At 57.2% G+C, this 67,115-nt stretch overlaps 3 protein-coding genes across 8 annotated transcripts; 2 read left to right on the top strand and 1 right to left on the bottom strand.

Moving 5' to 3' along the window:
- Nucleotides 1-30,013: 30,013 nt before the first annotated feature.
- Nucleotides 30,014-44,081, bottom strand: Tacc3 (transforming acidic coiled-coil containing protein 3). Of its 5 annotated transcripts, none has more exons than XM_070021670.1 (16): nucleotides 43,990-44,081; nucleotides 42,142-42,304; nucleotides 41,887-42,026; nucleotides 39,853-40,881; nucleotides 38,825-38,900; nucleotides 38,432-38,570; nucleotides 35,410-35,462; nucleotides 34,637-34,740; nucleotides 33,676-33,763; nucleotides 33,486-33,587; nucleotides 32,509-32,585; nucleotides 32,385-32,428; nucleotides 31,644-31,804; nucleotides 30,692-30,798; nucleotides 30,468-30,588; nucleotides 30,014-30,381 (listed from the first exon to the last, which is right to left on the bottom strand). In XM_070021670.1, the coding sequence occupies exons 2-16, from the start codon at nucleotides 42,301-42,303 to the stop codon at nucleotides 30,316-30,318; spliced, it is 2,469 nt and encodes an 822-aa protein (XP_069877771.1). In that variant the 5' UTR covers nucleotide 42,304; nucleotides 43,990-44,081; the 3' UTR covers nucleotides 30,014-30,315. The 5 variants fall into 5 exon arrangements, with proteins under 5 accessions (XP_069877771.1, XP_069877772.1, XP_069877773.1 ...); XM_070021671.1 differs by having other exon boundaries at nucleotides 33,486-33,584; XM_070021672.1 differs by lacking the exon at nucleotides 39,853-40,881.
- Nucleotides 44,082-44,100: 19 nt separating this feature from the next.
- Tmem129 (transmembrane protein 129, E3 ubiquitin ligase) lies at nucleotides 44,101-49,025 on the top strand. The gene is made up of 4 exons (XM_070021675.1): nucleotides 44,101-45,041; nucleotides 46,586-47,060; nucleotides 47,385-47,544; nucleotides 47,752-49,025. The coding sequence occupies exons 1-4, from the start codon at nucleotides 44,837-44,839 to the stop codon at nucleotides 47,998-48,000; spliced, it is 1,089 nt and encodes a 362-aa protein (XP_069877776.1). The 5' UTR covers nucleotides 44,101-44,836; the 3' UTR covers nucleotides 48,001-49,025.
- Nucleotides 49,026-49,832: 807 nt separating this feature from the next.
- Nucleotides 49,833-64,419, top strand: Slbp (stem-loop histone mRNA binding protein). Of its 2 annotated transcripts, XM_070021668.1 has the most exons (8): nucleotides 49,833-49,996; nucleotides 50,135-50,251; nucleotides 53,605-53,709; nucleotides 54,849-54,908; nucleotides 55,054-55,191; nucleotides 57,513-57,662; nucleotides 61,025-61,106; nucleotides 63,520-64,419. In XM_070021668.1, exons 1-8 carry the CDS (start codon nucleotides 49,938-49,940, stop codon nucleotides 63,634-63,636), a joined length of 828 nt encoding a protein of 275 aa, XP_069877769.1. In that variant the 5' UTR covers nucleotides 49,833-49,937; the 3' UTR covers nucleotides 63,637-64,419. The 2 variants fall into 2 exon arrangements, with proteins under 2 accessions (XP_069877769.1, XP_069877770.1); XM_070021669.1 differs by lacking the exon at nucleotides 53,605-53,709 and having other exon boundaries at nucleotides 49,834-49,996.
- Nucleotides 64,420-67,115: the final 2,696 nt, after the last annotated feature.

Below are 67,115 nucleotides of genomic sequence, written 5' to 3'. Positions count from 1 at the left end.
CCTGGGCAGCAGCGGACAGGACAGGATTAAGGCTGCAGGGAGAGGAGACCAGAGCCAGTGGCCAGCCCTTGGTCAGGGCACCGCAGTCAGGGGACAGCTACACCTGCTCGGGAGATAGCCTTGGGGCCAGCAGGAGGGCCAGCGGTGTCCACGGCGGCTGGCATCAGGCGTGCTGGGGTAGGGGGTGGGGCGGGGAAGGGGTCCCGAGCCGGGGTGCTGACGGCTCAATCCTGCCCGTCACTGCTCAATGGGCCCTTGTCCATTTCCATTGAGCGCTGCATTCCGGCCCCCTGGCGACCGCCTGGCCGCAGCCATCTCCGGGGAGGCAGGAATGCGGCAGGCGGGGCTGGGGCGGGGGGTGGGGCTCCTGTTCTCACGCCCCAGGCCACTCTGGCTGACTCAATTGGAATTTAAATGCCGGCCTCTGTTGTCCTCAGGATGGCCAGGAGTCAGCGCTGCCCCGGGGGCTTGGCCAGGCCTGGGCTGGAGTGGCCAGCTGTCCTGGCCAGCCTGCTGGAGCGTCCCCTCAGACCCAGCCACTTCTGTCCTGTGGGCTTTTCCTGGCCTCTCCTCCAGGGCGCCCTCCGGGTGCCTCCGGCCATTCCACCCCGCAGCTCCAGTCCCGGCTCCACCTGACCCGTGTCCCACACGGCGCTGGCCAGGGTGTGGGCCTGACCCTGACCGCACAGCCCCATGGCCCTGCCGGCCTCTCACCCTGTCCAGGCACTAGCGACCCGGGAGGAGAAGACAGGCCTCCCCACCCTCGACGGCCCCGCTGGAGGGGTTGGGCGGAGTGTGACCATCTTGGCTTGTCTTCGGGACAGTGGTGGCACTGGGTCTTCAGGAAGCTCCCCGAGGGCAATGGACTAGCCACTCAGGGCTGGCCTCCTGTGCTCAGCTGTGTCCCCTAACCTCTGTGCTACAGAGCAGGGGTCGCAGGAGAAAGGACAAGTCCTGACTCCCTGGAAGATGACCGAGGGAGACCCCAGCCAGTCCTGCTAGCCCCTCAGAGCCAGGTCTGGGGGGGCACGCATCGCCCTGACCATGTGCAAGCCAGGGGCGCGAGGAAGCACACACAGGGAGTGCCTTAGTCACGCAGGGAACTGCACGCAGTCTCCGTCCAGCGTGCCTAGCCCCGAGCACTCCTCCTGCACTCTGAGGAGACCAGGACAGCATGCACAGCCCCCTGCCCCCCGGGTCCCGCGGCAGGGGCACCCTGGCCACTGGCCATGCACCCCAACCCCAAACGCAGCAGAAGCCCCGGGCTGCCTGTTGCTCCCTCTGGTACCCAGACCCTCCCAGGCTGGGCCAGCTGACGGGGAAGCGGGCCTGAGCCCCAGCCCTGCCACCTCTTCTTCCTCCACCACGACTTCATTCATTTATTTATTTGCTGAACCTCTGATGTCCCTGAAAGGAGCCTTTGTCCGAGCAGACAATCAACAGCACAAATGGAAAGGGAGCTGTGTTTGAGCAAAGTCTGGTGGGGGGGAGGAGTGGTCCAGGCTGGAGATAGGAAGCCAGCCAGTGAGAGGGGCCCACCGAGGGGGGTGGTGCTGGGAGCCTCCCGTCCCCAAGCTGTGGGCCTTCCAGGAGAGCGGGAGAGACCACCACAAGTGAGCGGGGACACAGATCCCGTCCCTGCCGGATATTCCCAAGTGTGAGTGACAGAAAATTCCCAATGTCCATACTCCACGCTCACAGCGAGAGGAGAGGAGAGGAGAGTCAGGCTGCGCTATAGACAGGTCCTGAGTCCTGATGTGTGGGGAGAGGGCTTAAGGCTTAGGAAACAGTTCTGGTGAGGACCCGAGGCTGGGCGCCGCTGGCAAGTTAGAACTACCAGGAATACAGAAAGAACACAACCAAGAGTTGCAGTGAGCTGGGCGCCGAATCCTAGCTACTCAAGATATTAAGATCTGAGGATCTAGGTTCAAAACCAGCCCAGGCAGGATAGTCCGCGAGACTTTTATTTCCACTTAACCACCAAAAAACTATAAGTGGAGCTGGGGCTCAAATGGTAGAGTGTTCAGCCTTAAGCAAAAGAGATCAGGGAGGTACAGTGCCCAGGCCCTGAGTCCAAACCCCAGTACTGGCTCATATATGCGCACGCACACACACACACACACACACTTAGGATTTTTATTGGGGTAAGACAGAAGCGCCCTCCCTCCCCAGGACCGGGCTGAGGAGGGATGACCTAACTAAGGTTTTTCAAAGAATTGTGAGTTGGAGGCTGGGAAGGTGGCTCAGTGGTAGAGCGCTTGCCTTGCATGCACGAGGCCCTGGGTTCAATTCCTCAGCACCACATAAGCAAAAAGAAAAAAGCTGGAAGTGGCGCTGTGGCTCAAGTGGTAGAGCGCTAGCCTTGAGCTGAAGAGCTGAGGGACAGCACCCAGGCCCAGAGTTCAGGCCCCACGACTGGACCCCCCCCCCAAAAAAAAAGAATTTTGAGTTGGAGACCTCTAAGACCAGGGCCTATTAAGACAGAGGGACAGCAGCCTGGACCAGGAAGGGCTAGACATGTTAGAATACAGATGTATGTGTTTGTTTGTTTGTTTTGTGCCAGTACTAGGGCTTGAACTCAGGACCTCATGCTCTTAGCATATTTGCTCTGGGACAGTGCTCTCCTCCTTGAGCCACACCTATACTTCTGGTTTTTTGGCTTTGAACAGAGATTCTCAGATCTCAGACTCCTGAGTAGCTAGGATTAGCAATATGAGCCACCCGTGCCAGCTTTTTTTTTTTTTTTTATTGTTGTTTTGTCTTATAAACCAAGAGCATGTATAACCTTAAACATTTATTGGGGCTGGGAAGGTGGCTCAGTGGTAGAGTGCTTGCCTTGCATGCTTGAGGCCCTGGGTTCCATTCCTCAGCACCACATAAGCAGAAAGAGCCAGAAGTGGTGCTGTGGCTCAAGTGGTAGGGCACTGGCATTGAGCTGAAGAGCTGAGGGACAGCGCCCAGGCCCAGAGTTCAGGCCCCACGACCAGCAAAAAAAAAAAAAAAAATTATTTAGACTGGTTTTTCTTGGCTGGAGCAGGATTGGGGTTTGGTCCGGCCATCCAGGAAAGGGTCCACCTCACGCTGACCCCCACGCTGACCCTGCACTCTGACCCCCCCAGCCACCTCATGCTGACCCCCCCAGCCACCTCACGCTGACCTCCCACACTCACCCCCACGCTGACCCCTATGCTGACCCTCACGCTGACCCCCCAGCCACCTCATGCTGACCCCCATGCTGACCTCACACACTGACCCCCCATGCTGACCCCTCACGCTGACCCCCACGCTGACCCCCCAGCCACCTCACGCTAACCCCCACGCTGATCCCCCACACTGACCCCCACGCTGACCACCAGACACCTCACGCTGACCCCATGATGACCTCCCACACTGACCCCCCACGCTGACCCCCCACTGACCCCCACGCTGACCCCCAGCCACCTCACACTGACCCCATGCTGACTCCCACACTGACCCCCATGCTGACCCCCACATTGACCCCCACGCTGACCCCCCAGCCACCTCACGCTGACCCCCCACGCTGACCCCCCCAGCCACCTCACACTGACTCCCCATGCTGACCCCCACGCTGACCCCCCCAGGTTGACCCCCATGCTGACCCCCACGCTGACCCCCATGCTGACCCCCCACGCTGACCCCCCAGCCACCTCACGCTGACTCCCCATGTTGACCCCCACGCTGACCCCCACGCTGACCCCCCAGGTTGACCCCATGCTGACCCCCACGCTGACCTCCCCAGCCACCTCACAGAGCGCAGTCTCTCCCGGCAGGCCCCTGCCTTTGTCGCCTGGACAGTGAAGGACCCCAGCACTGTTGGATGGCACGGGGAGGCAGAGGCAGAGGTGTTGGTGGCGGGCTTCCCGTGGAGTGTGCTGTGAAGGAAGGCCTGCACACAGTGACCTCCCAGGCCAGCCCGTGTCCCTCGCAGGCATCGTGAGGCCTTCGCTCGTGCCGGAGGGGTGGGGCAGGCTTCCTGCCTGCTTCCTGGCCAGGCTTTGCTCACCCAGCACGGACTACATTGGCCTGGTCTCCGCCTCTGCTTCAGACATAAACAGGGCGCAGTCAGGACTGCATCTATCTGTCCAGTGTCTCTACGTCCACCTCTGATTGGCTGCGTGGACCTGTCTGTCTAGCATCTGTAGTCCGCCTCTGATTGGCTGTGTGCTGCCACATACAGAGTGTGCGGTGTGGCGGGCAAGCCCGATGTCCAGGGGTACTTGCTCTGCTGCTGCTTGCCATGGGACCACTGGGCAATGCGCAAGTAAGGCCTGAGGCTGGGGCAGCGTGGGCCACACTGCCGGGGGGACCCACCTGCCTTCTTCCCTCTGTGCCCCTCAGTGGGGCCAGGCACTCTGTTCACCACTGCTCAGCCTACGCTTGCCCTGACAGCCTGATGCAGCCACAGACCCCCGTGGCTAGACGCCGCAGGCCACAGCCCTGCAGCTAACCCCCGAGGCTGGAAACACCAACCCCGCCGGGGGTCAGCCTCTGCCCCGACCTGGGGCTCCTGCAGGTCCCTCAGCTCAGGTTGAAGAGAGGAGGGGAGGGTGCCTTGGGCAGAGCTCAGGGCCGGCACAGCCGGGTGGGGAGACCGAGACCCAGCCCTCAGAGCGATTGCCCCCGAAGGCAGGTTTCTGTTGACTCGGGTGAGGGGAGAGCAGAGGGTGCACAGGCTCACCCACAAGCCCCACACCCGGAGGTGGAGGCATTGAAGACCATCCTGAGAACAGAGTGAGAAAGAAAAGAGGGGATGGCGGGGGGGGGGGGGTAGGGAGGCCAGGGTTGGGTGTGGACATAGCTAGGAGCACAGGGACATTTCAGGGCACAAGCGGAAGGCCTGGGACCGGGGCCCAGCAGAGAGTTCCGGAGCCTCTGCACCCAGTCTGCTCCCAAGGGCCCCAGGTGAAAACCAGTTGGGTTTTGTTCTCCAGTAAGGGTAGCTACCCTGGGCCTGGGCCTCCGTGTCTTCCCTCCGCTCCCAACCCAGGCCTGCGCTCTGGCAGAGAGGATCAGAGCGTAGATGGCTCCCCATCCAGACACCCCATGCCCCCAAACCCGAGTCTGGGCGGCCCGAGAGCTCCCAGGGGTCCGGTCGGGCCACTCCTGGCATGAGAACCTAACGGGCTCCCGCAGCACAGCAGGGCTGGGCTGGGTCTGAATGAGGAGAGGCATGTGGGGCAGAGGGTCGGGATGGGAGACTCTCACTGGGCAGAGGCCTGGCGGCCCGCCAGCTGGCCTGTCAGGCTGGTCCTGGGGACAGTCTGGATGCAGGACACCCGGGGGGAGTCCGTGTGGGGCAGCCAGGTTTGCAACGCCAGCTGCCTTCATTCTGGCCCTGCCCTAGATCTGCTGCCCCCTGGGCAGAGCTGCGGGTGGGGGCCCCGCCCCCAGACCAAGCCCTGCGGGCCCCACATCCAGGGTCCCTGCCCGGATCTGGGGCAGGGCGGCTTGGGGAGGGGTGGACGAGGGTCAGGCTAATCTCGCCTCTGGGGACAGCCTCCAGGTGTGCTGCCAGCAGGTTGGGTTTCTAGTTGGCCCCTTCCCAGGCGCCGACACCTGCTTTGGGCGAGACACATCCTTTCTACTGCGTGGGAGATAACACCTCCAGCGCTCACCGGCTGTCCGGGGAACAAGGGCTGGCACTGGGCTCCAGCTGGACAGGGAGCAGGTACAGAGGATTGGGCCTGGGCAGTGAAGGCGGCTGGAAGTGAGAAGCCACTCCCCTTCCTGTCTCCCAATAGCTTCTCAGAGCCCCAGACGGCTCCTGTCTCTGGAGGGTCCCATGCCCCTCCCTGTGCTCCCCGTCCCGTGCCCAGGGGGCCCAGAGGGAGAGAAAGAGACACCGTCCTCTCCAGAACACAAAACCCCCGCACCCAGGAGCCCTCCTTCTCAGATGGAGGCTACGGAGGGTGGCAGAGGCGCACATGGAGCCCCTGTCCTCCCTCGGCCACTGTCGGGGCCCTGGGGGGAAGGGGACCGTGGTGTTTTTTTTGGGGGGGGGTTTTGGGGTCCGGTCGTGAGGTCTGAACTCTGGGCCTGGGTGCTGTCCCTCAGCTCTTCAGCTCAAGGCTAGCGCTCTACCACTTGAGCCACAGCGCCACTTCCGGCTTTTTTCTTTATGTGGTGCTGAGGAATTGAACCCAGGGCCTCAGGCATGCAAGGCAAGCGCTCTACCACTGAGCCACCTTCCCAGCCCGGGGACCGTGGTGTTTGTGACTGGCATCTTCCACTCTCTCACTTTCCAGCCTGGGGACAGGCTTCCCAGCGGGTGGCCTGTCAGCTCAGGGTCTCGGGTGTCCAGCACCCGGGCCTGGGCATGGTCCTGAGCTGGCTTTGGTCAACCCCCTGCTCTGCCCCCGCTCTGGAGCTCCAGTAACGAGGTCATCCTGTGGCCTGGTCCCCAGCACAGACTGCCTCCTCACCACACACCACAAATACCTGCTGAGCCCCAACCCGGCTGCAGCGGGAGAGTGGGGATCTGGGCTTGCTCGGGGCTGTGCTCACGCCTGTGCCCGCCCCCACCACCAGTGGGCACACCCCTCCCCCACCATGCATGGTGTGGGGAGGGGCCAGGCTACGGGCGCTGGCAGACCCCCCCCCGGGGCAGACTCAAGGCCTAGAGTATGCTCTGAGCTGGCCAGGGCAGTCAGGGCGTCGCTGGCACCCAGGAGTGGGGCCTGCGCTCTCAGCCATCCTCATGCCCACCAGGAGTCCCCCAGAATCTCCTCTGTTCTCCTTAGGGTCTCTGCCAAAGCCATCCAAAGCCGAGGTTCATAACTGGAGCAGACAGGGAGATGGCACCACTGTCCAAATGTGGGCAAAAGGCAGGCTTGGGGAGTTGGGGGACGGGGACTCCTGGCTGCAGCGCTCATCCCTCAGGTCTGATGGGTGGGGCACAGCCACCCGGAGGCAGAGCGGGGGGGGGGGGGGGGGGCGGGCAGGGGGCGGGCGAGCGGGGGGCGGGTGGGCGGGGGGCGTGGTTACACCCAGACCTTGTGTGCACAGCCTTCTCGCGGCACCCCGGCCATCCGGTCAGTGGCACTCCAGTTCCCAAGTTCTGTGGGTCACAAAGACCGTGCCAGGGCCCCTCTCCAGAGGGGCTCAGCTGTGGCCCAGGCCACCAGCTCTGAGTGACCCGGAGGTCTGGCTTTGGAGGATGTTTTCAAAGCCAGCAGAGCTCCCCAGGGACTTCCAGCCTCAGGCTGGGCACCTTGGTGAGCCTGAGAAGTTCCGGGCATGTCCCTTTGGTCCTGCCCCAGCCCCGCGGACACCCAGAGCCGAGCCCAGAGTGCTAGAGACCCGGCCCTCCAGTCTAGCATGCCACCTTCTGCTGTGGCCTGGGCTGCTTCTCGGGGTGAAAGGCCCAGGGCAGCCTGTACCTCACCCCTTCAGAGCTCCAGCCCTCCCCACCCCACCCCTGTCCCCAGCACCACGGGGACAGGTGCTATTGGCTAGATGGGAGGCCCCCAGCCTGACCTCGCCAGCCTCAGCGGCCCACCACAATGCCCCGGCCCCAGGCCTGCCCCACAGCCGCCAGGAAGCCCAAGCCCTGCCTCCCGGCCCAGCCTGAGGGCTGGCTGGGCACTGGGCTCATCCAGGCAGGCCTTCATGCCTGGGGGGGGGCGCACAGAGTTTGGCCTGCCAGGTGGGCAAAGTGGGGGGGTCCTCTGGGCCTCTCTCCTCGGGAATGCACCCAAGTCACCCTTCCTGGGCTGACTCCGCCCCCCCCTCCGCCCAGCTCGCCCCCCTCCCTGGCTGGAAGCCCAGCAACCCGCAGAGCTCATTAGCGCGCAGCAGCCCTGCAGAGCTCGCTTTAATTGGGGCCGGCGGGACGTGAGAACCTGGGGACCCCGTGCCCGGCGCGGGGTGGGGGGGCGGGGGGAGCGCCCGCCTGAGCCGCCCGTGGCAGATTAGCAAGAAGCTCAATGGGCCCAGCGAGTGGTGATTAAAACTGCCCGCCCGGGCTGCGGCGGCCCAGGGGGGCTCTGGCACCGGCCCCAGCCCCACCCCAAACCCACTTGGCGGGGCCGCCACGGTGTGTCTTGTGCCCACAGGCCCTGGGAAGCCCGGGCTGCCCCTCCCTCGCACGCACCCTCCCCCTCACGGCCAGGGTGACTGAGCTACAGCCCTCACGGACCCCTCTGAAGGTTAGGCTACGTGGCCTGGGCACAGCTCACCCTCAGGCACAGGAACAAATCCTGCGTTGTGGTGGGAGCTGGGGTGTGATCAGAGACCTGGGAGACCCCACAGCGCTCTGCACCGGCCCCTGGGCCTCAGGGGCCTTGGCCGCAGCCGGGCTGGGTGAGGGGCGCCCGACCTGACCCAGTCTTCCCTAGACCCCAGCAGGCCCCACCTGGGAGCGGGGGAGGGGGGCTGCACCTTTGGGGTGGTTCTTCCCTTTTCTGTCACCTGGCCTCCTATGGTCCCAGCCCTCCCCTGACCAAGAAAGAGGGGCCCAGCGGCCCCCGGACAAGAGCAGGCTGAGCATGCAAAAGGCAAGTGCCCCATGGCCCCGCACCCCTCCTGTGGTAGTTCAGAAGGGCAGGTCCAGCCAAACTAGAAGTTTAGAATGTTCTGGATGGGGAAGTAGACTGGCTAAGAGAGGAGGGTGGCCAGGCTGGGGGGTCTTGGGCCATCCTGATGTCTTTGCCCAGTGGGGACAGCGTGGTCCCCGGCTGTCGACAGGCCCCCTCGTGGGTCAGGGTCCGCCCCAGGCCAGCCTTATCTCGACCTGACCGGATTTCTTGAAGTGAGCCCCATCAGTCCTGCTCTGACTGGGCCTGTCCTTGTGCTGGACAGAAGGGCGGGTGCCATCCTGGGCTGGGCACTGCTCAGTTCCTTGGGACCAGGAGGCCCTGGCCATGGGCATGGGAGGGCCCTGTGGGGTGTCCTAGCCAGGGATGCCCCCAGCCTGCCTTCAGCCTAGGCCTGACCCTCATGGATGGCTGGGCAAGACTGCAGGGCGGGTGGGGAGCTGGGCGGCCAGACGCCCGGCTCCATCAGAGCCTGCAGAAGGAACTGCGAGTGCGGCCTCGGGCACTGATGCCCGCCCGGCCCGGCCCTGGCCCGGCCCGGCCCCGGGGGGAGGGTGGAGGACCGACCATGTGTTACCACCAAGCTCTAGAGGCCAGTGTGACTGGGCTGCAGGCAGGAGCGGGGCCTCCTGGCCCGGGTTCCCCACAGGCTGCCTGGGTCAGGTTTGGCCACATTTTTTCATCAGAGCCTCCTGCTTCCTCTGATGAAGATGTTTACTCTCCTGGGGTGGGGGCATTTGCACGGTGCATGTGCATGTGCGTGTGGGGGCATGCGAGGGCATGTGTGCATGGGATTGTGCCCGTCGGTCGCTGAAGACAGGTCCTGGGTGGCCGATGGGGGCGGGAGCCGGTGGGGAGGGAACAGGGCCCGGGGTGTGGGGTCAGGTTCCAGCCCCACGGTGGGCCAGCCCCACTGAGGCACAGGCCTGCAAGGCTTCACTGCGGGTGTAAAAGAGGAGTCATAACAGCACCTTTCTATAACTTATTCCGAGTCGGGGTCCGGATCAGGGTCTCGAACAGCGTGCAGACGGTGTTCAGCAAATGTGTTGTCCCTGAATCTGGGGGCAGTGTCCTCTCCTGAGTGACCCCTCTCCTGAGCCCGTGGGTGCCATGAGCCTGAGTCCAGAAAGCGCTTGAGAGGGAAGAGGGAGGCTCGTGGGGGTGGGGCTGCCCACGTTCCCCCGGACGGAGGCCGCACAGGGAGCCAGGCCTGAGCCAGCCAGGGCTGGAGAAGGCTGCCGGTGGGGCCGGGCTGGGACTGTGCCCAGGGCAGCCTAGTGGGCAGTGGCCACCATGGCCACCAGGAGCCCACGGCCCCAAGCGGGAGCAGGGCTGCGGTGTCAGGGCGCTCGGGGCGGGAGCCTCAAGTGGGCAGAGCCGGTGCGGGCGTGGCCGGGAAGGGGCGCCTGGGGCGCCGCTCAAAGGCCGCTAATGTTCGCTAATCCCGGCCTTTCAGGCGCCGCGGCCGGGCTGTTGGGCCAACAACAGGCAAGTGAAAGGGTAGCACAGGGCGTGGGAGGCCCGGCCTGCCGGCCGCCCTGCCCGTGGCCTCCCTGGCCCGCCCGCCCGCCGGCGCCATCCTGAGGGACCCCGGTGCGGGGTGGCCCTGTGAGGCCCGGGAGCCCAGGAGCCCGGGAGGCCTGGGGGCTGGGCCCCTCTGGAGCGTGACCCCAGCTTTCAGCGCCACCCCTGGCCGGCCCCAGCGCCTCGTTAGGGATTTAATTAAGGAGCCGACGGGGATTTGCATAATCTCCACACTGTCGCGGAAGCCCTGGTGGGACCGGTGGGACTGGCAGGGAGGCTGGGCGTCAGGCCTGGGGTCCCCTCCACCTCTGACTGAGCTGGAGATCCACTAGGCTGGTGCACCCACGAGGTGCAGGCTGGGCTGGGATGTGGCTCGGGGGCACTCACTTGCTAGGCAAGTGCAACGTCCTGGGTTCGATCCCCAGTACCAAAAAACAAAAAAGAAAGAAAAAAAATACAGCTAAAAAATCCACAAAACTCAGACAAACAAAAAGGGCTGGGAAGGTGGCTCAGTGGTAGAGCGCTTGCCTCGCATGCATGAGGCCCTGGGTTCAATTCCTCAGCACCACATAAGCAGAAAAAGCTGGAAGTGGTGCTATGGCTCAGGTGGTAGAGCGCTAGCCTTGAGCTGAAGAGCTGAGGGACAGCGCCCAGGCCCAGAGTTCAGGCCCCACGACTGACAAAAAAAAGAGGGCCAAGCTCATGTATACACACGAATACACACACACATGCACACCTGCATGCACACACACCCAAGCAAACAGTGCAAACACTCCAGCCCCTGCCCTGACTGGTCTGCAGGCCCCCGGATACCCCCCCCATGGTCAGGGTGCAGGGTGCAGGCCTTCAGGCCAAGCCAGAAACAGGGGAGAGTGGCTTGTGGAGCAGAGCATCCCTCCCCGCATCCCCACACACGGGGCTGGCCTGGAAAGTTGGGTGCTCTGTACCCAGACTGTCAGCAGTAGTTAGGGGGCTTCTGGGCCTGCTTCCCCTGGCCCCAGAGGGCCACACTGGGGTGGCAATGGCTCCCGTCCATACCAGCCATGGAGAGGCGGGGGAGGAGGCACTGGCTTGCTGTTTGTGGCTAGGTCAGAGAGGGCGGTGCCTCCTGCCTGCCCCTCCGTCAGCTGGCATCTCCCCTCCTGCCGCCTGGAACGGGCCTGCCTGCGGGCATTCCCACAGCCTTCAAAGGGCCCTGGGGGGCCCTGGGGGATGAGGAGCAGGGATTTTTCATCTCCTGGGTGGTGCGTGGTGATCCCCAGGGGCTCAGCCACCTCCAGGCCCTACCCTCCAGGGCACTGTTAATAATAACACACACACACACACACACACACACACACACACACCTGCCTGGGCGAGAAGGTATAAGCCTCAGTACCTGAGTCCAGGGCTGATGTGCAGAAGCCTAGAGGTTCCCATGTCTGGCCTTGAGCCAGCCCTGAGAGGGGTCTGGATCCCCGCTGTGGCACCTGACCGCCCCTCCACAGCCAGGGCCCTTCCCATCCCCACACAGCCAGTGCATGTGCGCGGAGCCCTCTGGGCACTGAGTGCCAGCCCAAGTCCCTGGGGTACATGTAGCTGAGCGTCCCACAGCCCTGCTGCCTCCAACTGGGTCTGGGATAGCCCACACCAGTCAGGCCCAGCTCTGTCTTACCCTCAGGTCTGGGTCTTCCCCCAGAAGCCGGCCCTGGACCCCCACATCCCCCACTTTGACTCCTCTGTTCTCTCATTACTACGTCTTACACTCTGTGGTCCGATCTTGGCAGGGACTGGCATAGGGGCCCCCACCCCAGAATGGGGATCTCCATCCCAGCACAAGGCCTGGCTGGCCTGGGAGCTTGAACTTATGTCCTCGCTGGGGCTCAGTTCTTGACCCTCTGTGCCGGAGGCTGCACCGACGAGGTGTGGGCCCAGCAGACAAGGCCAGGGCATCAGGACGCGGCTAGCCCCCGTGAGGAAGGCTGGGCGTGGGGGGCAGCCCAGGGAGCCCCCACACCTGCACAGCGGCTGCGCTCTACCATCTCCTGGGAGCAGAGACAGGCCCAGGCCAGAGGGAGCCGAGGGCAGGAGAGCCGTGGTGCCGACTCAGGCTTGGCCAAGGTAGGAACTTTTCTCTGGCCTGGGGTTGGGGGGAATGGGGCTGGCTAGCCTGGAAGGGGAGCAGAACTGCTAGACCAATGGAGGAGGACAAAGGCAGTGGGACGGCGGAGGAGCACCAAGCAGCAGAGGAAGCCGTCCAGGGCGGCCCCGCGGCCCGGGGACAAGGAGCTGCCTGGGCACACACGGTCGCTCTGGGCACACCTTCCTTCCCCCAGGCCCAGCTCCAACCTGCCACCACCCATTCAAGAGCCAGCCCGTGGCAGGGTGGGGGGCAGGACGCACCGCAGCCTGCAGGGAGCGAGGGGGCGCGGCAAGCCGGAAGAGGGGCTTCTGAGAGAGAAGGGCTCAGCTCGGCCAAGGCCAGGGCTGGTGCCGGCTCTGGTTCCCAGCGGGGCGTACCGAGGACCCAAAGCCAGTGCCACCTCCCTGCCGGCTCCCCACCCCAGGTCCTGGGCATCTGGGGTCTGCCGAGGCCCTGCAAGGTCAGAGGAATCTCAGGCCTGCCTGGAAGAAACTAACAGTGAGCGCCAGAGCGGGACCGGCCTCGGGCCAGCACCCCATGGCGGCTGTGGGGCTGGGGTGCGGGCCCCAGGGCCTGAATGCGGGTGGGGTGCAGGCGGGAGGCTCCCCCAGCCAGTCCCAGGCTCCTGGGACTGTGAGCACCGCTGCCTGGGTGGGGTGGGGGCATTCCCATGCATTTCCACCTAAATTCTCCAAATGTCCTAAGGTCTGCTCCAGCCGCCTGCCGACCCGACTGTGTGTGTGTGTGTGTGTGTGTGTGTGTGTGTGTGTGTGTGTGTGTGTGTGTGTGTGTGTGTGTGTGTGTGTGTGTGTGTGTGTGTGTGTGTGTTCCAGGCAGGGATGATACCGAGGCCTGTCTGTCTGAGGACCCACAGCCGAAGACTGCCCCACTAGACAGGACAGGACCTAGGCCCACCGAGCTCACGCTTGGTCTGGGGTCCTGTCCCTCTGCGGTTGCAGCACTAACCAGACTGGGATGGGAAACGGCTCCCGCGTGGGGTGGTGCTGCCAGGACCTGCCTCCAGGCTCCCAGGCTCCGGAGGGCCCACACAAGCTCCCAGTGTGGGGGCGACAGTGAGCCTGTGGGTCTCTGGGACTGGGGGCAGCCGGGAGACCCCGCCTGCCCTGGCGCCTGGAACCAGCTCTTCCTGAAGGACCTTTCTGTGCGGCCCGGGTGCGGCAGGAGCCCCCGCCCGGTGCCCAGCCCCACTGTCGGCGCCTCTCGGCCGGGGCGGCCACAACCCTGATGTTGCTTTAATAAAACAAAGTTTTTCTTTCGTACGAGGCCTCCAGCGGTGAAAGGGCCGATTTACGGAGCCCGCGCCCCCTCCCGGCCTCCCGCCGCCCTGCGGTGGCGCTGGCCCTGGCCGAGGGTAATTTATAGCTTCAACTTAGCACACTCGCGCCGGGCCAGCCTGGCGGCATGACTGGGGCCCTTTATCCCGGCCCCCAGCCCGCAGGCCTCACAGGCTCCATTCACCACGCACGCTCCTCAGTCAGGACTTTGGAACCCGTAGGTGCAAACAAACCCGCTGTCTGCGCCTTGGCGGTGGGCAGCTTCTCCCTTCACCCACCGGGCCTGCTGCCCCCGCCTGGCCCCAGGCCCCCCTGGCCTTCAGAGCCTCGGGAGACCGGGGGAGACCCAGGCGGGCCTCCAGAGCCTGTCACCTTCCAGGCAGGCACGCAGCAGGCTTGGGGGCCTGATGCCCAGTGGGGGTGGCATTGTACCCACCAAGAAGGAGGTCTCGGCATCAGGCCCCTTCCTCCTCCTCCTCCCCTTCCTCTTTCTCCTCCTCCTCCTCCTCCTCCTCCTCCTCCTTCCCCTCCTCCTCCTCCTCCCCCTCCTCCTCTTCCCCTTCCTCTTCTTCCTGTTCCTTCTCCTCCTCTTCCTTCCCAGTCATGGAGCTTGGACTCAGGGCCTGAGCTTCTTTCTGCTCAAGCCTGGCACTCTACCACTTGAGCCACAGCCCACTTCCAGCCTTTTGTGTGTATGTGGTACAAGGGCTTCGTGCATGCCAGGCGAGCACTCTACCGCTAGGCCACATCCCCAGGCCAGGCCCCCTTCTTAGACGGCAGGGTCTGCTGGGACTTGCAGGCAGGGTGCTGTGGTGGGCAGAATGCAGGAGGCCCTTGGGAGAAGCCCTGCTTCTCAGCGTGGCTGCTCAGGGGCACGAGGCATGCCTGGGCATCAGGGCACAGCACCAAGGCCCCAGTGACCACGCAGCTGTGGCCCAGCCGTGCGGGGCCTCTGGTGACCAGGCAGCCACAGGCCCTACTGTGTCAGGGCACATGGGCAAACTGAACAGCCACCAGGCCCAGAAAGATGTCCTGCATGGGATGTGCACTTGGACCCAGTCACCAACACCTCACTGCCCGCATGCTTCTGATGGGCACCTTCTAGCTGTACCTGCTCTCCTTTTATGAGAACCATGGGGTTCCCCACTCAAGATCCTCCATGCCAGCCGGACGCTGGCGGCTCACGCCTGTCATCCCAGCTACTCAGGAGGCTGAGATCTGAGGATCATGGTTCAAAGCCAGCCTGGGCAGGAGAATCCATAATTATCAACAATTAGCCACCAAAAAGCTGTTAGTGGAGCTGTGGCTCATAGGGTAGAGTGCTAGCCTTGAGATAATTAAAAACAAAAACTTAGGGACAGCACTCAGGCCCTGAGTTCAAAGTTTAAGCCCCAGGAATGGCGCACATGTATATGTGTGTGTCCATGTGTGTGTGCACATGCATGCATGTGTGCGCACACGCGCGCGCACACACACACACACATGTGCACCCCCCCCATACTGCCTCTTGTGCCTTCCTGCCTGGGATCTAGGATGGTACATTCCCCTCACCTGAGCCCAGAGCCTTGAGAAACCTGCTTATGCTCAGCCTCTCTCTACCTACACCCTTCTCTTAGATGGAAAACTGAGGCAGAGAAGTGAACTTGGTTGCTGGTGCCTCTGTACTTCCCTCACTCCCAGTTCTGGGGCCACAAAGGTCTCCACATACACTCCCCCGGGAGGCAGCTCTTGTGAGTGGCTGAGGAGCCAGGCTCTCTCCCAGCCGTTGACACCCAGCCCCGTTCCAATGTCAGGAAATGGGAAAACTGAGAGAACAGAGGGGAAGTGATTACAACGGGTGTGAGCCCGGGTGTTCCAAGCTGGCGCCTGGCCACGACCACACCCAGCCCTTCAGCCTGCCAGGCCCCGCTGGGAGCCAGGGACGGGCTGGGGACCCTCAGTCCGGTCCTTTGGAGAAGAGATTTGCACCTCGTCAGCCGAGTCTCGTTTGGTTGGTGGTGGGCAGCAGGAGGGCTGGAAGAGGCGAAGTGGGCATGGGGTGGTCCAGAGTGCGGGCCCGACGGGCAGCGCCGCCTCTGCTCCCTCTTCTGCCCATATCCAGGCCCTCCGGGCTGCCCAGGGCCTTTGTCTTGCTTTCCAAGGCTCTGACAGGGTCAGGCGGATGGGGTCCCAGGAAGAGAGGGGCCGAAGCGCACAAAGCCCCCACCCCACTCCCCACCTCCGTGCCCGGGCCTGGCATCTCCCATGCCAGCATGCCAGCCGTCCTGGGGGCTGGCACGGGCCAGGCTGGGCGGGTGTCCCCGGGCCCAGCAGAGGACGGATCTGCCCTGGCTGCACCTCTCGGCCACCCCCGCGCTGTTCCCAGGCCCGGAGGCAGCCAGAGCCCCCAGCCTCCTCTCATTTACCCATGCTTGGCTGCAGGTTGCTAGGAGCTGGGGTGGGGGGGTGGGGGGGTGGGGGGTGGGCAGCCTGTGGTGGAGGATCCGGGGGCGTGTGTGTGTGTGTGTGTGTGTGTGTGTGTGTGTGAGAGAGAGAGAGAGAGAGAGAGAGAGAGAGAGAGAGAGAGAGAGAGAGAGAGAGAGAGAGTGCCTGGGGACAAAGCCCGCCTGTGATTAAGTCATCTGCTCAATGTGTCCGTGCACACTGCCCGGCCAGCCCGGGGCCAGGCCTGCCCACACCTTTGGCCAGTGCAGCCTCCTGCCTGCCCCTCTGCCAGGGTATCTGCCTCTACCATGTCCCCGTGGCCTCTGCTGCCCCTCAGCTTGGCTGCTGTTCGCAGGGCGGCCTGGGCTGGGGAACTGCAGAGGCTTGACCTGGGACCTGCTCTCTGCCATCCCGGTCCCCGAGCTGCGGGGCAGGAACTGGCTGGGCAGGCGGCCATGCTGTCACGAGAATGGCCAGGAGTCCTCCTGACCCAGTGGGTGCTCCGTTCTCCCCAGGACCTCCCAGGGGGCCCACCCCGAGAGCTGTGGCCTCCCCTGCCTGCTCAACAGGGCCAGGTGAAGCCCGTGTAGCTGCCCTGGGTGGGAAAGTGGCCTGGAAAATGCTCTGTCTCAGGATGCCTCCCTGGTCAGGGAGCTCCTGGGGCCCCCACCACACAGCACTGGCCGTCGTCAGCAGGCGGGGGGCTCTTGCATGTCTTAGAACCAACGTGGGCAGGGCGGCTCCCGGCCTCAGGGGCTATTCCTGATGGTGGCGATGGCCCTGCCCGCCGGCACCATGCCCCCTCGTGGGAAGGCCTGGGCAGGGCAATTTGGGAGGGAGACAGGTAGGATTGTGGTGCTGCGCTGGGGAGATGGGGTTTCAGGATGGGGTGGAAACTTCCTGGGATTTGCAGCTAATGGGTTTCTCTTTCCCTCTCTGGCAGAACTTATCTCTGAGTCTGTCTTCCGGCCTGAGTCCTGGCAGGGTGGGGCTGGGGGTGGGTAGGGAGGGTCTCCAGGGTCTCTAGGCCTGTGGGGGACTGAATCAGACCTTTCTCCCCAGGCCTCCACCTTCCTGCAGAGAACCCAGGCCCCTCCAGGCCACGCTGCCGCTGCACTGGCCCTGCCCCCAGTGGGTAGGTTGGTGGAACCTGTCCTGTTCCCTGGGCCTGGTGGCTGTGACTAGGGTGCCCCGAGCAGGTGCGGGTGACGGGTGCATCCCGAGCCTACCTCCTGAGCTCATTGAGAGGGGGTGGTGGGCCTGGCCGAACCCACATCCCTCTCCGGGGCCCTCCGTTCCCATAGCTCTCCCCTAGCTGGCAAGGCCTAGCCGGAGGAAGGGTGCTCTTGAGCTGTCCTTGGTTGAAACGTCTCTTCCCAGCTCCATCTAGGCTGGCCTGGGGGCCCCTTACCGGAAGGAGGCCCGCACCCGCCGGTCGGCATGGGTCCCTCAGCGCAGCGTCACAGATAGCTCCAGCGTCCAGCTCCAGCAATGAGCTCTAGCATCCGGTTCCCTCCATGGTTGTCCCTGCTCCAGCCACTGACGACGTCCAGTGCCAGAGTGGTGCCCTGTGACCCTCTCCCGCCTTTTCCCCAAGCCCTACCCAACCTTTAAGCCCCTTCTCCCACAGCTTTGACTTCTGGCCAGGGCCCAGGAGCATCAGTGTCCCCAAATCCACCCTGGCAGGGCCACTGGTGTGAGATGGACCAGCCTCCACCTGCCAGGCCCCAGGGTGAGGCTCCTCCCACCGCAGAGGCCCCTGTCCTGCAGGCTCCCCCGGCTCTGCTCACGGGCCTGGTCCCGGGAGGGGCAGCCAGCAGCGGTGGGCGTGGCTGACCGAGGGGCTCTCTAAACCAGGGTCCTGACACAGAGCTCCTCATGGCCAGGCCAGGAGGCCACCGATGGCAGACTTCAGTGAGCTATTGGTGGAGGAAATGGTGGGGATCTTGTCGGTCCTCTCTGTACGGAGCCCAAGCTGAAGAGTCAGCCGGGGAGAGGGCAATGAAGATGTCAGGCTGTGGCCCCCTGGCTGGGCAGGCAGCGCGGGAGCGTGCGCCAGAGCCTGCCGAGGCCCTTCTGGGCCAGGCAAGGGGTGTGGGTCCCCCTCTAACAGGGCGTCCAGGCAGCCCTGTGCTCGGGATGCTGGCCTGCGGTCTCCCCGTGGCTTCTTCCTGGCCCCCCGGCTGCTCAGGACCCCGGCCTCTTGCTACGCGGCACTCTGGTCACGCGTCTGCGGGTGCTGACCCCTGCTGTCCCCTCCAGCTCCCCGTCACCGCACCAGTGGTCACGGGGACACTGTCACCGCCAGCTTGTGATGATTTCACTTGGTTCATTTGCTGAGCCTCCCCCAGCAGGGGGAGCTTGGTGAGAACCCCAACAGTGCTGGGCGAACACGCAGTGAGAGATGGGGCCTGGGAGACAGATGGGCAGAGGAGAGGGGCTGACGGGAGCAGGCCGGGGGTGATGGCGGAGGGAAGGCTTGCCATGTATCCGGCTAGGGTCTTGGGATGCAGATGTCTGGGGAAGGACGTTCAGTGCATGGCGGGCTGCAGCCCTGGGGATGAGGGGAGGTGGCGGTGGGCAGACTCCGTGTTGAGTCACCCAGGAGCCCGAGAGAGTGTGACTGGTGTCCTGGAGGCTCATGGGATACAGGGGATGGAGAAGGCGAAGCAGAGGGGAGGGGCAGGAGCAGAGTAGGGGGGGAGGGAGTGGGAGGGGCTTGGCTCTCCCAGGAGCTGGGAGCTGGCACTGGGGCGTGTGGTTTCTGGGCTGCTGGCAGTGCCAGGCCCCTGGGGCAGGCTGGCCCCTGCTCGGCCCCTGTGCAGCCTGTCTTGCTCTCCTGTGCCCCTGGTCTTAGTAGGGGGGACCCCACCCCAGAGAAGGCCCTGGAGTTGGGGTCCGGCCGGGGGTACCTGGTGCAGGTGGACTGCCTCCAGCTCCCCTGCCTGGCGCTGAGAGCCGGGGCCGTCCGCAGGCAGGGAGGGGTGAGTCATCTGCCCGGAGAGCTCCTGTGAAGGAGCACCCACGCCCAGCTAGGTGGGCCCGGGGTGCCCCTCCTGCTCCGAGTGGGCATGAGGCCGGAGGATGAGGTCACGTCTGCCGTGGGTGCCGCGGCCTGGCAGCCGGCCGCCCAGGCCCCGGCCTGCACTCTGACCCCTGACAGCCTCCACTCGGGTCATCTCGGAGTCACCAGGCTGGCAAGGCACCGCAAGGAGGGTAGAAGAGCACCCCCCCTTGCCAGCACCGATCTGACCAGAGGCTTTGCCCTCTACCTGGGCAGCCTGGCCGTCTCCGAGCCGGTTACTGAGCTCTCCAGCCTGTCAGCGCCGGCGCAGTGAGGCGCATCTCTCTTCCCCAGGCCTCGGGTGGGGGCTGGGGAGGAGCGGGGCCAGGGCTGGAGTCTGGGCCTGATGGCTGGGGGGGGCACTGGCAGGAGGGCTCCCAGCGGGTGAATCTTACTAGCTGGCAGACTTCCGGAGTCCCCGTTGTGGACTGTCCAGTGCCCTTCCTCCCTGCGGACACCCAGTATGGAGCGGAGGACACCCAACTTGAGCTGGAGCCCCCGTGCCAGGACCTTGGCCTCCTGAGCACATGGCTCAGGGCCCCCGCTTCCGTCAGGCTCGAGGCAGGTAGAGCCTCTGCCTTCATCCCAGCCTGGCTGTGTGCCCACTGGCAGGGCTGCGGGGAGCCCCTGGGGGCGTGGGAGGCCCGGCCAGGGCAGGGGTCATTCCGGAGCCTCACAGGGGTTCTGGAGGCTGGCCTACACTTGCCGTGGGCCAGATGCTCAGTAGCCTCAGGTTTCTGTTACCCACACGGCCCTGGGGCCGTGTGGAAGCAGCAGCCTGGCCTGGCCTGGCGGGAAGGGAAGGCCCTCTCTGGTGGTGCGGTCAGGGCCTCTCCCACACGCCCTGGAGTCTTAGCCCATCGCCGTTCTGGGGTCCAGCTCAGTTCATGCTGGAGATCTCTGGTCTTACTGTGCTGCCCATATAAGTCTGTTTCCCTGAGCCTTCATTTCCCCATCTGTCAAAGGGAAGGCAGAACCAAAGAACAGCCTCTCCGCCGGCGCCGGCTCCGCACAAACGCGAGGTGGCGAGTCCCCTGCCGCAGCCACGGCCGGCTTGGCGCGGGTCTGTGGCCTGCGCTCCCGCGTCCCCACCCCGGGCCCTGTGGCCTGCGCTCCCCCGTCCCCACCCCGGGCCCTGTGGGCAGGACGCCTGACCAGGGCCCCATCTGGAAACAATTGCGGTTGTGGTCCTCGCAGATATAATTAACAGACGGGGCTGCACGCACTGCCCTGAATGAGGCAGAATCCAAGCTGGTTATGAATCGGATTGTGCTGACGCTGGGCTCGGCACCCGGACTGGAGAGCCCCGATCCAGTGGGCAGCGGGGCCGGGGCCTCCTGGGAGAACCACCAGGTCCAGCTCCCACCGTCGCGTGTCTGTGAGTGGGTCAAGGAAGGAGATGTGTGCGAGAGCAGCTGCGCAGGGGCAGCCGCGCAGGGGCAGCACGGTACCCCAGGAGCAGCCGCACAGGGGCAGCCGCGCAGGGGCAGCTCGGTACCCCTGTGGGAGGCCGACCCAACACTCCAGGTTCCTCCCCCCTCTGCCTTTTTCTCTCCTGGTTCTTCTCCTAGGAACTGGGCTCCGGGTGGGAGAGTGAATGCTGGACACTCACAAGACCCAGGCAGGGCATGGGATGGCACAGTGGCTCTCTCCCCAGCCTGGGCCTGGCCTGGCCTCCCTTGCCCGGGTGTGACGTCCACCCCAGGCTGCTCCGCAGAGGCCACCCCCTCCAGGGCGCCAGCAGCCCACGCTCAGCTCCGATCCAAGGGCACCTGTCTTTAACTCTGGGCTGTCTTGGTTCCGGTGCCTCAGTCAGCACCGTGGAGACGCACTGCCCAGGCCTGGCTCCCGCTGGGCACCTCCTGAGCGCCCCAGTAAACCTCCCTGTGTACAAAGGTGAGTGCCGGCTATGTGCCCAGCTGAGTGCTCCCAGACGCCCTCCCAGCACCCCTGCCTGGGACCCTGCAGCTCCTCCTCCTGGGGGGTGGGCGGGGTCCTGCCCCGGCAGTAACAGAATTCTGGATGGTCTCTGGCAGGGGATGCTGGGGTGGTGCTGTGCTGGGCACTCCTGCCCAGGACCCACCGCTTCCCTGCAGGGCCTGTGGCTGGGGCTGGACTATGCCAGTGTTGAGGCTCAGAGCCTGGTGGCCGAGCCCCCCAGAGTGGCTGCTTCTGACTCCTCCCGCTGCTTCCTGAAGCCATCCCAAGAGCCAGGCCCCAAGGGCCACCGTGTGTGGCCCAGCCAGAGGGCTGCTGCGTCCCCGACCAGTGCCTGGCACTTGGTCCAGACTTGGGTCCCCAGTTAGACTGACCACTTGGGCTTAGAAGCCAGTTGATCTAAAGGGATTCCAAATACTTGCAGTCAAGGTTGGGGGCCTGGGTTTTCAGGCTTGAATTTGGGGACACCAGTGGGATGATGGGGCCGAGAAGGACAGGTGGTGTCCCCAGGCCGGGGTCATCCAGCAGTGGCCACCTGGTCCCAGGCTCCTCTGCCCCTTGGTGAATGGGTCTCTCCTGGCCCTCCCCCTGGGTCTGGAGGCTCCAGCCTCCCCCAGTTGTCCCAGCCTGAGGAAGGGGTATGTCAGCTGGCTTGCTGGGGTGCCTGGAGTCAGACAAGCCCAGGCTGGGGCAAGGGCACATTCCTGCCTTCTGGGAGTGGTGGGGGTTCCCAGAAGCCGAGGAGGGGGAGCCCCCGGCACTTCCTGCTTGGCCAGCCTGGGAGGAACGTGTCAACAACAGAAGTGCTTGCTCACATAGCCCTCCTACAGCCTGCTGGGACCTGGGGTCCCCTTTAACAGACCCTGGTGTGGGAGACCCCGGACCCCTGTCCTTGACAGATGTCCTGTGTCTGAGTCCTCTGGTACCTGAGCAGCAGTGCCTGTGCCCGGAGCCTCTGCTGGCCTCTGCCTGTCTGCCCACTGCCCTGCCAGACCTTCTGCCCTGGCTGGCGCGTCCAGGGGTGGCCTGGGAGGGGCCGGCAGGTGCAGGGCTCTGGGGTACTGTAGGAGCTACAGGGGCGAGAGGCCGGGGACAGCTGTGGGGGGGGGAGGGGAGGACGAGGGGGGAGGGAGGGGAGGACGGCTTACCAGCCGCAGGGCTGAGGTGAGCTCATGGGCCTGGCAGCCATGCTGCCCCGGCAGAGGGGCTGGTGGAGAGCGAGCTGCACCGCGGGCACGTTGGGGCGGCGCGCGTCCTGCCCAGCCCGCCCGCCCAGGGCAGGCCCGGGGCCAGGCTGGGCCTCCTAGGGACACTGAGGACACTCCCGGCAGCCCAGGGGCTGGGCAGATTCATGTCCTGGGCTGGGAGCGGGGTCCAGAGGTGCAGGCCCCTCCCCCTCCGGAGGCCGCCCACGTGGCAGGAGGCCCCGCCCACCCTGGGCTGGCCCACGTGGTGCCAGAGAGGGGTGAGCCATCCCTGTGGGCTGCTTCGGGACAGGGCTCTTTGGCTGGTCCTGAAGCCTCCGGTGCCCAGCAGGAGCAAGCCTCCCTGCGGAGTGGGTGGTGTTCACTGTGTGGCCTGCAGCCCCCGTCCCAGGCCCCGCCCGGCCAGCTCTGTGGGTGAGCCGCCCGAGGGTGGGGGGGAGGGGACTGGAGAGCATGTGTTTCTGATTCCTCAGTGTGAGAGACGCTCTGCCGCGTGCTCCCTGGGGCCGGCCGCCTGGCTAGGCTGGGCCCAGGAGCCACTCAGAGGCCCCTCTAGGGCCGCCGGGCTGTGCGGGACCCTGTTGCACAAATAGGGTAGGCCCAGGAGTGGCCCGGCCACATTTCAGGGTTAGAGGAGCCTGAGGTCCACAGAGCCCAGAGCTTCAGGACAGAGACAACAGATGGGCCTGGGGGCCCTGCCCGGCCCTGCTGGCCTCCAGGATACGCTCTGGCCCGTGGCACCTTGTTTGTGCCAGCCTAACCCAGGATCTAGCGGGAATGAGCCCTCCAGCCTGTGTGGGGTGGGGTGGGGACAGGGGACCGTCACGGGGTACCTGGAGCACACCTAGGATGCCCACATCCCTTCCCTCCCACCCCCTGCCCTGCGGGGGCACCTGCCAGGTGGCAAGCCTGCCCCTCCACACTCACCAGGGCCTGAGCAGAGGACACAGGACACAGGGTTCCGCAGACAGGACACGGGACACGAAACTCAGGACTCGGGACCCAGGACTTGGAACATGGGGTATGGGGCTAGGGACACAAGACTAAGCACATGGGACATGAGACTCAGGACCCAAAACTTAGCCCACTGGACACGGGACTGAGGAGTGTACAGGGTCTCATTGACGGGGCCCTGGGTTCAGGTGGGAGGTCTTCCCAGTCCGGCCAGTGACCCAGTGGTCCTGGGGGCTGGCACGGCTGGCACCCGCCTCTGGAGCCAGCCCTATGGTTGGCACCTACAGCACTGGGCACTGGAGGGCTAGACCTGGGCCAGGGGCTGGGCAGTGGGCGGAGGTCCTGGGCAGGTGCCCGCAGGCCCTGGCAGAGGCGCTGGGCCCCACTGGCTCCATCGCCCCCTTGCTATGCCTGGCGACCCTGAAGTTCTCATTCTCCTGAGCTGGCCTCACAGGGACAGCCTGAGTCACATGTCCAGGCCGGGCCACACTGGAGAGTGCCCCAGCCCTCGCCCTGAGTCGCCCACCCTCCCGTTCTAGGGGCCTCGGAAGCACACGGCCCCACCCCCAGGAGGCCCTGTCCGGCAGGCCTCTGACCGGCGGAAGCTGGGCAGCACCAGCCACCAGGCCCTGCAAGTCCCTGGCTCCTCAGGAACCAATAGACACAGGGCCCCGGAGACCCCGAGAGAGACAGCAGTCCGCCTGTGCCACAGGGCCACACCACCGCACACATGGGACCCTTCTTGGTGTGAGGGGGCTGCCATACCCCGCCCACACTCCAGCCCCTCTCCCCCCGTGGAGGGGGCTCTGCTGCCCCTGTGGCCCAGCCTGGGGCTGCCATTGCCAGCGGGGCCCCCTGTACCAGGGAGCTGGCCTTCCCCTGGGACTCCATGCTCTTGACTCACCCCTGCTAGCCTGGAGGCCTGAGTGGGAGTGGAGGCAGGGCTGCAGAGGTGGAGGTCCTGGGTACCTGTCCCCCCTCCCTCCCTCTGCGAGGTCTGTGGTGTGGCGGCAGGTTGGGAAATTTTTGGAGGAGTCCCACCCACCCCTGCAGAATTGCAGAGATGAATGGAGGGGCGGACCTGAAAACTCCAAGGGACAGAGCGAGGAGGAGGTGCCTGGAGGCTCGGGCCGGGGGGCCAGGGGCCCAGCATCCGTGTCCGCGCACCACGGGGTGCACTGCGCAGTGGACACCTGTTCCACAGCAAGCGATGCCATGACTACCTCTGCCCAAGCGCCTTCAGTCCCCTGCCTGTGTCCAGGGCCCTTGGGACAGAGGGCGCTGTGGGCGGGCAAAGCCACTTTGGAACCCAAGGCACATGTCCAGGGTCTGACAGGGGCCAAGAGGGCCCTCAACGCCCCAGGGTGCTGGTCTGGAGACCCCGTACAGGGGGCTGGGCTTGGGCCGGCTTGCTCAGGCGGGCCCCACTGCGCCCCCTGCAGGCTGCCTGGTTCCGTCCGTGCCTGGTGGGGGGCGGGGGAGGTCAGGGGCTCCAGGAGCCGTGAGGGGGACACACAGGCCCCTGCCCCACGTGCAGTGCCCCATGAGCACGCTCTCCTGCGGGGCACACTGGACACTGGGACTGCCCTAAGGACCAGTGCAGGTCCTCTTGTCCCCTGCTCTGTGGGGCTGTGCTGCCTACTGCCAAGGCTGTTCCTGTCTCCTCAGCGGCTGGTACCCATCACGCTGGACGCAGCCCACATGGGCCCTGCCAGCGGATGGTGACTGGCCTGAGGATGGACCCTTCTGGATGGAACTTTGGCAGGCCAGAGGTGCTTTGGGTTTGCCCTGAGCTGAGGGCACGGCAGTGTTGGCAAGCCCGGCCTGGGTATGTGCATACTCCTCCCGGGCCTGTCCGCTCATGGAGGCTGGCTAGCCTAGAGACCGTCGTGTGGCCCAGGTGCAGGGCCTGACGGAGCCACAGAGGGCCTGGCCTCTCCCTGGAGGTCTGAATCCCTGCCTGCTGGAGGGCAGGGTGGGCACGGAGGGCCAGATGGCCCCTCGGGGGGCTGTCAGAGCAAACCCCCCAGAGCTGGGCAGCCGCCATCCTGTCAGGAAGCTTTCCCAGCCCGCCAACAGCCCGCTCGAGGCATGTCCTCGGGTAGCAGGACTTGAACTCCGCCCCGGGGGCCCTGCTTCATGACTGGAAGTCCCTGTCACTTCCTCTGCTACCCTGCATTGTTCTCTGGGTGTGGACCTGAGCGTCCGTGTGGAGGGACTCCAACTTTGCATCATCCAGGGGCTCTGCCGCCATTCCGTGGCGGATTTCTGTGACTTCACCTTCCCGGTGGCGTCACCCCTCCTCCCTCCACCAGCTCGAGCCCCTCCCTGCCCCTCCCCGGCCCTCCCCGGCCCTCCCCGGCCCTCCAGTCCCGCCCTGGCAGGAAGCTCACTTGAGGGGCGCTGTGTCCTGTCAGGAGACACGGAGCTGCGGAAGTCCAGACTCCTGGGCTGCTGTGTGCCCGGCTGGGGTCATGTTTACCCGCGGAGGGCTGCTGCCAGGGCCCCGGCCTGGCCTCACCACCCCGTTAACACAAGCTCCAGGATGAATGCCCATTCAGCCACATAAGGCCTCTTTGTCCTGGGGAGGGGCCCCAGCCAGGACACTGCCCGGCGGCGGTGTCCCCGGCACGGCCCCAGGCCAGCACGGCTGCCCCAGCACGTCGTGGCCCCACGGGGTCTTTTTGGACAGACTCTGGTCTTGGCTTGGAGAGGCTCGGGTGTGGGGACAGAGCCCCGGGCGTCGCTTGGAGGGGCTGGGAAAAGCCAGGCGGGCAGAGCTGGTGAGGAAGAGGCTTGGCCGCAGCCTTCTGCTTCGTGGAGCTGGTCTTCACAGAGCAGCTCTGATCTCCACGGCCGCCTGGCCCACCGGCAGATGAGGAAGAGCTGGGCAGCCTGTCTGCTTCATGCCGAGGGGAGGTACGGCCCACGCCGTCTGGCGGCCTCCCCCGGCCAGTGCCATGTCCCTGTGGCAACTGCCAAGCGGCCTGGCAGGCTGGCGGCCGGCTCCTAGCGGCCCGTCAGGAATGGGGTAAGACGCTGTTTGTCAGCAGGGTGGCGTCGGGATAGCACATAGGGTAGACCTGTAGGCCTGTAGACCTGTAGACCTGGAAGAGTGTGGCATGGGGAGGGGGGGAGTCCCGGGGAGCATGCCCCAGGGCTCTGTGAGGCTTGTCACCGATCTGCCCTGTTAAGCCCCAGACACTGGGGCTTCTGCTCCCAGACAGGCACTGTTCTCAAAATGGGCTGAGCACAAACTCCTCCTCCTCAGACCTCTTGGAGTCCAGGGGCTGCTTAGGCTGACGGTCCCCCAGCCTCTGCAGCGGCCCCTCTAGCTCCCAACAGTGGACATCACACTCCAGTCTTCTAGACGCTGTGGTCCAGGCTGGCATTGCCCCCTGGTGGCAAGCAGATGTATAGCCCTGCCTGCTGGCGGCCCTCTCGAGGTGCATCCCGTGAGACCCACGGCAGTAGGTCCTGGGACTGTGATCTTGGTTGACAGCGCTCAGCCGCAGTGGCTGGGGGCGTCCAGGCCATAGGGCCTCCCAGGCCCTTGGGAGCTGGCTGCTGCCCCACAGGGCGGAAGTCCTGCGATGCCATAGGCTGCCCTCTGCCTGTTTCTGGGCACTATGCTCTGAGACCTGCAGTACACACTCTTCCCCTGCCCCCCACCTCCCCAGGGACACAGGCCAGATGGTGGGGGGAGGCCAGGCAGGGTCCAGGCCAAGGGTTCAGGCGCACAGGGTTGTGGCTGGCTGTGAAGCCCTGCCAGGCCCCAGGGATCCCCTCTGTAGCACAGGGTCGGCGCTGTGCGTGATTGGCCTTCCTGCCGTGGACCAGCATCAGCTCAGGGGCTGGCACCTTCAGAGGTTACCTTCTGTTAGACCATGAGGTGGATGGATGTCTTCTTGTTTTTTGCTGGTTCTAGGGCTTGAACACTGCCCCTGTGCTTTTATGCTCATGACTAGCACTCTCATCACTTTGAGTCACAGCTCCATACCCAGCTTTGTGGTGATTGCTGATGAGTCTTGTGAGCTTTTCTGCTTGGAGTTGGCTTTGAACCTTGATCCTCAGCTCTCAGCCTCCTGAGCAGCTGGGCTTACAGGTGAGCCACCAGCACCCAGCCTTAGGCCTTGAGCTTTGGCCAAGAGCAAGTATGTGTAGATCATAAGAGAGCATGTGCCCGATACTGCCAGAAAACCTTGTCTAGGCCAGGTGTGGTAGCTCATGCCTGTAATCCTAGGGCACAAGATTAAGAATATCATGGTTTGATGGGCTGGGAAGGTGGCTCAGTGGTAGAGCGCTCGCCTTGCATGCCTGAGGCCCTGGGTTCAATTCCTCAGCACCACATAAGCAAAAAGAAAAAAGCCGGAAGTGGTGCTGTGGCTCAAGTGGTAGAGCGCTAGCCTTGAGCTGAAGAGCTGAGGGACAGCGCCCAGGCCCAGAGTTCAGGTCCCACAACCGGACCCCCCCCCAAAAAAAAAAATATCATGGTTTGAGATCAGGCCTGGTAAAAAGTTAACAAGACCTATCTCAAAAACATGTCAGGAGTGATGGTGTGTACCGTGATCTCGGCTATGTGGGAGTCATAGGCAGAATTGTGGTCCAAGAATCAGAAAGATATAACTGAAGCAAACAAGGGCTGGGCACCTCCTGCCTACTCAGGAGGTTCGGATTTGAGGATTGTGGCCAGTGCTGGTGGCTCACACCTGTCATCCTACTCAGGAGGCTGAGATCTGAGGATCATGGTTCAAAGCCAGCCTGGGAAGGAGACTGTGAGACTCTTATCTTCAATTGACCATCAGAAAGCTGGAAGTGGTAGTGCAAGGAACAATATATATTGTGATACTCAGTTTAATAAAAACTTCATAAACTTTCCTACCGGGGCTGGATTCAAACTGTGCTCCTCAGATCTCAGCCTCCTGAGTATCTAGGATTACAGTATAAGCCACCAGTGCCCAGCTAATAAAAATTAACTTTTAACATGGAAGCAAGCAGTTCCTTTAAAATAACCTTTTATCTCTGAATGTCGTGGGTGTCTTACTACATATAATCCCCACCCACATACAAAGGAGCTAGTGAGACAAACTTCAAAATTAATCTTAGACACTAAGGATCGGGTCTGAGCCCCTGCTGCCACGCTTGGCCAGTGAGTCTGTTTCAGGGGACATGAACTACACAGAAAAGGCCTTGGGTTTTTTTTTTGTCTGTTTTGAGAATAGGGCCTCATGATTGTTAAGCAGACCCCCTACCTGAACCATATCAGACTTCCAGCCCTTCTCCGCGCTGGTTATTTTGGATAGGATCTATTTTGGGCTTCCTGTTGTTGCTGAGAGGCACAGGACACCATGTTTGTCTTTCTGCCATTGAGATGGGAGCCCCATGGACTTTTTTGCCCAGACAAGCCTTGAACTGTACTCTTCCGTCTCAGTCTCCCACGTTATTAAGAGTTTACCACTGTTAAGGATACAGGTGGACCTGTTGCAACAATGAGAAGTACAAGTTGTCATGTCCAAAATGAGCTTTACAACGTCGGTGCGGGGGGGGGGGGGGGAGGGGGGAAGGGGGGAAGGAGAAGGATTGGGATGGGGGGGAGGGGGGAGGCTGGGAAGTGATGTGAAGGGTAAACAAAGGAGGAGGCTGCAATGCTTGGTAAGAAATGTACGCATTATCCTGCCCATGTAATTGTAACCCCTCTGTACAGTATGTTCATAAAATAACTTAAAAAAAAAAAAAAGAGTTTACCACTGTATTCAGCTGTGGGCTGAGAAGGGCCTTGAAAACCAGGTTAGCCTCCAACTACCGCCTTCCCATGCCCAGCCTCCCAAGGAGCTAGATCACAGGTGTGAGGCACCAGGGCTTGTAGGTAGGATCACAGGTGTGAGGCACCAGGGCGCGGCGCCTACATCCCTGTCTTTTATTTTCACATGCTTCTCTACATGGTTTCATTTTGTCCATTTTACAAACCTTTACCTGTATTAGTCTCTACATGTAGTTATTAAACCTGTCAGAATGATTTGTTCTATATATATAGGTCCTACTATTGCAACCAATTAGACCAACAGACCCAGTTTATTTTTTGTTGGTGATGGAGTTTGTGTCCCTGTGCTCAAGGCTCTAGGTGCCTGACCACCTGAGTCACAGTACCATTTCTGGTTTTCTGATGGTTAATTGGAGATAAGGGCCTTTTCTGCCCTGGGCCAGCTTTGAACCAAGATCCTCATATCTCAATCTCCTGAGTAGTTAGGAATAAAGGTGTGAATCACCAGCACTTGGCCAGACCCAGTTTTTCGATTCCAAGTTCCACAAAGATAAAATTCAAAGTTGTATAAATAGGCAGCAACTTAAGTGTACAAAAGTTCTCATCTTAGTCTCCTTCAAGCACAAGAAATAAAAGGATTAAAAACTACCCAAAAACTATCCGAAAAAACTGCAAGTGGAGCTGTGGCTCAAGTGGTAGAGTGGGCCTTGAACACAAAAGCCAAGCTCATGCCCCAGGACCAGAATAAACACAGCCAGAAGTAGAGGTGTGGCTCAAGTGGTAGAGTTCAAACTCTACCGAACATAACAAAAACACCAGCAAGCTGCTGGTGGCTCATACCTGTAATCCTAGTTATCCAAGAGGCTGATACCCAGGGGATCATGGTTTGAAGTCAGCCTAGGCAAAAAGTCCAGACTCCATCTCCAAAACAGCAAAGAGCTAGGCTGGAAGTGTGTCTCAAGTGATAGAAAACCAGCCAGGCAAGCAAGCTAAGTACAAGGCCAAGTTCAAACCCCAGTACTGCCAAACAACAAAAAATCAAATGTTAGCTGGTCATGGTGGCTCAGCTAGGCAGGGGCGGCAGGGCTGCAGCCCAGCATCGCCCCAGGGAGATAGGGGATTTCTAGGACCTTCCAAAAAGGAACTAAACAAAACAAGACCAGGCGGTGAGTTCAGTTTGAATACAGAGAAACTTTATTTAGACTTCTTTTAAAAATCAATCTAGTTTAAAAGTAAGTTGAGGTAACAAGAACTCAAAACTAAGACAAGTCAGACAGACGTAGAACAGACAGACAAGTGGACAGAGGGGAAGGCAGACTGTGGTCAGACCTTGTCCATCTTGGAGATGAGACAGGAGAATGGACAGATGGATGGACAGACAGGAGAGGGCTGTCTGAGCTCAGATCTTGACCCTCTTGGAGATGAGAGAGAAGACTGGACAGGTGGACGGAGAGACGGGAGGGCTGGCTGTGCTCAGATCTTTTCCATCTTGGAGATGAGGTCATCACAGATCTTGGATAGTTCCTCGTTTTCTTTAGTCTGAAGGGAAAAAGGGGCAATGTGTCTGAAGATGGTCAGGGGGAGCCCCTCTATCCCAAGGCCGGCCGGAGGGTCCTGTGCCCCACCTTCTGCTCCACAGTCTTCTCCAGAGACTGAATCTGCATCTGTGCCTTCCTCAGGCTGGCTTGGAAGGCCAAGGCCTCTGCTTGGGCCTTGCTTCGGACCTGAGTGATCTCCTCATTTGCTCTGTAGGGGGTGGGGGCGGAGACAAAGGTGGGCTCCGTTCAGAAGCTTCCCTCCCTCCCTCCCTCCCTCCCGCCGTCTGGGGTCTGTCTGTGCCCACACTCACAGTTTGAGCTTCTCCTCTGCGTGGACCTTTAGCACCTGGTACCTCTGGCCCTCCTTCTCAATCCTCGCTATGTACTCTTCCACACACTTCTTTAGGGAGTCTTCATTCTTTAGGAAGGAGCACACACAACGGTTGGTGGTGTGCCGTTCTATCAGACCACTTGGGCACTGAGCCGAGGTGCAGGCTGCAATGCTGTCTGGGGACAGTAGTGACACACATTTCCCATTTTCCTTTCGGAAAGCGTCTCTCCATACCCTCCTAGTCTGGCCCCCAGCACTTGCACTGCTGGGTGTTAAGCTTGGATGGGGGGCGGTGGGGCATCCACCCTACGCCACGCGCTCCTGTGGCCTTCCTCCCACAATGCACTCCGCAAACACCCCATGTCCGTACCAAAAGGCTCAGTGCTGCTTGGTGCTGGAATCTTAGCTACTTAAGGAGGCTGAGATCTGAAGGTCATGGTTCGAAGCCAGCCCAGGCAGGAAAGTCCACCAGACCCTTACCTCCAGTTACTTACCAAAAAGCTGGGGATGGAGCCATGGCTCACGTGGTAGAGCACTAGCCTTGAACACAAAGAGGCTCAGGGATAATGCCCAGGCCCCGAGTTCAACCCCAGACTGGCACTGATTACCCCCCCCCCCCCCCCCCCGGCTTGGTCACCACAGGCTGTGTGCACACCATGATCCTCATGACACGAGTCCTCGCTGAGGGTTTTTTTGTGCCTCCGGGGATCAAATTCAGAGCCATACGCGCGCCAGACAAGTGCTCTGCCAAGCAGCCACAGCCCTGGCTCCTCTGCGGGGTTCTGCCCTCAGCCTGCTCTCCCCTTCCAGAGTCTACGGGGTACGGGCCACCTGGGGCCGGGGAGCGGCACAGGCAGAGACCGCACAGAGGGGACACGGCTGGTGCGGGGACGGTGCGGCGACACCGGGACACAGCACTGCGCACCACGCACCTTGCGGTAGCCTTCAATCACCTCCTTCTGCTTCTCAAATCGCTTGAAGAGGTCGGAGAATGACTTCTCCATGGAGTTCAGGTCTGCAGTAAGTTGGTCTCTCTCCTTAAGAACCTTCTGGATTTTGTCTTGGGCAAGTTCCTTCTGTTTCTGGGTCTCCTCTTAAAGAGAGGCAACATGTGGGATTAGGAGCAGCTGCCATGCAAGGTGCCAGAAACAGCCCAGAAAACAAGGGCCGGGGGGGGGGGGGGGGACAGCAGGAGAGGCAGGTGGCTTGGAATAGGAATCTCAAGACGTGACCCCCTCCAGGTCACAAGGTGACAAGCCTCCCTTTCCGTGTGCCCTTCCATGTCTGCCCCACAGGGAGCCTGGAGAGGCCGGGGCAGGACACCCCAGAGACAGGCCAGGCGTCACCTGCTTTGTCTCTGCCCGACCTCGCCTGGGCCCTCATGGGGACACCTCCATGGGCCGGGCCCTTGCGTTCCTGCAGAGGCCCCTGGACAGGGCCTTCTCGTGTGGGCAGGGCATGGTGGAGCAAAGGCCCTTTGGTCTGTGTTCTCCCATGGTCCTGTCAGCTTGGAGTCCAGGTGAGTTCCAGCCACATGGGTGGCCCACCTCGCCCCATCCCACCCTCAGTGGTCCCTCTGTAAGGGGACCGTGGGAGGCGTAACACAGCAGGGGCCCAGCTAGGGCAGGGCTGACCACACCTGAGGACACAGGAAGAAGTAGCTGGCATTTTACCCATTGAGTGGTGCACGATCGCTTCAAACCCGTCCACGATCTTCCTGTGGGGAGAGGGCTGGTGAGGGTCTGTGGCTGGTCACCAGGACAGGCCCGGGCCAGGGTTGCTGCGCAGCAGCCTTACCCCATCTCCAGGTACTTCACGTGGAGCTCCTCACACTTGCTTTTCAGCTCCAGGTTCTCCTGCTGAATCGCACTCACCTGCCAAAGCATGTGCCTGTCAGCACTGCCAGCCCACCGGCCCAGTGTCACCAGGAGACGGGGCCGGGGCTGTCAGGGAAGCCTCAGGCCTCCGACCAGAGTGCCCCGGAGGGTCTTCCTGTCAGACACAGGTCAAGTGTGGGCCTCCAGTTGGCAGCAGGCCGGCAACGGAGGGAAAGCCAGACTTGAAGTACAGAGGACTTGTGTGGGCTTCTGGGCTTATCCTGGAATATCATGGGGTCCTAAGACAGGGGTGGGATGGGTGCAGACGTTCCTACAGGTACCCTGGAACCACGGGGCGCGTCACGTCACAGGCCCCGGAGGGAACACACCGTTGGGGGCCACTATTGGCTGTTTGAGAGCAGATGGCCCCCCTGCTCCATCAGTGTGCATGTCCCTGAGAAGGGCTCTGGAGCCTCTTAAACAGGCTGGGCCACGGGGCCTAAAGAGGATGGGGTGCAGCGTGGGGCTTCAGACCTGAGCACTGTGAAGACAGCACCCACAGATATACCTGAATTCTGGAGATAGCGTGGGCAGGTAACAGACAGTCCTCAGGCTTGTAGCTCCAAGCGCCATCTCAAGCCACTGGCCACCCATGAGGTTCCCCCAGAGACCCACACTGCCGCCATTTCCCCATGGGATGGATGGCTGAATCTGGGCTGCCAGCTGGCATGTGCAGAGCTGCCAAGCAGATGCCTGGGCTGCGGGGAGGGATGCCACACCAAGGCTGTGCTTAGACCACTGGGACCTTTTTTTGTGTGTGTGGATAAGGGGCTTGAACTCTGGGCCTGGGCGCTGTCCCTCAGCTCTTCAGCTCAAGGCGGGCGTTCTACCACTTGAGCCACAGCGCCACTTCCTGGGGCCTACTTCTTACTGCCCCCAGGCAGCCTGCGTCCTCACCGCCGCATCCAGGTCCCTCTGGCTGTACTGCAGCACCTCCACGATGGGCCCAGTGGACGGCTCTCCAAGGCCAAGGACACGAGGGGACGGGCCGGGCGCCTGCTGGGGTAAAACAGCCGGCCCTCAAGACCACCGCTCCTGCCCTCAGCCACACAGAGAGAGAGTGCTCCGAAGAGGTTGAAGTGCTTACAGGAACATCCAGAGCGCCCAAGAAGTCCAACTCCACAAGCTTGTCTTCCAGTGGGTTTCTGGAGGTGGGCCTGTCTGCATCCTGCGGGCTGAAGGTAAGACAGCGGCTGAATCACCTCATGCACTTGCAGGGAGCAGGGCGCAGGGGCAGATGCACCCAGTCTTAATGAGGCCTGGGCCCGGATTTATATCTATCTGAAAAGGTCTTGCTAGGTAGTCCACATTGGACACAAACCTGTGATTCTCCTGCCTCAGCTTCCTGAGGGCTGTGATTACAGACATGCACTACTATATCCCATAGTGGTTGGAAACAGAAAATGCAGAATGGTATGTCAGGCCTGATGCCTCCACGGGCCCCAGCCCCCACCTCCCCCCTTCCTGCCATCAGCCTGAGCCACGCCTGATGCTTCGCTGCCAGGGTGGACTGGGCCACTGTGAGGCGCGCTCTGCACAGCTGAGGCCTCAGTGGGGGCCCACACCATGCCTTCCTTGGCTTTGGGGGTTTGACGCCATGCTTAGCATGCACTCTCTCATATTACATAAACACACCCCTTTCCTTCCAGGGCAGGGCCAGCCTTGCTTCTCACATCGAACCCTGATGCTGTCAGGCTCTGTCTTTGAAGTCAGTTCACCACAGACAATTTGTGAAGGATCAGGCATAGTGATGGGCAGTTTTACTTATGAAAACAAACCACTGCGTACACCGGCCAGTTAGTGTGCTGACGCTGGCTGTGCATGCAGAGGTGTTGCCCGCCCAGGCTGGTGTGCATGTCAGCACCAGGGTCTCTTTACGGGAGGGCCAGTTGCCTGTCACACGGCAGCTCCACAGCTTGTTCTGTCCTGCTCACTCGCCACAGTGCTTTATTTCTAGTTTAGACCAGCCCCTGGCCAATCAGGGCACCCACTAACAGCCACCTGACTTCCTTGCTCGAGCCAGTAGCTTCACAGAGGAGGGGACATACCTGTTTATTTCCGGGACCACGGACACTGGCCGAAGAGGGCTGTCTTTCAGGAGTGGGTCAAACTTCAGGTACAAAGACTGTTTCCTCCAAGCTGACTCCTTAAACTAAGGGTAAAGGGTAGGGGACAGGGGAGGGGCAGTTAGCTTAAGCTTGGGATGAAGGGCTGGGGACGGGGACTGCGCGCGGTTGGCAGGGATCACTGCTGTCCCAACAGACATCAGGCAGTTCCAGAAGCTGGGTGATCTTGTTGGGAAAAGGACCCTGGGAAGCCACAGTACATTGTGCTGCTGGCACCAGGGTGCCTACTCTTGCCACTCAGGGCAGGCGCCTGGGTCAAGACTCTGCGAGGATCCCAGGATGCCATGAGACAAGCTGCAGGAAGGGGTTTCTGCAGAAACCCAAATCATTCCTGACAGAGGCTCTGCGGGTATTCTAGCTGTCAAGCCCCAGGGCTGCTGAGTGCACTAGAGCCTGGACCAGGAATGGGATACATAGGTGTGAGGTTGCTGGGTTTTTTTTTTTGGTCGGCCGTGGGGCTTGAACTCTGGGCCTGGGCGCTGTCCCTCAGCTCTTCAGCTCAAGGCAAGCGCTCTACCACTTGAGCCACAGCGCCACTTCCGGTTTTCTGGTGGTTTATTGGAGATAGGAGTCTCACGGTCTCTCCTGCCCGGGCTGGCTTTGAACCGCGATCCTCAGATCTCAGCCTCCTGAGTAGCTAGGATTACAGGCGTGAGCCACCAGCGCCTGGCGGTGTGAGGTTGCTGGGTACCTACCGAGTTAGTTCCAAACTGCTCCAGATAATCCACCTCGGCACAGGTGCCTAGAACTGAAACGGGGAGAGGCACAGCTGCCGTCACCTCCTCTGTGCCCTGGGCACCGACAGATACACACCAGCGCTCCCGAGCGCTCAGCTCTTTGAAATACATGCAGGAGATCCCTGCCCTTGTGGGGGCTCTGGCCTGGCCCCCAGCTGCACACACAGGAGTGACCGCTCTCCTTCATTAACTGAGTATCATGGCTCTGAACTCGGCCTTATTCTCCTACCTGGTGCCCTACCACCTTAGTTGTTTTTTTTTTTTTGGGTCCGGTTGTGGGGCTTGAACTCTGGGCCTGGGAGCTGTGTCTCAGCTCTTCAGCTCAAGGCGAGCACTCTATCACTTGAGCCACAGTACCACTTCTAGCCTTTTCTGCTTATGTGGTGCTGAAGAATCAAACCCAGGGCCTCATCCATGCAAAACAAGGACTCTACCACTGAGCCACCTTCCCAGCCCCTAGTTCTAGCTTCTTTTGCTCATTTATTGAAGATAAAGTCTCTTGGCTCTGTTCAAAACTCACTTGTTCTTAGATTCTCTCTGGCCAACCTGGCTTTGAGCCATGATCAGGTGAGAGCTACCAGTTCCCAAGTAAATGCTTTAAAAACAAAAATTCCTATCCAAAACGGAATCTAAGAATGTGGTGTTCAGGAATGCGTGGGCCAGCTGTATTTTCTGGTCTTGTGTCTGATTAGAGACTTGCCTCTTATAATGCCCTAAGGAAAAAAATAGCCTAACTTAAAAAAAGGCAAAGGGGGCTGGATAGTTGGCTCAAAGAGTACAGTATCTGTCTAGCAAGCTTGACAACCTGAGTTCAAAAGTTCAAACTCGGGCTGGGAAGGTGGCTCAGTGGTAGAGCGCTTGCCTTGCATGCATGAGGCCCTGGGTTCGATTCCTCAGCACCACATAAGCAAAAAGAAAAAAGCTGGAAATGGCGCTGTGGCTCAAGTGGTAGAGCGCTAGCCTTGAGCTGAAGAGCTGATGGACAGTGCCCAGGCCCAGAGTTCAGCCCCCATGACCGGACCCAAAAAAACAAACAAAAGTTCAAACTCTTAATAGTGAGTGTATGCATAAGTGTGAGAACAAGTGCACGCACATGCACATGCATACGTGCGCTGGAGCAAATATATAGCTCAAAGATATTCAAAGATCACAAACTCAGGGTGGGGAGAGGAGGGGAAGGGATGAAAAGGGGAAACAAAGGAGGAGGCTACAATGCTTGATAAGAAATGTACTCATTATCTTGTCCACGTAATTATATTATAACCCCTCTGTACAGTATTTTCACAATTAAAAAAAAAGATCACAAACTCAAAGATACTCAAAGATTGTTAAGCTCAAAGCTCAGTCTGGGCTACAAAGAGATAATTAGATAAAAAATAAATAAGTAAATACAAAGAGATAGCACCAGTAGCTTGCCCTTATAATCCTATTCAGGAGGCTGAGATCTGAGAATTGCAGTTTAAAGCTAGTCCAGGCAGACTAATCTCAAAGACTTTTTATCTCCAATAATCAGAGAAAGGCTAGAAGTGGGAGTTTTTTTTCCCCTCCAGGGCCTGGGCACTGTCCCTGAGCTTCTTTTGCTCAAAGCTAGCACTCTACCACTAGAGCCACGGGGCCATTTCCAGCCTTTTCTGTTTTATTTATTTGCTGGTCGATCTTGGGGCTTGAACTCTGGGCTTGGGTGCTGTCCTTGTGCTCTACAGCTCAAGGTGAATGCTCTACCACCTGAGCCATAGTGCCACTTCCGGTTTTCTAGTGCTTTATTGGAGATAAGAGTCTCACAGACTTTCCTGCCCAGGCTGGCTTTGAACCGCAATCCTCAGATCTCAGCATCCTGAGTAGCTAGGATTATAGGCATGAGCCACCGGTGCCTGGCGATCAGCTTTTTCTGTTTATGTGGTACTGAGGAATCGAACCTGGGGCTTTGTGAATGCTGGGTAAGCACTCTACCACTAGCCACATTCCCAGCCCAGCAGTGGAGTTTTGACTCAGTCATGTGTGAAAACGTCAAGTGAGTTGGGCTCTGGTGGCTCATACCTGTAATCCTAGCTACTCAGGAGGCTGAGATCTGAGGATCACGATCTAAAGCCAGCCTGGACAGGAAAGTCTGTGAGACTCTTATCTCCAATTGACTACCAAGGTGTTGGAAGTAGAGCGGTGGCTCAAGTGGTAGAGCACTAGTCTTGAGCAAAAAACCCAAGTGACAGTGCTTAGGTCCTCAGTACCGGTACATATGTGAGCGCACGCGCGCGCGTGCACGCACACACGCACACACACACAGTCGATTAGATGTGACACACACACACACACAGACACAGTCGATTAGATGTGACACACACACATACACACACACAGTCGATTAGATGTGTAAGTAACCAAAATTGAGAGCTTATCAAGTCACTTAATATCCTTTAACTCAGTTTAACTCAGTTCTCAATGAGCTCACATTATCACAGTATTTCTCTGGTACTGGTAGCACCTTGTTGTTTACTCTGCCTTTGCTTGTATTTGCATCTCCTACCCACATCTTTTGCCTGGTTTTCCTAAGGGCGTCTACACTTTCCCATGTTCTCTACAGTAAAGGCAGCAGTTCTGTTCTACCAAAGTTATTCCTCTCTCTCTCTCTCTGTTGTTTGTGGGGCTAGAACTCTGGGCCTGGGCTGTCCCACAGCTCTTCAGCTCAAGGAGAGCACTCTACCACTTGAGCCACAGCATCACTTCCAGTTTTCTGGTGGTTAATTGAACCACGATCCTCAGATCTCAGCTTAATGAGTAGCTAGGCTGACAGACGTGAGCCACCAGCGCCTGGCTCCTAAGTTACTCATCTTTGATGGAGTAGAAGTTCATAGTAAGTCATTTGCTGGTGTAACAGAGCAGTCTGAAGAATTATTACCTGCCGACAGCAGCTCAACCAAGAACAGCACACAGATGCTCATAGGCGTTTTCAGGTGCACTGATAGGGACACCCCAGGTTACTTACCCTCAGCTGGGTCTCTGAAGCTCTCATCCTTCAGCTCCTGCTGAGGAGACCCAGGTACTGGCTCGGCAGGATGGGTAATCAGCTCACTGTCCACATGGCTTGTGGGAACCAAAGTGCTTGAGGAAGTCAGGGTTCCCTCCTAGAAGGAAGGCCAATGTAACTATATACAGTGGAGAACTCCTGGGTAGGGTGCTGCCTTACCCAGTTGCCTTAAAATAAGCCCAGAGGAGAAAGCTGCCCTGGAGAAGGGAAGAAGGCATGGGTGTTCCTCACCCATCACCAGATGGCCGGTGGCCTTTTCTACATAATAGACAACAGAGGTGACAGCAAAAGGCTGCATCTGTGTGTACACATGTGTACGTGTGTACAAGCAGACAGACACCTGCTCCATACCTTGCCTTCTGCTCTCGGCGTCTCAGGCGCCACCCGTGGCACAGGTGTATCATCTTCGTGGGCTGCATGCAGCTGCCTAGAAAGATCGGGTCAGGGGAGGCTTACGTCAACCCCACATCTGTTGCTACTAAGATGCCACACATCTCCTTCCGTGCTGCTTCACCCGAGATGGCCACACTCAAAGGTACGTCAAAGTACATGAAACATGGGCTGGGAAGGTGGCTTAGGGGTAGAGCGCTTGCCTAGCATAGATGAAGCCCTGGGTTTGATTCCTCAGCACCACATAAGCAGAAAAACCTGGAAGTGGCGGTGTTGCTCAAGTGGTAGAGTGCTAGCCGTGAGCAAAAAGCAGCTCAGGGACAGTGCCCAGGCCAGTTACTCTAGTGCTAACATGCTATGCTTGGCTTCTGGAATGATAGTCCCCAGCTTGGGTCACCGCTTGGTGACATGTCTGGGGCACTACCTTACCACAGTGCCAGCTACATTGTTTCCACCCAACTGGTGGCTTGTGCTTTTTTTTTTTTTTGTCGTGGGGCTTGAACTCTGGGCCTGGGTGCTGTCTCTCAGCTCTTTGACTCAAGGCTAGCGCTCTACCACTTGAGCCACAATGCCACTTCTGGTTTTCTGGTGGTTAAATGGAGATAAGAGTCTCATGGACTTTCCTTCCCCGGGCTGGCTTTGAGCCTCCTGAGTAGCTAGGATGACAGGTGTGAGCTCCTGGCTCCTGGCATTGTGCTTGTTTGTATTACATCTTTGAGACGGGGTCTATTTGCCTAAGCTGGCCTTGAACTTGAGATCTCTGTCTTAGCCTCCTCAATGCCCAGAGTGCATCACACCTTGCTTTTCACAATAGCTGAGGGACCTGCAGACTGCGTCCCACGGTCCCAGGCTGGCCGGCAGATCTGCCTCTGGCCTCAGTCCTATGTGCAAAGGCTGAGGGAATGCAGACTGTCCACTGGGGGACTCAGACCCTGGATCACGCCACGGGAGGGCTGTCCTTGACACAGCCCTGTTCTCTGCCCACTTACTGGCTTGGCGGTGAGTTCTCAGGAGCCAGAGGCCCTGGGCTCAGTGGCTGGACCGCTGGATGCACTGATGTCATCTTGGGGCTTTCTGGGGGCTGGGCCTGTTGGCAACCAGATTTGGAGTCACCACCGTGCAGACAGGAATTTGGGCCATCCAGCTGGTCCCAGTCAATGTGGGTAGAGCTCCAGGAAGCAGGCTTGGGGCTGTCCTTCTCCATGCTCATTCCAGGTTTCTCTTCTGGCTCCTTGGGGACTAGCTCCTGCCTACCCTCTGACCTCACAGGAGGCTGGAGGCCAGGTCTTTTGGCTAATCTCCTTGGTGGTGGAGGAATGCTTTTAGTGCTGGTCCCGTCTGAGAAGTCAAATTCTAGCCTCAAGGAGTTACACCCTGAAGGAACATCCAGTTGGCTGGTGGCTTCTTCTTCCCTAAGGCTTGGATTTGTAGCCTCAATAGGTGGCAGAAGGCTGGCTGGGGCTGAGTTCTCAGAACCAGATAAGCATACTAGGGGTGGGGACGAGGCCTGAGCTGTTAGCTCAGGGGTGCCCACAGCCTCAGGACAGGCTAGGACCTCACTAGTTGGGTCTGTGGGGGGTGCTCCCCCATGCAGGCCTTCAGAGCCTGTGCCAGGTGAAGCAGCCATGACTGAGACAGCACAGTGGGTGCTTTCTTCTAAGGCTCTGGGAGGGGTCTCTGCCTTGGGTTCCAAAGCTGTCTCTCCAGGGGTGTCTTCTAGGATCTCTGAAGTAGACAGTAAGCTTTCATCTAATGAATAAGAGCTAGGATTTCCCTTGAAGGCTTGCCTAGGGCTGCCAGACATTTTGGGTGAGGTCGTGCAGATTTTAGGACTTCCTGGGTTCTGGGAAGAGCCTGAGGAACTTGTGTCAGCCAGGGGGGCTGAGCCAGGCTCCTGGGAACCATCCTCTCCAAAAGCTGAGCTTGTGTCCCTTGGAGGAGAGTCAGCATTGGCCACTGCTTCTTTCTCGAGAAATCCATTGGTAGCTCTGGCATCTACTTCCGTGGTGAACTGTTGGCTTTTTAGAAACAAGTGGAGTTAATACTAAGGAATCTATGAGCTTTTCAATTAGATTCCAGCCCATGTGAAAACATTAGGTAAAGATGGAAAAACAAGAGTTTTTAGTCAACACCATACTCTTGATTAAATCCTACTGAATACAGGTCAGTGCTGGTGGCATGTGGGTCATGCAGTCTCTGAGAGACAATGCAGACAGAGGCACAACAAACCCCAGTGTATACCTTGGCTAGCTTATTTTACTTTACTCTTTAGCCCACAGACCACAGCTACACGGCCAGGACAGTCTCTACCCGTACGAATGCTGCCTTCAGACCCCACATTACCCATTCCGCTGCAGACTCTAACCCAGTGGTGCCTCAGACCAACACCACAGGGAGGCCAAAAGACAAAGCCACAGCCTCAGCCAGATAAGAAACCCTGCTGGACAGCAGGAGGGCAGAGCAGGGCTGGGAATCAGAGAGCAGTGAGAAAGTACATACTGCTTTGTTTGGTGCAAGTGTCACTTGATCTTCAGATTGCTGGAAGAGGCCAATGTGACATACCTCAGCTTGCCATTTCAGTGACTCAAATGAAGGTAACCTTATGTTCATAGCCCTGCTCTTTTCTAGTTTAGAAATGTTTAAAAACAACAAAACATCAAGGAAGGTGAGGTAAGGAATTCCCTGCTTACTCGAGACTGCTCAGAGCTGCTCTCCTCCCTCCTAGATGACAACCGGGCAGCACTGACCTTCAGGATTACAACCTTGGTCACGTCAGAGGACAAGACTCCAACATTCTGTCATTACAGAAGCAAAGACGGCAAGGGCACAGTAAAGCAGTGTGAGTATGCAATTAAAATGAATTCCAAGGAGCTGATGATTAACTCTCCACTAACTGACTAGACCCTACATAAACTCAAGACAAAGATCAAGAGAAAGCCTGTCCAGATGGGATAGCCCTGTGCACTCTTTCCAGGACTCTGAAAGGGTAGAGTTGTGAGACGTTAAGTGGTTCCAATACTCACTTGTCTTTCTGTGTCCAGAAACAGTAGTTTTCTAACCCAACACTGTTATCCAGAGGAAAAAGAGCCTCATGTTTGCTGGACATGCTAGGACTTAAGATCCTGTGTGTCTGTGGATCCCGCAGAGGTGTCTGGAAAGTCACCTGTTGGAGGAGATTAAGGAGAGAGCATCTATTCCATGACACAAGTGTTCATAAGCATACAATGCCACTCAGTCAGAGGTCTCCAGAGTAGGCAGACCTTACAGCTCACACTTACCTTTGAAGCTTTTGCTTGGTTCCTGGGTGGCACATTTTCTTTCTGCGACAGACGAAGAACAGATGATCTTCCGGTAAGTTCTGGTGGTGAAAACAGGAAGTCACAATTTTCTGCATTTTTTTCACTGGCGATATTTTCGTCATTGAAGAACTGCAGACTCATTCTGGAAAAAGCAGAACATGCTCTTGTCAGTGTGCGGACAATTATGTGGCATCGTAGTCACCAGCACACCAGTAGAGCTGATCCACAGTGACAGAGATGTCCTAGTCTTGCACAGAACATCTGCATATCTGGTCAGCACACTGAAGCTCACTTCTCATGTAAGTAGCCTCTGTGAGGCAAAGCAGAAAAAGCCTTAGAATGCTTGTCCTGCTTCAGGCTGCATTGGAACCTCTTGCACCGAGAGCTAAAAGAATTTAGGCTGAGACAGAAAGAGAATCTGACACTTATACTCACTGTTGCATTACACTATGGGAAGCGGAAAAATGCTGGCTGTCAGAACACAAAAGAGCCAGAGGAAGCCACATATGGGCCAAATGGGTCCACATGGCCCCTTCCACATGGCATAAAGCACAGCAGGCAGCTGAGGCCACGTTCATGGAATTGGAATGGAAGACAGTGATTCTAGTCCGCATCCCTCCTACTGAGTGAGGAATGGGACTGGCCAGGGTGCCTGCAGGGAGGAAGCCCAGAGAAGCTGAGAGAAGGCAAGCTACGGAGACCCCCCCAGTATTCAGTGGATGTCAGGAAGAATCTACACAGGCCCTCTTGGCAAGCTCAGGATCTAGAGTTACTCCATTCTCACTCACCAGGTACTCATGCTGGTCCCCAGATCTGATCACTTTCCCACTCACAGCACCACTCACCCACTATGCACTGCAGAGCACTGACATGCTCAATGGAACCCTGTGGGTACTTGGTGAAGCCCTGGGAATTCAGGTTGAAAAGGCTGTGGGTTACTGGGGAAGAAGTCAGCACAAAGGCAGGCTGTTGCTGACTCAACTTGACAAGTCCGCTGTGGTGCACATAGCGCTCACACTTTATAATCCAAGCTCCTTGGGAGGCAGAAGTAGCTGTGACAATAGTGAAAGATCTTATCTGACAAATAAAGCAAAAAGGTCTGGGCGTGTGTGCACAATTGAGTGCTACGCTCTGAGTGTTTTCTACCATACCAGCCTTGTATGTGGGAGAAGAGGTCCAGATGTCCATGGCAGGTGGTAAGATGGAGTTATGGTAACCCTTCAGGTAGTAATTACAGGAAGGAGAGAGACCCGCTCCCTTCCCCACGGACAAAGCAGCCACTGTGGATCGGAGACTGCCTAACGCCATCCACCTGGGAGGAGCAGCGAGTGCCAGGTGTTGGAGGTCAAGCGCTAGTTAGTGCAAACGGGCACCGGGGCTTATGGCAGACAAGGTCGCCCCGGTGGCAGCGTTGAGGACGAGGCACGATCTGCGCCCCGAGGGACCAAGAACCACACACGTCCTGGAAGAGGACATTACAAAGGCGACAGGAACGCGGGCAGACCCGATCCTGTTTCCCAGAGCAGCCATGAGGAGGCCGACACAAAGGCCGAGGGGAGGAAGGGCTGGATTCCGGGCGCAGCGGAGCCCGAGCGTCCCCGAGAAGCGGGCGGTCCCGGGGAAGGGCGGGCGGCGCGGGTGGGCCGTCCCCGCACGCCGCGCGCCGGGCCGGGGAGAGGCCGGCTCGCACGCGGGGCCCCGCGGCGCCGGGCCAGAGCCGCCCGGGAGGCGCAGCGCCGGCGCGGGGGCCCCGGCAGGACCCCGAGAAGCCGCCAGGGCGGGGCGGCCCCACCGCGGTCCTGAGGGCCTCAGGCCTTCGCCACTCACCTGCCGACGTCCGCGGGCGCTGGGTCCGCGCCACCGCCCACCGCAGGGGAGGAGGGAACGCCGGTTCCGCGCCGGCCGAGCCGCGGAGCCCAACAGAACACAAATGGTCGTCGCCGCAACCGCCGGCCGCCGCGCCCACAGATTCAAATACGGTCGCTTGGCGCCACGCGGCCAATCAGCGCAGGGCATAGGCGGCCAATCAGTGCGCGGCCCGGGCGGGTCTTAGGGCGCCGGCGGCCAATGGAAGCCGCCCAAGCCCGCCCTTTCGCGTCTGATTCTGCTTCCGGGACCGAGGGCAGCTGGGCGCGCCCGGTGCCGAGGAGCCAGCCGGCTCGGGAACGCCTCCCTGAGTTGGTGGGTGGGCAGTGGCCGCGGGGTGCCATCGCCCTGGAAGGTCGGGTTCTGCCGCCGACGCGAGGGTGCTGTGTAACATGATTGGATCGTGTTTCGTCGACTGTCAAATGGGATCAGGAGCGGCGCCTCCTTAGTGAGGACCAACTACACTGTGCACGGGGCCGGGGGCCGGGGGCCGGGGCCGGGGAGGGGAGAGCCAGAGTCGGCCAGACCAGAAACCGGCTCCCAGAGTGCCCCGCGGGCGACCAGCTTGGAACTGTCTCCCAGGGTGCCTCGCGGCCGGCCAAAGAGGACTCGATTTCCCAGAGGGCCTTGCGGTGGCCTGACAAAGGACTCCGTCTCCCAGAGGGCCCCGCGAGCACCGTGGCCGGGGACTCGATTTCCCAGAGGGCCGCGCGGGTGGCCTGGCTGCCTCGGTCCGCCACCCCCTCGCCGCCCTGGACGCGACGCTCGCTCGCTCGGGTCTCTTCCTGGCTTCTAGAGCCGCGGCGCGATGGACAGCCCCGAGGTGACCTTCACGCTGGCCTACCTGGTCTTCACCGTGTGCTTCGTGTTCACTCCTAACGAGTTCCACTCGGCCGGACTCACGGTGCAGAACTTGCTGTCGGGCTGGCTGGGCAGCGAGGACGCCGCCTTCGTGCCCTACCACCTGCGCCGCACGGCCGCCACGCTGCTGTGCCACTCGCTGCTGCCCCTGGGTGAGGCTCGGGCGCCCGGCCGGCCGGCGCGCTCGCTCCCCCGGCCCGTCGCCGCAGCCCGGGCGTGCCTTGTCTGGAGGGCAGCTGCCCCGGAAGGGGCTCCTGTTGACCGACCCTGGAAGGGGGGAAAGGGCCGCGGGGAGGGAGTGGTGGGAGGCCAGGCAGGACCCTCCAGGTTGATGGCACGGTGATGCACAGACTCTGTGCCAGGCCTCTCAGGTGAGAAGAGACAGGTCTAGGAGGACAAACAAGTGGTCTTTCACATCTGCTGGTCTGTGAACATGAGTACCCAGCAGCTTGGGCATAGGAGAGCTGGAGCGGAAAGTCTGAAAGGACCATGGGGTGGGGGTGGGAACGGAGATGGAGCTGGCAAAGCCAGCCGCTGGTTTGGCTTGAGGACTCAGCGCCCTGTGAGGAAGGATTAGGCAAGGCTCCTGGGCCAGAATGCTTCCCTGCAGGCGGTGTGGTGGGTTTCTGGAGCCTCTAGGTGCACTCTTCCCTTGGGCACTTCATCCTGACAGTGGGAAACTCCAGCTTGGAGCACACCAGTCATTCATGGATAGCATGTCTAGAGCAGCGAGTGGACCTGGCCTTGCACAAGCCTAGTGTCTTCTCACCCTGGTTTTTTTTTTTTTTTTTAATTTTTGAGAAGCTTCCAAGTTTTAAAGATGTAGCTATTACCACAACGAATTACCTTGTAGTGACTGGGGAGTAGATTTGTTTTTTTTTTTTTTTTTCGTTTTTTTTTTGGGGTCCGGTCGTGGGGCCTGAACTCTGGGCCTGGGCGCTGTCCCTCAGCAATTCAGCTCAAGGCTAGCACTCTACCACTTGAGCCACCGTGCCACTTTCGGCTTTTTTCTTTTTTGCTTATGTGGTGCTGAGGAATTGAACCCAGGGCCTCAGGCATGCAAGGCAAGCGCTCTACCACTGAGCCACCTTCCCAGCCCTAGATTTCTGTTTTTGCAAGTTGGGACCTTTCTATACAGTTCCTCACTTCTTTACCATTTTGCTGATTTGGCCATCAGGACCCCAAAGCCGGCTCCCTTGTCTTTCAAGCCCCATCACTGTTGGAATTCTTGTTTAGTCTTTTTCAGTGTCCCACCTCTGGAGGGGCCGCTTTGGATCTGCTTCCTCAGAGGCGGCAGAAGGTCTGGTCCAAGGAGCTGCCTTTAGCCGGCTGTCAGTTCTGTGCCAGGTGATACTAGGATACTGTGTTGATTTTTTAAGGCTTTGTGATTTAAAGTTTTCAGTACTCACGTGCTACTTGTGTAGAACTAAAGTAATAAGTTGAAGGTGTTTTCCTCTAAGCACGTAGTACAGCTACCATGGCCAAGGACAGAGCCAAGACACGTAGCCTGTGAGGCTTATCTGTGGGGAGCCCACCAGAACCCAGGTGACCAGGGCAGAGGGCCAGGCCTCTGGGTTAGTGGTGCGAGAAGTGGCTTCTCTCTTCCTTCAGCACCATGGACTATAGACGGGTCACTGTGGGAGGAAGGTGGCAGCTAGCAGCCCACACACCTGAGGGGCCTTCTTCTCCTTTGCAGGCTACTACGTGGGCATGTGCTTTGCGGCCTCAGAAAAGCAGCTCTACTCCCCCAGCCAGGCCCCAGAGGCCTGGCGGCTCTTCCTTCTACTGGCTTTAATCCTCCCTTCTGTTGCCTGTGCCCTGATCTACTATTGGTCCCAGGACCGGTGGGCCCGACACCCACTAGCCCGGACCCTGGCCCTTTATTCCCTCCCACAGTCTGGCTGGCAAGCAGTTGCCTCTTCGATCAACACAGAATTCAGGCGGATTGACAAGTTTGCTACTGGGGTGCCTGGTGCACGTGTGGTTGTGACAGACACGTGGGTGATGAAGGTGACCACATACCGTGTGCATGTGGCCCAGCAACAGGATGTGCACCTGACGGTAACAGAGTCTCGGCAGCACGAACTCTCCCCAGACTCGAACCTGCCTGTGCAGCTCCTTACCATCCGTGTGGCCAGCACCAGCCCTGCAGTACAGCCCTTTGACATCCAGTAAGTTCCTGTGTGTGATGTTGGCACCGCCTTTGCTCAGGTGTTGGAGGTGGGGTAGGGTCTGTGTAATGATAGTCAACTGGCTTCCTCAGTGCTGCCCTTGGTTACCTCACCGCAGCCGAGTTGCCCCCACAGCATTGCAGGACATGCCTGGATGATCATGGTAACTTTGCTCCTAGCTCTTTACTCTCCTCTCCCTCAGGGTGGGTTATCACTGGGGTTGCCAGCTTTTTTCTTAGGGCTATCTCTACTGGCCATGGTTCTGGGAACCCTTTGAGGTTGTCAGGCTTCTGTGGCCCACCCAGCAGGTCATGCCTCTTGCAGGCTGAACTCAGCAGAGTACGGCGAATTGTGTGAGAAGCTCCGGGCCCCAATCCGCAGCGCAGCCAACGTGGTCATTCACCAGAGTCTGGGTGACCTATTCTTGGAGACATTTGCCTCCCTGGTGGAGGTCAACCCAGCCTACTCAATGCCCAGAAGCCAGGTGGGAGCCAGCCCCAGGGGACAGATGGGTGACCCCCTTCCCCCCCACCCCATCCTGCGGGGCTTGTGAAACCCTTTCTGCACTACCCCCCAGCCAGGTGGGAGCCAGCCCCAGGGGACGGATGGGTGACCCCTTCCCCCCGACCCCCCAGACCATCCTGCGGGGCTTGTGAAACCCTTTCTGCACTACCCACCTCTCTTTCTTCAGGAGCTTGAGGCCTGCATTGGCTGCATGCAAACACATGCCAGCGTGAAGCTGGTGAAGACTTGTCAGGAGCCTGCGGTGGGCGAGTGCCAACAGTGCTACTGCCGCCCCATGTGGTGTCTCACCTGCATGGGCAAGTGGTTTGCCAGCCGCCAGGACCCACAGCGCCCCTACACCTGGCTGGCCAGCCGCGTGCCCTGCCCTACTTGCCGCGCCCGCTTCTGCATCCTTGATGTGTGCACTGTGCGCTGAGCAACCTGGAAGGATCTGTGCCTCCACCAGCCACTTGGAGGGAGTGGCTAGACTTCTCTGGCCTTGGCAAAGAGTTCAACTCAAAAAGCACACAATCTACAGCCACTCTGCCCTGAGCCTGTGGTAGTTTGGGGACTTTGTTTAAAAGAAAATCTTACTGAAACATCCTATCTCAGGGCCTTCAGCACTTTCTCCTCCTGCCACCTTTCTCTGTGTGGGGGCAGGTACTCCACATGGAGAGCATGCTGGGGTCTGCCTAGCAGCCTTCACCTGGTCACTCTGCCTTAACTCTGCCTCATAAGCCACGCCCACATGCGTCCCCAAGCTCACATTCTCTCTTGTCCCAGCACTGAGCACTGGGCTCTGTGGTGTTGAGACCTTCTCAGTGCTGGGCAGGTGCTGCTTGGAGGACTCAGGGTAGAGCCTTAGCAGTAGAGGGGGGAATGGGTTGCCAATGTAATGTTGCGTTTGGCGTAGGGCTCCTGGTGGCTGTGGTCAACGCACTAGTGCAGGGTGAGGAGAATGACCCAGGTCAGGCCCGGGTGACCCTTGTTAGTCATGGGGTCCGAGGTCCAGGGAGGGCTGCGGCCTCAGACTCCTGGCCCCAGGAAGAGGGTTGTGGGGAGTCAAGGACAGTGACATCCAGAAAGCAAACCCAACAGACCTGGCTCAGGAGAGGACACTGGTAATCCAGACAGGCAAGCTGCCAAGGACGTCACAGTGGGAGGGGGAGAGGCCTGAGGCCCAGGCATGGCTCGGGTTCAAGTATGGCTGCGGTGGGAGGCTGTGGCCCCAAAGCTCCTCTACCTAGCTGTCCTAGCAGTGCTGGCACCCCAGCCAGCCTACTCAACTCGGGCCGTACAAAATCCAGGGGTTGGTAGCCCAGCAGCTCTGGGGGAGTGTGGGGGTTAAGGGCTACCCAGAGGGTTCTTGGAGTTCTTTTTAACCACGAAGGAAAACTAGTTTTATAAAGGTGAATGCAGAAGAGGTCGACAGTTATTTAATAAAATCTTAATTTAAAGCGCCATGCCTTTGCTTTACCTGATGACACGGGTCAGCGAGGGTTGGAGGACGCTAGGAAAACCTTGAAAGCAGGATCAGGCTTGGGAAGGCGGGGGGGGGGGGGGGGGGGGGGGGGGGGGGGAGGGGCGGGGTGTTCAGTTCAGCCCGGGCCCGGCCCATTGGCCGTCCAGCCGATGGCCTCAAGCAGGCCCGCAGCCTGCCCCCGCCCTCCCGGGGCGGACTCCCGCACACCAGGCCTAGGGCTTGGGAGGCTCCGTTGTCACGAGTTCGCGGCCGGCTCGCGGCGAGACATAGCCACCGCGCAGCCCGGCGGTCCCGGCCCGACCGGGAGGAAGGAGCTAGTCGGCCGAGACCGCGCCGTCAGCGACCGCCCCTTTCTAGGCGGAGCCGATCGGAGGCGGGCTCTGCGGGCCGGGCCAATCAGGAGCGCCTTCCGCGAAAAGCTGGGCGCGCGCGCGCAGAAACCCGCCAACACACGCTGCCTGGGAGCGTGCAGCCAATCAGCGCTGAGTGGCCGCGGCGGCCGTCTCTTTGCCCCCCCCATCCCCCCTCGTGGCGGAGGGGCTTCCGGTCCTTATGCCTCCCGCCGCGGAGCTGACGACGTCGGGCCGCAGCGCAGGTGGCAGATCTGAACGGCGCCGTCCCTGGATTAAGGCCTGACACGTCCGCCAGCCTCCCCTTCCCCTCTCTCGCCCGCGAGGCGCGCGCAGCCAGGCCGCGCCCCTCCCCCGCCTGGCCCGTCCCGCGCGCGGGAGCTCCGGGGGCGTGGCCTCCGCCCGCCTAAGGCGGTTGGGGGCGTGGCCGCCGCCTACTTAAGGGCGGTTAGGGCGGGGCGCGCGCGGAGCCCTCAGCGCCGCGCCGAGGTGTCCGCGTCCTCCTCCTCCGCCGTCGTCCTCCTCCCTGACGCCGCCGCCATGGCCTGCCGGCCGCGAAGCCCGCCCCGGTTTGAGAGCTGCCGCGAGGGCGGTGCCAGGTGAGCCGGCCACGCGGCCGTCGTCGTCCTGTGGGGCGTCCGTGGCGGGGTTCGCGGGGCGGGCGTGCGAGGGGCAGGCCCGGGCCGGGCGGGGGGCCTCGCGCCGGGGACCGCCCGCTCACCGCCGTCTCTTCGCAGTCCGCTGTCTTCCGGGAGATGGAGCCTTGGACGCAAGCGCAGGGCCGACGGGAGGCACCGAAGGCCCGAAGACGCCGAGGAGGGCGAACTCCCGGCCGCGGACCGCAGACCCCAGAGGTGGGTCCGGGAGGGGCCGCCGGGGCGGGCGGGGACCCGGGGCTGAGGGGACCCGGGGCCGAGGGGCCGCCGGGGCCGAGGGGCCGCCGGGGCGGGCGGGGACCCGGGGCTGAGGGGACCCGGGGCCGAGGGGCGGGCGGGGACCCGGGGTGAGGGGCCGCCGGGGCGGGCGGGGACCCGGGCCGAGGGGACCCGGGGTGAGGGGCCGCCGGGGTGAGGGGCCGCCGGGGCGGGCGGGGACCCGGGGCTGAGGGGACCCGGGGCCGAGGGGACCCGGGCCGAGGGGCCGCCGGGGCGGGCGGGGACCCGGGGCTGAGGGGACCCGGGGCCGAGGGGCCGCCGGGGCCGAGGGGCCGCCGGGGTGAGGGGCCGCCGGGGTGAGGGGCCGCCGGGGCGGGCGGGGACCCGGGGCCGAGGGGACCCGGGCTGAGGGGACCCGGGCCGAGGGGACCCGGGGCGCGGCGGGCACTCGGGAGCGGGGGGCGCGGGGCCCGGCAAGGCCGGGGCGGGGAGGGAGTCGGGTGACCATTGTCGCGCGGGCCCTAGTGGAGGGCTGAGGAGGGGATGGGCTAGCCGGCGCTGGTTCTGAGTGGCTGTCGCCGGGCTCCGTGGACGCCGGGCGGGCCTAGCCAGACGGGGCCGCTGAGGACGTGGGCCACTCAAGGTTTGGGGTGCAGGGCTTGTGGGCAGTTGGGGGCCTTAAGGCCGGTGCCGACCGTGGAGAGGATCGGCTGCGGGCTGCGGTAGAGAGGCGGACTGAGAGTGGAAGGGCCCCGATTGGGCCCAGCTCTCTCACAGCTGGCGTGCCCCAGCCTCATTCCTTTATGGCAGGAGCGCTTCTACTCCAGGCTTTGTCCTTGCCTGTGCCTGGTGGGGTGCAGGGAGCTTGCTGACCTGAACCCTCCGTATCTGCACATGTTCGTGCAGGCTGTGAAGAGGCAGGAACGCTGCAAGTGCCTAAGAACCAGGTTATCAAGGTAGAAGTAGGCCGGCCTCTGTTGTGAGGAGGTCTAGAGCAGAACTCCTGGTACCGAGTGGGGTGCTCCAGCCCTGGCTACACTTTCTTGTGGCTACACTTTTCGGGGAGGGGGGTAGGGGGCAACTCTGGGGCTTGAACTCAAGGCCTGGGCACTGTCGCTGGACTTCTTTTGCTCAAGGCTAGCATTCTGTGCCCCTTGAGCCACAGCACCATTTCTGGCTTTTTCTGTTTATATAGTACTGAGGACTCAAGCCCAGGACTTCCTACATGCTAGGCAAGCACTCTACCACTAAGCCACATTCCCAGCTCCATGGCTTCACTCTCCACTGGTTACACAATTGTTGGATCAGCTTTACTTTTAAAGATTTCATATAAAGCTTACTTTAAAATACTTTTTTTTTTTTTTTTTGGCTTACTGGGACAAGGTCTTTGCAGTGCAGGCCAGCTTCTTGATCCTACTGCTTCGGCCTCCATAGAGCAGGGATTAGAATTGCACCACTACAATTACCTGGAAATTTACTTTAGAAATCCAGTGTATGTTTCTGTGTGCTATGTCTGAAGGAAAAAAGTTACGTGAAGTATTTATTCATTTGTTACTGCAGCTGTGTTTTCAAAGCACACCATTTGAGTCGGTTAGACTACATAAAGTTTATTTGTTGTAGTGAATTTAGTTTTGATGGACTGGTGGTGTCTAATAGGAAAATGGGGAGGAATAATGCAATCTACGTATATTTACATCTAGTCTGCAAGCAGAAATCAGGTTAGCAATTTTAATTGCCAGAAGTTTTGGCCTCAAGTTGGCTTTTTCTTTTTCTCCATCCCTGGGGTTCGAACTCAGGGCCTGGGCACTGTCCTTGAGCTTCTTTTGTTTAAAACTAGCACTCTACCACTTGAGCCACAGCGCTCCTTCTGGCTTTTTCTGTGTATGTGGTATTGAGGAATTGAACCTAGGGCTTGATGCATGCTAGGCAAGCACTCTACCACTGAGCCACCTTCCCAGTCCTGACCTGAAGTTCTGAGTTTTCAAGTAGTGGGAATAACTTTTATTTTTCTTTTAGAAAACTTGTTGGCTTGAGATAGTCTCATTTATTTACTCATTTATATTTTTGTCCAGTCGTGGAGTCTGAGCTCTGGGCCTCGGCACTGTCCCTCAGCCACAGTGCCACTTCTGGCTTTTTTTTCTGTTTATGTGGTGCTGAGGAATCGAACCCAGGGCCTCATGCATGCAAGGCAAGCACTCTACCACTGAGCCACCTTCCCATCCCTGAGATAGTCTCTTATTAAGTAACCCATGCCGGCCTCAAACTCATGATCTTCCTGACTCAGTCTTTGTCAGGGTCTTGAACTCAGGGCCTGGGTGCTGTCTCTGAGCTTTTGTGCTCAGAGTAAATACTCGGCCACAGCGCCATTTCTGGCTTTTTGATAGTTGATTGGAGATAAGAGTCTCACGTACTTTCCTGCTTGGGCTGGGTTTGAACCACAATCCTCAGATCCAGACCCCTGGTAGCTAGGATTACACGCTTGAGCCACTGGAGTCCAGCCTGCCTCAGCCTCTTGAGTGCTGAGGTTGCAAGTGTATGACATCACCTGTGGCTAAATTGCTTGATTGTGGCTAAAGATTTTCTTTCAGCTGAGTGCTGGTGGCTCACGCCTATAATCCTAGCTATTCTGGAGGCCGAGATCTGAGGATCACAATTTGATGCCAGTCTGGGCAGGAAATGTCTATGAGACTCATATTAACCACCAAAAAGCTGGAAGGGGAGCTGTGGCTCAAAGTGGTAGATAGCACCCAGGTGGGGTTCAAATGCCAACCTACCCCCCTCACCCCAAAAAACCCTCAAACAGTTGCTTGACTTTGAAGTAGAACTAAATTCCTGGATTAGATTGAAATTTAGCCTAGCTGTAGGGGATGTACCATTATGCTTTGTAATGCAGCAAGGACACTTGACGCTACATTCACATCTTTTTTTTTTTTTTACATCTTTATGGTAGTTGTGATGAATATAGCCCATGTTCTGACTTTTGAGCATCTAAAAGGTAAACCCTGGGGCCACTGTATGTTGGTCACTGTTCTTTATACTAATCCTGTGTTAAAAATCTTTTTAAGTCCTGAAAAAACAGACCTAGTTATAGTCAGTGGGCTGTGTCCCTGTTTAATGAGACTGAACCGGGGCAGGTGAGTAGGGGTTGTCTAATGAAGTCAGAAAGGCTTTAAGAATGCCCAAACTCAGTGAAGTTAAAAGAAAAAGTGTAAAGCAAAGTCTACTTCCTTGGTATTTGCTTAAACAGTTTGTGATTATTTTCTAAATAATTTGAAAGGAAACTGAAAGTAATCCGATGAATGGTTCAAATGTGCATTTTTACTTTATTGTAGCTTTACCACTCCTGAAGGCCCTAAGCCCCGTACTAGATGTTCAGATTGGGCAGGTGCAGTTGAAGAAGATGAAATGAGGACCAGAGTTAACAAAGAAATTGCAAGGTACCCATTTTGGACCACCTTGAAATGTTTTCTGATTTTTTTGGTTCCTTCCCAAATGGCCCAATTACATACTAAATCCTAGTTTTGTCTTTGATAGTGATTAAAAAGAAAAAATTGGTTTCTAGGATCAGAGGTTGTAGTTCAGTGGTAGAGCATTTGCCTGCAGTGCATTAGCTTTGAATTTGATGTCTAGTCCCTCATGGGTGATAAAAACCAGACTAGTAGCATCAGTACCTCTTGGGAAGAAGGTGCTCCTTGTGAGTGGGGCCTAGTCATTCTGCTAAGCCTTCCAAGTGAGTCTGCTCTCAGTTTGAGGACTACCCTTAGGGACAATCCTTCAGTGGAGTTAGGTTAGAAGTGGTGCCATGGAATGCAGAGACCCATCAGGGGGCTGGTTTGCTTGCTTGCTTGACCCCTCTTTTCTGTCTTTAACTTCCCCCCCTCCCTCCTTCACATATGCTAGTCAGGAACTTTTCTATAGTTGTCAAGTGACTGGCAGATGGCACAAGATCTCTTTATCAATTCGTGTTCCTCATGGTATTAAGGGAAGCAGGATTAGCTGTCCTCTTAGATATTTAGGTCTCCTAGCATTCTTAGGATTTCTTCTTCCCTGGGGAATCTTTCTAGGACATAAGATGTGGTGTATGAAGGCACAAAAGCAGTTTGCTCCTAACTGGTTTGCTTTAAACAGGCTATTATGATCTTGGCAAATAATCTTTTATCTTATAAAAATAAAACAATTTGGGAATTGTTAAAAATAACCCAAACCACAGTACTCAAAAAGCCTTCATTCCTAGCCAGGCCCCAGTGGCTCATGTCTGTAATCCTAGCTACTCAGGAGGCTGAGATCTGAGAATCACGGTTCAAAGCCAGCCCGGGCAGGAAAGTCCGTGAGAATCTTATCTCCAATAAACCACTAGAAAACCGGAAGTGGCACTGTGGCTCAAGTGGTAGAGCGCTTGCCTTGAGCTGAAGAGCTGAGGGACAGCGCCCAAGCCCAGAGTTCAACCCTGCGACCAACAAAACAAAAAAAAAAAAAAAAAAGCCTTCATTCCTGTCAGCTTTTAGCTCTTGGAAACATTGTGCTTTTTTTTTTTTTTTTTTAATGTTTTTAAAAACAGCAATTATTTTGTTCTCAGATATAAAAGAAAACTCCTCATCAATGACTTTGGGAGAGAGAGAAAATCATCCTCAGGAAGGTATTTGCTGTGCAAATATTTCTTTGTAATTTTCTAATGAGAGAAATTGTGATTGAGAAATCTGATTATCCCAGTAGCATTTATTGGTGAGTCTCTTCTTCACTGACTTGAAATAATTGTATTTGTTGTATATTGGATTTTGCAGTTCTGATTCAAAGGAGTCCACATCTGCAGTGCCGGCTGATGTTGAGACAGATGAATGTGTCTTGATGAGAAGACAGAAGCAAATCAACTATGGAAAAAACACCATTGCCTATGATCGCTATATTAAAGAGGTCCCCAGGTATCATCTCATTGGACGTTCTGAACCAGCCCTGTGGCATTGCACTTGTGAGGAGTTGTTTATATGAGACAAACCTGTCAGGAAGTATCTTAATTTATTAGAGACTCACAGGAGCTTAAGTGCAAAACAAGACAAGAGTCTGTATGCAAAATCAGATGTGAAGATAGTGTATTCCTGCTTGTGTGCACGCCCGTTTTAGGTTTTGAACTCAGGGTTTTGTGTGTTATCTCAGAGCTTTTTTGCTCAAGCTGAGTGTTATATCACTTTACCACAGCTCTACTTGATGCTTTTTGTTGATTAATTAGAGATAAGTCTGATGGGCTTTCTTGGTGGCTCTGAACCCCCATGCTTAGAACTCAGTCTTCTGAGTAGCTAGAATTACATGAATGAGCCATTAATGCCAGGTGTTATATAACATTTCAATCTTTTTTTTGGTCGGTCATGAGGCTTGAACTCTGGGCCTGGGCGCTGTCCCTCAGCTCTTCAGCTCAAGGCTAGTGCTCTACCACTTGAGCTACAGCGCCACTTCCGGTTTTCTGGTGGTTTATTGGGGATGGGAGTCTCACGGGTCTCTCTCCTGCCTGGGCTGGCTTTGAACCATGACCCTCAGATCTCAGCCTCCTGAGTAGCTAGGATGACAGGCGTGAGCCACCAGCGCCCGGCTTAACATTTCATTCTTAGGACACAACAATTATATACAGTTATCAAAATACACAGCAAAAGAACCTTAAAGATAATTGGAGAGAAAATTGGTGTCACCCTTTGTGTGTTTGTGTGTGTGTTGGGGGTGGAGGTATGGGGGTTGTAGTGTTTTGGGGCTTGAACTCAGGGCCTGGGTGCTGTCCCTGAGCTTTTTTTGCTCGACTAGCAGTTTACCACTTTTCCTGTGTCCGTAGCTCTACCTCCAGTTTTCTGGTGATTAATTGGAGATAAGAATCTCAGGAAGCTGGGCGCTGGTGGCTCACACCTGTAATCCTAGCTACTCAGGAGGCTGAGATCTGAGGATCGCGGTTCAAAGCCAGCCTGGGCAGGAGAGACGAGGCCGTGAGACTCCTATCTCAAATAAACCACCAGAAAACCGGAAGTGGCGCTGTAGCTCAAGTGGTAGAGCGCTCGCCTTGAGCTGAAGAGCTGAAGGATAGCGCCCAGGCCCAGAGTTCAAGCCCCACGACCGACAAAAAAAAAAAAAAAAAGAATCTCAGGAGGTGGCACTGGTGGCTCAATGCCTGTGATCCTAGCTACTTAAGAGGCTGAGATCTGGGATCATTTTCTGGATCTTACTGCTTTGCAAGATTGAGTGCATAGACTGTAAAAGAAGAGTAAGGTTCAAACATAGAGCGTCCTTAAGTTAGGGTCTTAGCCCAGGCTGCCTCAAAACTAATGGTCCTCTTGCTTCAGCCTACTGAATTCTGGGTTTGTAGACATGCCATTACTGGTAAAGTGGCATTGATTTTAATTATTTTTTGTGGGGTAGTTTTGGACCTTGAACCAGGGCTTGGTACCTACATGAGCAATGCCTGTAGCCCTGAAGAAGTCGTTTTCATTTTGGAGACTGTCACTGATTAACATTTTTTTCTTTTCTCTTTTTTTTTTTTTTTTTTGGGGTCCGGTCATGGGGCCTGAACTCTGGGCCTGGTCGCTGTCCCTCAGCTCAAGGCTAGTGCTCTACCACTTGAGCCACAGCGCCACTTCCGGCTTTTTTTCTTTTTGCTCATGTGGTGCTGAGGAATCAAGCCCAGGGCCTCATGCATGCAAGGCAAGCGTTCTACCACTGAGCCACCTTCCCAGCCCCTAAAATTTTTTTTTTTTTTTTTTTTTTTTTTTTTTTGTCGGTCGTGGAGCTTGAACTCTGGGCCTGGGCGTTGTCCCTCAGCTCTTCAGCTCAAGGCGAGCGCTCTACCACTTGAGCTACAGCGCCACTTCCAGTTTTCTGGTGGTTTATTGGAGATAGGAGTCTCACGGTCTCTCCTGCCCGGGCTGGCTTTGAACCGCGATCCTCAGATCTCAGCCTCCTGAGTAGCTAGGATTACAGGCGTGAGCCACCAGCGCCCAGCTAGCCCCTAAAATTTTTTTCTTTAACTTTTTAAATTATTATAAGGGTGATGTACAGAAGGGTTACAATTACATAAGTCATGTAGAGAGTATATGTCATTTTAGACAATGTCACCCCTTCCCTCTTTTTTGTGCCAGTACTGAGGCTTGAATTCAAGGCCTGAGCTCTGTCTCTTTATCTTTTTTACTCAAGGCTGACACTCTACCACTTGAGCCATAGTTCTAGATTGCTTAGCCTTCTAACTACTGATCCTGCTCTTTTCTTATAGACACCTTCGACAACCTGGTGTCCATCCTAAGACTCCCAACAAATTTAAGAAGTATTCCCGGCGGTCTTGGGACCAGCAGATCAAACTCTGGAAGGTGGCACTGCATTTTTGGGACCCTCCAGCTGAAGAAGGATGTGATTTGCAAGACATGTATGTGTTTATTTTCATTCTTCTCTTGTTGACATATTGAAACAACTGTGTGTCACTTGTAACAGGTCATCCTAGAAGTTATCAGAAACAGCAGCCAGCTCTTGGTTTTGTATGTGTATGTGTGTATATGTGTATACGTGTATGTGTGCAGAGGTAGGTGCACACGCATATGTAGGATGGTGGGAGAATTCTGGGTTAGATTTACCTTCTGGAGCTAGAAAAGAGAGCTCAGTAAGTCTAGAGTTCAGTAGAGAGCTCAGTAAGTCATAATGGTTTTGTCTAAGGTGGTAGTAGTAAGGTTGAATTTGGGGTCTCTTGTATAAGGCAGGTGATCTACCACTTGAGCCATTCTGTCCCCTGGTTTTGTGTGTGTGTGTGTGTGTGTGTGTGTTTCCTTGTGCCAGTATTGGGGCTTTAACTCAGGGCCTGAACACTGTCCTTTAGCTTTGAGCTCAAGGCTGGTGTTTGAGCCACAGCTCCACTTAATGACTTTTTTGGTAGTTAATTGGAGATAAGGGTCTCACAGACTTGAATTGAGCCACAGCTGCACTTCTGGTTTTATTTTGGCCTTTTTGGAGATGAGAATCTCACAGACTTTACTGCCAGACCAAGCCAGGCCTGTCTTCAAATTGCAGTCCTCCCCTCCCCCCACCATCACCACTGGGATTTCTAAAGCATGAGCTACCACATTTGCTCTGCCCTTGGTTGAGATGGAATCTCAGACTTTTGCCTGGGCTGTATTGAGCCTTGATCTCCTGTCTCTGCCTTCTCAAGATAGGATGACAGGCGTGTGTGTCGGGGGGGGGGGGGGGGGGCGGGTAGGGGGTGGTTGGGGCGCAGGTAGTACCAGGAGGTTGAACTCACAGCTTTGCTTTGCAGTTGATGCTGAACTATACCTCCAGCCCTGTTTTTCACAGGTAATTTGAGCCATAATCTACCTTGTCATTATTGGGATCACAGGCATGTGCCACCATGTCTAGCTATGGGTTGAGAAAAGGGGTCTCAAGAACTTTTCTGCCTAGGCTCTCCTTGCACAGAAATCTTCCCAATCTCAGCTTCCCAAGTAAATAGATTTACAAGCATGAGCCACTGGCAACTGGCTTAGCTTACTTGGTTTAAAAGATAAACATCGTAAGCCACCTGGTGTTGGTCGTATCTGTAATCCTAGCTACTAGTCTGTGAGACTCTTAGCTCCAATTAACTGCCAAGAAGCAGGAAGTGGAGCTGTGGCCCAAGTGTTAGAGCTCTAGTCTTGAGCAAAGCTCATGGATAGCGCCTAAGTCCTGAGTTCAAGTCTAAGACTTGAATAAGGAAAAAAACCCTAAAAGATAAATATCCTGAAAAGTATTTGAGTCATAGTTAACTATGAGACTTTTCTAAATGGTGGTCCTGGGACTTGATCTCAGGCCCTGGGTGGTGTCCCTGAGTTTTTTTGCTCAAGGCGTTGAAACACTTGAGCCATAGGTCCACTTTCAGGTTTTTTGGTGGCTAAGTAGAAAACAGGAGTCTCACATATTGCCTAGGCAGGCTTCCAACCATGATCCTTATCAGCCTCCTGAGTAGCTAGGATTATAGGCACTGGTGCCGGGCTGAAAAGGTCCAATTTTAATGAAAAGGAGGGCTTTTTAAAAAAAAAAAACTATTTCCCTTTGTGTATGCAGGTGCATGTGTATGCACTCAGGCACGTGTATGCTGGTCTTGGGGCTTGAACTTAGGGCCTGGGCATTGTCCCTGTACTTTTTTGCTCAAGGCTAGTGCTCTTGCCATTTGAACCACATTCCATTTAATGGCTTTTTTTTGTGTGTCGGTCGTGGGGCTTGAACTCTGGGCTTGAACAGTCCCTCAGCTCTTCAGCTCAAGGCAAGTGCTCTACCACTTGAGCCACAGCGCCACTTCTGGTTTTCTAGTGGTTTATTGGAGATGAGAGTCTCATGGACTTTTCTGCCCGGGCTGGTTTTGAACTGTGATCCTCAGATCTCAGCCTCCTGAGTAGCCAAGATTACAGGCGTGAGTCACCAGCACCCAGCTTTAATGGCTTTTTTGATGGTTAATTGGAGACAAGAGTCTCACAGATTTGACTGCTCAGGCTTAGAATCATGATCTTCCCCACGACTGACAAAAAAAAAAAAAAAATACAAAATCTTGATCCTCAGATGTCAGGCTCCTGAGAAGCTAGGATTAGGGTGTGAGCCACTGGCTTTCCCACTGGGTTTTTTTTTTTTTTTTTTTTTTGCTGGTCATGGGGCCTGAACTCTGGTCTGGGCGCTGTCCCTCAGCTCTTCAGCTCAAGGCTAGTGCTCTACCACTGGAGCCACAGCGCCACTTCCGGCTTTTTCTGTTTATGTGGTGCTGAGGAATCGAACCCAGGGCCTCATGCTTGCAAGGCATGCACTCTACCACTGAGCTACCTTCCCAGCCCCCCACTGGGTTTTAAACATGTGCCTAGTTGAAAATACTGTATATCTGAACTTTTGCTACATGTTCAGAATTGGTACTCAACTGGAAGTGAGAGTAGTATGGTTCTCTGCTCTGCTCTTCTGTTTTTTGTTTTTTTTTAATCTCCTGGCAACTTCTGGTCCAGACCTTTTGCTTCCTCAGACATATTCATTGAGCACATATTTGAGTGCCTTTGTGCTGGGAAATTTATTAGAAACCTGTGTGCTGGAATTAATGTTTTTTTTTTTTTTGTTTTTGGTCCAGTCGTGGGGCCTGAACTCTGGGCCTGGGGACTGTCCCTCAGCTCTTCAGCTCAAGGCTAGTGCTCTACCACTTGAGCCACAGCACCACTTCCGGCTTTTTTTCTTTTTGCTTATGTGGTGCTGAGGAATCGAACCCAGGGCCTCATGCATGCAAGGCAAGCGCTCTACCACTGAGCCACCTTCCCAGCCCTGGAATTAATGTTTTTAACATGGCTTTCCAAGATTGGCTTTACGGATTCCCCCCTGCCCAATATGCACACTATTGTACCATTATCTGAAAGGGAAATTGGAAAAGTATATGTAATAAGATTTGTTGAAGTGTTTGATTTCTTCTCCAAAATTGGGCTTGTGATATCGATACTACTTGTGGATGTGAACATACGATTCCACCACTGTTGAGAATGGCAGATCTTGGCATACTGTGATAGGCAAATCTTTGCCTTTGATTACTGTCTGCTTTCTGTGTTGGATTGATTGAGCAGGGTGGAGTGTAGGGGTCAGGAAGCACTGAAGACTGACCCTGGGGAACTTAGAGGTCTCTATAGTACTTTGTAGATAAGGTTGTTTTCAGTGAGAAGGCTTGTATTGGCAAGAGTCTCACTACTGAGTTTCTTGGCTCTCAAACTCTGGTAACTTTGATGCCTGTTGGATTTTGTTTCACAGACACCCTGTAGACCTCGGAGAAATGGAGACAGAATCCATAGAAAGCAGCTCTGAATCCCAAACAAGCTCACAGGATAACTTTGTAAGTAGTTTATTGTTATATTTCTCAGCCTGGATGTTTTAGGCAAATTAATTGTTGGGAGCATATGCCACTTAACATACTGATGTTAGATTCTGATGCTGATGCTTATGGAAAAGGGGTTCTGTTTCCCATCATTGTGATGTCAGGTTGATCCTAAGATTGAATTCTGAGAGAGCGACTTTTAGTTAGGCATTTGATTCAGCCCAACTAATGAGTCTCTAACATTTTCATTTGGTAGTAAAAGGCCTTTTTCCTGCATCTAGCACCTCCATATTCACTTATTAGTGCCCACTTGTAAGCCATGCATGGTTCCTTCTGGTGGGCTGGTAGTGTAGGAGCCTTTTTTTGTTGCTGTTGGTGGTCGTGGGTCTTGAATTCTGGGGCCTGGGTGCTGTCCCTGAGCTTTTCAGCTCAACTAGCACTCTACCACTTGAGCCATAGTGCCACTTCTGGTTTTCTGGTGCTTAATTAGAGATAGGAGTCTCGAGGGTGTTGGTGGCTCACACCTGTAATCCTAGCTACTCAGGAGGCTGAGATCTGAGGATTGCAGTTCAAAGCCAGCCTGGGCAGAAAACTGGAAGTGGTGCTGTGGCTCAAATGGTAGAGCTCTTTCCTTGAGCTGAAGAGCTCAGCAACAGTGCCCATGTCCAGAGTTCAGCCCCCATGACTGACCTCCCCCACCTCCGTCCCCCCCCCAAAAAAAAAATTGCCTCATCTCTTTAATTCTGTAGTTAGTGTCCAGGAACACATTCTTTAAGACTTATATATGTGTGCAATTTATAATGAAAAACTTGCTATTTTATAAGGGAAACAATACAGTATTTCCATGTGGGCATATCTAAGTAGCATAAGTGAAAAAGCAGGTAAAAAGACTAAAAAGCATAAGTCTTTGTTGTTGTTAGTGCTGTCTGTAAGTTCCTGAATCATATCTGAACTTTTCTTCCTACTGTATTACTCTTGGGGAACCCAGTGCTTGTCCTTTAGGCTTGTTGACATTTGCATGCCACTGTTGTGTCAGTGTCAACTGTTGTGGCAGTGTCAGTTAAACAAATGTCCAGTGTAGACATAGCAAGATGCTTCTCTCTTAAGGAAGGTGCCTGTCTCGTCATGTTTTAAAGACTGGTAAGTTGTTGGTCGTGGTGCTAATACACTTGTAATTCTAGCTACTTAGGAGGCTAAGAGGTAATTGACAAGTTTGAGGCCTATCTGGCAACTTGTAAGACCCTCTGAAGATAGAAAGAGCTAAGGGTTGTAGCTCAGTGTGAGAAGTCTTGTGCAAGTCCTGGGATCATTCTTCACTGTGGGATGGGAAAAAGACTGCTGGACACTGGAGGCTCACTTCTGTAATCTTGGCTACTCAGAAGGCTGAGATCTGAGGATCAAGTTTGAAGCCAGTCCAGGGAAACAAATCCAATCTAGGCCCTTATCTAATTAGCCAGCAGAAAGCCAGGAGTAGAAATGTGGCTGTAAGTAGCAATGTGCCAGCCTTGAACAGAAAAAGCTGAGAGTGCAAAGCTCTGAACTCAAGCCTTTGTATCAGCACACGTGTGTGGGCACTGAAACTGCTCTGAGTGAGTCTGCAGTGCTGCCAACACTGTGTATTGTCCTCTATTGGTGTTCATGCTCTGTAACTGTTTTTTGTTGTGCTAGTTCTGTCCTTTATTTAGCCTTTTCCACTTAAGGCTAGTTGCTCTACCATTTGAGCCACAACTCCATTTCTGGCTTTGTTTTTGGTGGTTAATTGGAGATGAGTCTCACAGACTTTCCTGACTGGGCTGGCTTCAGAACCTTGATCCTCAGATCTCAGCCTCCTAAGTAGCTAGGATTATAGATTTGAGCCATCGATGCTTGCTAGTTTGTAATTGACAGGGTTAATTCCTACTTAGTTAACTAAGTAGGAATTTGAAACCTCCAGGCATGAGCATCAGTTAGCTAATATTTTGAATTGTTCTGTTATATTTTTGTGTTCATGGGACTGTCATTGGTCATGATCAGTTTGTTTTGGCCCTGCCATATTCTTGGATATCTAAACATGTACTGAAGTCCCTCAGGCAAGAGAGTCAACCTGGGCTACGAATCATTAAAAGCAAATGTAGAAGCCAAGTGCCGGTAGTTCATGCCTGTAATACTAGCTACTGAGGAGGCTGCCATCTGAGGATCCCAATTAGAAGCCAGTCTAGGCAGGAAAATCCACGAAACTCTTAATTCCAGTTAATCACCAAAGAGTAGGCAGAGGAGCTGTGGCTCAAGTGGTAGAGTGCTCACCTTGAGCAAAAAGCTCAGGAACAGTGTTCAGGCCCTGAGTTCAAGCCCCAGAACTGACACATGCATGAATGCCTATACACACAAACACATACAGAAAAAACCTGTGTATCTGATGGATATAGACATGACCCATGCTTCTGTTTTCTAGGATGTGTATTCTGGCACACCTACCAAAGTTAGACATCTGGACTGTCAAGTGGAGGATGAATTTGATTTAGAAGCTTGTTTAACTGAACCCTTGAAAGAATTCTCAGCCATGAGCTAACTGCCATCTGGCAGCCACCATGAGAAAGTTTCCTCCCCCTGGCCAGGTCAAGGCTGGAGAAGCATGTGCTGTGTGTGCATTTGTACTTAATGGTCTGTTAATAGTTCATTATCTCATGATCACTTGTTATTTTTGCCTTATTTTTTTAAGAAATGTTAATTTTTATTTATAGTATGTTTCGCATGTTTTAAATTGTAAATGGAGTTAAAGCCAAGGCAAATCGAACCAGGAACTAATATTGCAACAAATCTAATGCTAATGTTGTCTGTCAGACTGCCAAGCGTACTTCATCTGGTTTCCTTAAGTGTCTTAGATTTCAAGTTGCCTCTTGTCATATGGGTTGCTTGCTGATTGAACCATGTATTCATGGGACCAGTCTGGAGTCAGTTTCTTTTACAGGTATCTGACAATTCTGAGTCAGACAGTTACAGTGATTTTGAAGACTATTTTCTGGCCTTGTAATCCCGCGCCCCCCCCCCCCCCCCCCCCCACAGAGCTCTGAAAAGTCAGTTAAATCGACTTGTTAAATTAGTGGGTTTTATATTAGCTATGCAGTCTTAATTTGGAACTTGTAAATAGTTGCAAGATCTTAATATCAAGAGTTAAGGCATTTAGAACATATTTAGAACATATTTCATAAGACCAGTTAATTTACCATGTAAAATTGCTGTAAATGATAATGTGTATAGATTTTCTGTTCAGGTATTCAATTGTAAACTTGTCAAAACTTGCATTTCTATTGCTTTTGTATGGAATGATGTTGAAAAAAATAAAAAGCACCTTCTGTAACTGATTTGTACTGTTGGTAGATGGGACATGTGGGGTGATTCAGTAAGCCTCTTTCTCTAGCTCCTGATACACATACAGCCTTGGGGAGGCGCGGGCATCCTTTGGTGACAGTTGTGTCTAGAGATTTAAGTGGTGGACAGGCACAGACACCATCAGTCTTAGTTCTTGCCCACCACATCGTGGGAGGACCCTTGACTCAGCATCCTGGTTATGTATCACTGTATAGCCTGGCTGCTTTGGGTGCTCAGCAGACTGACAGCACAGATGCCGACTGGACTGAGGTCTGATCCTTATTCATCAGCACTTGGGGTGACAGAACGGAGACCCAGCAATGGGCTGAGTCTTGAGGGACATTCTGTCCATAGCCTGCCTTCCCTGGCTGGGCCCTTGGACTCTGGCAGTTCTGTCTACAGACATGATATAACTAACCCACGGCCATGACCACCTGTCACCGACTTGGAAAGTGATTGTTTTTTTGTTTTTTTTTTTTGGGTCCGGTCGTGGGGCCTGAACTCTGGGCCTGGGCTCTGTCCCTCAGCTCTTCAGCTCAAGGCTAGCACTCTACCACTTGAGCCACAGCGCCATTTCCGGCTTTTTTTTTTTTTTTTATGTGGTGCTGAGGAATCGAACCCAGGGCCTCGAGCATGCAAGGCAAGTGCTCTACCACTGAGCCACCTTCCCAGCCCCCGATGTTTGTTTTTTGCAGGAGGTAGACTGGCGGCTATGTTCGAGTAGTTTCCGAAGGCAGATTCCCTGGCTGGTGTTTCTGGCACATTCATAGGCTGTAGCACTGGGCCCCAGCAGAAGGCGAGGCTGGGAGGCTGCACTCAGATTGGAACTGAACTTGACTCTGAGCCTGGGGTGCCACAGGGTAGAGCCAGACACCCTTAAAGGTCAAAGGTCAGTTCAAAGGGTCCTGAGGGGCAAGGCGACTAGCATGGCCCTAAAATGTTTTTTGTTTTTGTTTTTTTTTGGGTCCAGTCGTGGGCCTGAACTCTGGGCCTGGGCACTGTCCCTCAGCTCTTCAGCTCAAGGCTAGCGCTCTACCATTTGAGCCACAGCGCCACTTCCGGCTTTTTTCTTTTTGCTTATGTGGCGCTGAGGAATCGAACCCAGGGCCTCATGCATGCAAGGCAAGCGCTCTACCACTGAGCCACCTTCCCAGCCCGCCCTAAAATGTTTAAAGAGGCTAGGATGTGGTTGGTGAATGCTTGAGGAGCTGGGTAATAAAGCCAAGGGTTTTCTGGGCTAGGTACAGTATCCTGCTTTGTGCTCTTTGTAGAATGCTGGTGTGAGACTACTGAACAGGCAGGCCAGGAGTGGGTTTGAATATTATCAAGTAAGTCTGAAATGAAATGGGTTTTAAGCAAAGATAAAATCTGGAGGTCAGGCCGGAAAGGTAGCTCAGTGGTAGAGCGCTTTCCTTGCATGAGGCCCCGGGTTCGATTCCTCAGCACCACATAAGCAGAAAAAGCCGGAAGTGGCGCTGTGGCTCAAGTGGTAGAGTGCTAGCCTTGAGCTGAAGAGCTGAGGGACAGCGCCCAGGCCCAGAGTTCAGGCTCCATGACCAACCCCCCCCCCAAAAAAAAAAAAAAAGAAAAATCTGGACGTCTACCAAGAGGCCAGGATCCCTACTCGGGCTAAGGGTGGGCCTAAGACCCCAGAAAGTTGAGGTCCTCGTAAACACTAGGGCTCCCATGAAGCTTATGAGACCCGGGCAGGCAGATTTTGGTGGGAGTGGCCCTGACATGAACATCGTAAGGCTGGTTACACTGGCAGAAACACCCCAGGGGTTGAGGGGCAGTGGGAAATGATCCTCAGGATCCCACCGGCTGTTCCCAGGGCGCCCTTCATGGAAAGGAAGAGGATTTCTGAGGGTGCGCACATGCGTGCGCTGGCATGCACCGGAGAGCAACACGTCTGCGGTTCTCTGCGGTACACCGGGTGTGCGAGTGGCGCTGGGATGTGGGAGGTAGGCTGTGGGACGCTCACTCGGGGAACTCAGTCCCAGGTGCTATGAGAGAAACAGCAATGGACCCCCACGGCCCCCCAGGACTTATCAAGAGAGAAGGAAGCCTGCACGCCCTAGCAGGCCAAAGCTTGAGTTTTGGAAGGCTGTATTTGTGGCCAAGAGATAGGCTGACATTTTCAGATTCCAGCACGCACCTGGGGTGAGGGGTGATGTGAGGTCAGGCTTTGGGAGGGGCCGATCGGGGGAGACACGGATCCTGGAGCCAGAGGCGGATACCGCGGATTAGAAGAGCTGATGGCTGGCCTTTGCTCGAGGGCTCTTAAGAGAGTGGGCAATCTTCAGACGGCTGCTAGTATCAGATGGTGTGTTTATTCCTTGCCAGTCCTGGGGTTGAGCTGCTTGTGCTCAAGGCTAGCGCTCTGCAGCCACTTCCAGCTTTACCCTGTGTCTGGTACCGAGGAATCGAACCCAGGGCCTCATGTCTGCTAGGCCAGCCCTCTCCCCGGAGCCACCTTCCCAGCCCTACTCTTGACCCCTTAGGCCCGAGTCCAGAGCCCGAGTTTTCCCTCACCTAGCGCCTCCCAAGCACGCTTCCGGGACTGGGGAGAGGACGTCACGCTCTAGCACGTCAGCGCGTGGGCGGGGCTTATGCGGAGGGCGGGCCCAACGACACGCGCTCCCAGGTAGTGGGCGGGGTTCAATAGGCCCCTCTCGCGTC

The sequence above is a fragment of the Dipodomys merriami genome, unplaced genomic scaffold (genome assembly GCF_024711535.1).
Source record: "Dipodomys merriami isolate MVZ:Mamm:240054 unplaced genomic scaffold, mDipMer1.0.p SCAF_143, whole genome shotgun sequence".
In the NCBI taxonomy this organism is placed as follows: domain Eukaryota; kingdom Metazoa; phylum Chordata; class Mammalia; order Rodentia; family Heteromyidae; genus Dipodomys; species Dipodomys merriami.
Note: the sequence above shows the minus strand (reverse complement) of the source record. Positions and strands in the feature narration are given on the sequence as shown.

What these genes read in the sequence shown, in the direction of transcription:
- Tmem129 (XM_070021675.1), top strand. Translation starts at nt 44,837, where the DNA reads ATGGACAGCCCCGAGGTGACCTTCACGCTGGCCTACCTGGTCTTCACC. An exon ending in GTACAGCCCTTTGACATCCA is followed by an intron (nt 47,061 to 47,384) that starts GTAAGTTCCTGT and finishes TGCCTCTTGCAG; the next exon opens with GCTGAACTCAGCAGAGTACG. An exon ending in ACTCAATGCCCAGAAGCCAG is followed by an intron (nt 47,545 to 47,751) that starts GTGGGAGCCAGC and finishes CTCTTTCTTCAG; the next exon opens with GAGCTTGAGGCCTGCATTGG.
- Slbp (XM_070021668.1), top strand. Translation starts at nt 49,938, where the DNA reads ATGGCCTGCCGGCCGCGAAGCCCGCCCCGGTTTGAGAGCTGCCGCGAG. An exon ending in GTTAACAAAGAAATTGCAAG is followed by an intron (nt 53,710 to 54,848) that starts GTACCCATTTTG and finishes TTTTGTTCTCAG; the next exon opens with ATATAAAAGAAAACTCCTCA. An exon ending in CAAGCTCACAGGATAACTTT is followed by an intron (nt 61,107 to 63,519) that starts GTAAGTAGTTTA and finishes TCTGTTTTCTAG; the next exon opens with GATGTGTATTCTGGCACACC.
- Tacc3 (XM_070021670.1), bottom strand. Translation starts at nt 42,303, where the DNA reads ATGAGTCTGCAGTTCTTCAATGACGAAAATATCGCCAGTGAAAAAAAT. An exon ending in GTGAAGTACCTGGAGATGGG is followed by an intron (nt 32,429 to 32,508) that starts GTAAGGCTGCTG and finishes CTCTCCCCACAG; the next exon opens with GAAGATCGTGGACGGGTTTG. An exon ending in GATCGTGCACCACTCAATGG is followed by an intron (nt 31,805 to 32,384) that starts GTAAAATGCCAG and finishes CCTCTCTTTAAG; the next exon opens with AGGAGACCCAGAAACAGAAG.